General features: G+C 44.9%; 1 protein-coding gene across 1 annotated transcript; it reads right to left on the bottom strand.

The window, feature by feature from the left end:
* Window positions 1-22,203: 22,203 nt before the first annotated feature.
* LOC308511753 (ADP-ribosylation factor-like protein 13A) lies at window positions 22,204-32,726 on the bottom strand (the record flags this gene model as incomplete). The annotated part of the gene is made up of 9 exons (XM_081081658.1): window positions 22,204-22,285; window positions 22,504-22,590; window positions 24,188-24,440; window positions 24,535-24,625; window positions 25,502-25,692; window positions 26,202-26,301; window positions 27,181-27,430; window positions 32,225-32,295; window positions 32,671-32,726. 9 exons carry the CDS (start codon window positions 32,724-32,726, stop codon window positions 22,278-22,280), a joined length of 1,107 nt encoding a protein of 368 aa, XP_080937784.1. The 3' UTR covers window positions 22,204-22,277.
* Window positions 32,727-72,089: the final 39,363 nt, after the last annotated feature.

Here is a 72,089-nt window from a genome sequence, read left to right as displayed (position 1 = left end):
TGCCCATCCCCTCCGCGTGATGGGAGAAGCGGGGGCCATGGCCTGGCCCCCCAGCCAGTGATCTGAGAAGCGGGGGCCTTTGCCCGGCCCCCCATCCAGTGAAAGAAGAAGCGGGGGGCCTTTTCCCGGCCCCGCATCCAGTGATCTGAGAAACGGGGGCCGTTGCTCGGCCTCTCAGACATGATCAGAGAACCAGGGACTTTGCCTTGGCCCCCAGCCAGTGATAAGAGAAGCGGAGGCCTTTGCCCGGACCTCAGGCGTGACCCTTGAAGCGGTTCCTTCCCCGGCCCCACAGCCAGTGATCAGAGAAGCGGGGGCCTTTGACAGGACCCGCAGGCATAATCAGAGAACCAGGGCCCTTGCCTTGGCCCCCAGCCAGTGATCTGAGAAACGGGGTCCTTTGTCAGGGCGCCCAGGCATGATCAGAGAAGCTGGGGCCATTTCTCAGCCCCCCAGGTGTGATCAAAGAAGAAGGGGCCTTTGCCCCGCCACTCAGCGATGATTGGAGAAGCGGGGGCCTTTGCCCGGATCCCCAGGCATGATCGGAGAAGCTGGGGCCTTTGCTCAGCCCCCCAGGCATGATCAGAGAACTGGGGACTTTGCCTGCCCCTCAGGGATGATAGAGAAGCAGAGGCCGTTGCCTGGCCGCCCCGCCAGTGATCTGAGAAGCAGGGGCATTTACCCGTCCCCCCAGGCGTGATAGAAGAAGCGGGGGCCTTGGCCTGGCCACCCAGCCAATGATCAGGGAACCGCGGGGCCTTTTCCCGCCCCGCATCCAGTGATCAGAGAAATGGGGGCCTTTGTCTGGCCCCCCAGGCGTGATGGGAGAAGCAGGGCCTTGGCCCCACCCATCCAGTGATCGGAGAACCGGGGCTTTTACCTGGGCCCCCATCCAGTGATCAGAGAAATGGGGGCCTTTATCTGGCCCCCCAGGTGTGATCAAGGAAGCGAGGGCCTTTGCCCGGCCGCCCAGGCATGACCCGAGAAGTTGAGGACTTTTCTCGGCACCCCAGGTGTGATCAAAGAAGTGGGGGCCTTTGCCTCGCCACTCAGCAATGATCGGAGAGGCGGGGGCCTTTTCCCGGGCCCCAGCCAGTGAACAGAGAAACAGGGCCGTTTGTCTGGCACCCCAGGTGTGATCAAAGAAGCGGGGCCTTTGCCCGGTCCCCCAGGGCTGATGGGAGAAGCGGGGGCCTTGGCCTGGACTGCCAGGCATGATCTGAGAAGCTGGGGCCTTTGCTCGGCCCCCCAGGTGTGATCAAAGAAGCTGGGGCCATTGCCCCACCACTCAACAATGATCGGAGAAGCGCGGGCCTTTGCCCGGCCACCCAGCTAGTGATCGGGGAAGCGGGGGCATTTGCCCGGCCCCCCATCCAGTGATCAGAGAAACGGGGACCTTTTTCTGGCCCCCCAGGTATGATCAAAGAAGCAGGGCCTTTAACCGGCCCCCCAGGTGTGTTGGGAGAAGCGGGGACCTTGGCCCACCCCATCCAGTGATCAAAGAACTGGGGGCCTTTCCACGGCCCCCCAGGCATGATGGGAGAAGCGGGGACCTTGGCCCGGCCACCCAGCCAGTGATCAGAGGAGCGGGGACATTTGCCCCTCCCCTCATGCGTGATGGGAGAAGCGGGGGCCTTGGCCTGGCCTCCTAGGCAGTGATCAGAAAAGAGGGGGCATTTTCTTGTCACCCGAGGCATGATCGGAAAAGCAGGGACTTTGCCCCACCCCCCAGGTATGATCGGAGAAGCGGGGGCCTTTGCCCGGACCCGCAGGCATGATCCGAGAAACTGGGACATTTGCCCGGCCACCCATCCAGTGATAGGAGAAGCGGGGGGCCTTTGCCCGGGCCACTAGCCAGTGATCAGAGAAACGGGGGCCTTTGTCTGGCCCCCCAGGTGTGATCAAAGAAGCTGGGGCCTTTGCCTGGCCCCCTTGCCTGTGATCAGAGATGCCGGGGTCTTTGGCCAGCCCCCCAGGCGTGATCGGAGAAGTGGAGGCATTTGCACGACCCCCAAGGCATGATCGGAGAAGCCGGGGACTTTGGCCAGCCCACCAGGCATGGTCAGAGAACTGGGTACTTTGCCCGCCCCTCAGGAATGGTGGAGAATATGAGGCCATTGCCTGACCGCCAGCCAGTGATAAGAGAAGTGGGGGCCTTTACCTGGCCCCACAGCTGGATCGGAGAAGCGGGGACTTTGCCCTGCCCCCCAGTTATTATTGGAGAAGCGGGTGCATTTGCCCAGCCCCCCATCCAGTGATCAGAGAAACGGGGGCTATGCCCGGCCCCCCTGGGATATTAGGAGAAGCAGGGCCTTTGCCCCACCCCTCAGGCATGATTGTAAAAGAGGGGGCCGTCCCCGACCCCCAGCCAGTGATCAGAGAAGCAGGGGCATGGCCGGGTGCCCAGTCGTGGTCAGAGAAGTGGGGGCCTTTGCCCGGACCCGCAGGCATGATCCTAGAAACTAGGGCTTTTGCTCGGTCCCCCAGGCATATTCAGAGAACTGGGGCCTTTGCCCGCCCCTCAGGGAAGATGGAGAAGCTTGGGCCATGGCCCGTCCCCCAGGCAGTGATCAGAGATACGGGGGCTTTTGCCAGGACACCAAGCCAGTGAGCGGAGAAGCTGGGGCCTTAGCCCAGACCCGCAGGCTTGATCCGAGTAACTGGGGCCTTTGTTCGGCTCCCCAGGCATGATTGGAGAACTGGGGGCCTTTGCCACGCCCCTCGGCGTGATGGGAGATGGGGGGCCCTGGCCCGTCCCCCAAGCCAGTTAGCAGAAAAGCAGAGGCCTTTGCTCGGCCCCCCAGGTGTGATCAAAGAAGCTGGGGCCTTTTCCCCGCCTCTAAGGCATAATCAGAGAAACCAGGGCCTTTGCCCGGCCCCCCATCCAGTAATCAGAGAAACGGGGGCTTTTCCTGGCCCCCAGGCATATTAGGAGAAGCAGGGCTTTTACCCCACCCCTCAGGTGTGATGGGAGTAGCGGGGGCTGTAGCATGGCCCCCCAGCCCATTATCGGAGAAGCGGGGGCCTTTGCCCGGCCCCCCAGCCAGTGATCAGGGAAACGGGGGCCTTTGTCTGGCCCCCCAGGTGTGATCAAAGAAACTGGGGCCTTTGCCCGTCCCCCAGGCATGATCTGTGAAGATGGGGCCTTTGCCCGGCCCCCCAGGCATGATCGGAGAAGCGGGGGCCTTTTCCAGCCTCTAAGGCATGATCAGAGAAGTGGGGGCCTTTGCCCGGACCCGCAGGCATGGTCCAAGAAGCTGGGGCTTTTTCTTTACCCCACAGGTGTGATTGGAGAAGTGGGGGCCTTTGCCTGGATCCCCAGGCATGACCGGAGAAGCTGGGGCCTTTCCTGAGCCCCCCAGGCATGATCAGAGAACTGGGGACTTTGCCCGCCCCACAGGGATGATGGAGAAGCCGAGGCCATTGCCAACACCTCTGCCAGTGATAAGAAAAGGGGGGCCTTTGCCTGGCCCCACAGCCGGATCTGAGAAGCGGGAACTTTGCCCTGCCTCCCAGGTACGATCAGAGAAGGGAGAAGGCGGAGCCTTTGCCCGGCCTCCCATCCAGTGATCAGAGAAGCGGGGGCATTTACCCGTCCCCCCAGGCGTGATAGGAGAAGCTGGGGCCTTGGCCCGGCCGCCCAGCCAGTGGTCAGGGAAGTGGGGTCCTTTGCCGGGCGCCCCAGTCAAGATCGGAGAAGCGGGGGCCTTTGCCCGGCCCCGCAGCCAGTTAGCAGAGAAGCGGGGTCTTTGGCCGTCCCCCCAGTAAAGATCAGAGAAGCGTGGGCTTTTGCCCGGACCCTTAGAGAGTGAGCGCAGCAGCGGGGGCCTTTGCCTGCACTCACAGGCATGATCCAACAAACTGGGGCCTTTGTTCGGCCCCCCAGGCATGATTGGAGAACCAGGGGCCTTTGCCACGCCACTCGGCGTGATGGGAGATTCGGGGGGCTTGGCCCATCCCCCAAGCCAGTGATCAGAAAAGCGGAGGCCTTTGTCTGGACCCCCAGGTGTGATCAAAGAAACTGGGGCCCTTGCCCGGCCCCCCAGGCATGATCTGAGAAGATGGGGCCTTTGCCTGGCCCCCCAGGCATGATCGGAGAAGCGGGGGCCTTTTCCAGGCTCTAAGGCATGATCAGAGAAGCGGGGGCCTTTGCCAGGACCCACAGGCATGGTCCAAGAAGCTGGGGCTCTTTCTTTACCCCACAGGTGTGATCAAAGAAGTGGGGACTTTACCCGGCACCCCAGGCGTGATCAGAGAAGTGGGGGCCTTTGCCCGGCCCCCAGGTGTGATCGGAGAAGCAGGGGCCATGGCCTGACCACCCAGCCAGTGATCAGGGAGCAGGGTCCTTTGCCCGGCCCCCCAGTCAAGATAGGAGAACCGGGGGCATTTGCCCAGACCCCCAGCCAGTGAGCTGAGAAGTGGGGGACTTTGCCAGGATCCCCAGGCATGATCCGAGAAGCTGGGGCCTTTGCTGGGCCCCCAGGCATGATCAGAAAACTGGGGACTTTGCCCCGCCCCCCAGGTATGACCATAGAAGAATGGGCTTTAGTCCGGCCCCCCAGGCATGATCGGAGAAGCAGGGGCCTTTGCCTGGCTCCCAGCCAGTGATCAGAGAAGCGGGGTCCTTTGGCCGTCCCCCCAGTCAAGATCTGAGAAGCCAGGGCTTTCCCCGGACCCCCAGCCAGTGAGCAGAGAAGCGAGGGCCTTTGCCCAGCCCCCCAGGCATCATCGGACCAGCGGGGGCCTTGCCCGGCACCCAGGTGTGATCGCAGAAGCAAGGCCCTTGGCCCGGCTCTCCAGACAGTGATCAAGGAAGCGGGGTCCTTTGCCAGGCCGCCCAGTCAAGATCGGAGAACCGGGGGCATTTGCCCGGACCTTCAGCCAGTGAGCGCAGAAGCGGGGGCCTTTGCCGGGATCCCCAGGCATGATCCGAGAAGCTGGGGCCTTTGCTGGGCCCCCCAGGCATGATCAGAAAACTGGGGACTTTGTCCCGCCCCCCAGGTATGACCATAGAAGAATGGGCCTTTGTCCGGCCCCCCAGGCGTGATGGGAGAAACGGGGCCTTGGCCCCGCCACTAAACGATGATTGGAGAAGCGGGGGCATTTTCCCGGCCCCCAGGCGTGATCAGAGAATCGGGGGCCTTGGCCTGGCCCCCCAGGTGTGATCGGAGAAGCGGGGGCCTTGGCCCGGCCGCCCAGCCAGTGGTCAGGGAAGTGGGGTCCTTTGCCGGGCGCCCCAGTCAAGATCGGAGAAGCGGGGGCCTTTGCCTGTGCCCCCATCCAGTGAACAGAGAAGCGGGGGCCATTGCCTGGCCCCCCAGCCTGTCCTAAGAGAAGGGGGGCCATTTGCCCGACCCTCCTTCCAGTGATCAGAGAATCAGGGGAATTTTCGCGACCCTCCAGGCATGATAGGAGAAGCAAGGGCCTTGGCTTGGCACCCTAGCCAGTGATCCGAAAAGCGGGGGCCTTTGCCCAGCCCCTAAGCTAGTGATCCAGAAGCGTGGTCCTTTGCCTGGGCCCCTAACCAGTGATCAGAGATGGAGGGGTCTTTGGCCAGCCGCCCAGGCGTAATTGGACAAGTGGGGGCCTTGGCCCGGCCCCCAGCCAGTGATCAGAGAAATGGGGGCCTTTGTCTGTCCCCCCAGGTGTGAGCAAAGAACCTGGGGCCTTTGCCAGGGACCCCAGGCATGATCAGAGGAGCAGGAGCCTTTTCCCTGCCTCTAAGGCATGATCAGAGAAGCGGGGGCCTTTGCCCGGCCCCCCATCCAGTGATCAGAGAAACGGGGGCTTTTCCCGGCCCTCCAAGCATATTAGGAGAAGCGGGGCTTTTGCCCCACCCCTCAGGCGTGATGGGAGAAGCAGGGGCTGTGGCACGGCCCCCCAGCCCATTATCGGAGAAGCGGGGGCCTTTGTCTAGGCCCCCAGCCAGTGAACAGAGAAGCGGGGGGCCTTTGCCCTGCCCCGCAGCCAGTTATCAGAGACACAGGGGCCTTTGCCAGCCCCCCAGGTATGATCAAAGAAGTGGGGTCTTTTCCCATCCCCCCATGCATGATCGGAGAAGCGGGGGCCTTTGCCCGGCCCCCCTAGGCGTGCTCAGGGAAACGGGGACCTTGGACTGTTCCCCCAGGTGTGATCGGAGAAGCAGGGGCCTTGGCCCGGCCCCCAGCCAGTGATCAGAGAAGCGGGGTCCTTTGGCTGTCCCCCCAGTCAAGATCGGAGAAGCGTGGGCTTTTGCCCGGACCCCCAGAGAGTGAGCGCAGAAGCGGGGGCCTTTGCCTGCACTCGCAGGCATGATCCGACAAATTGGGGCCTTTGTTCGGCCCCCCAGGCTTGATTGGAGAACCAGGGGCCTTTGCCATGCCCCTCGGCATGATGGGAGATGCCGGGGGCCTTGGCCCGTCCCCCAAGCCAGTGATCAGAAAAGCGGAGGCCTTTGTCCGGACCCCCAGGTGTGATCAAAGAAACTGGGGCCCTTGCCCGGCCCCCCAGGCATGATCTGAGAAGATGGGGCCTTTGCTTGGCCCCCCAGGCATGATCGGAGAAGCGGGAGCCTTTTCCAGGCTCTAAGGCATGATCAGAGAAGCGGGGGCCTTTGCCAGGACCCACAGGCATTGTCCAAGAAGCTGGGGCTCTTTCTTTACCCCACAGGTGTGATCAAAGAAGTGGGGCCTTTACCTGGCCTCCCAGGTGTGATCAGAGAAGTGGGGGCCTTTGCCCGGCCCCCAGGTGTGATCGGAGAAGCAGGGGCCATGGCCTGACCACCCAGCCAGTGATCAGGGAGCAGGGTCCTTTGCCCGGCCCCCCAGTCAAGATAGGAGAACCGAGGTCATTTGCCACGACCCCCAGCCAGTGAGCTGAGAAGCAGGGACCTTTGCCCGGATCCCCAGGCATGATCAGAGAACTGGGGACTTTTCCGGCCCCTCAGGGATGATGGAGAAGCAGAGGCTGTTGCCTGGCCCCCCAGTCATTGATAAGAGAAGGGGGGCGCCATTGCCTGGCCCCACAGCAGCATCTGAGAAGCCGGGACTTTGCCCCGCCCCCCTGGTTTGATCATAGAAAAATCGGCCTTTGTCTGGCCCCCCAGGCGTGATCCCCAATGGTTCATTGTTCAGCAAGACATATGCTAACTCTGATCCTTCCTATGAATGAGTCTTCCTAGCACTGTGGAACACCGTTATCCATCCAAAGTGTTTGTCACCAGTGCATCCTTTGGATTCATTTATGACTAAAAGGGGGATGTGTGGACCAGACACTTCAGGGCACAGCCAATGCACCACAATAGAGACTACAAATCCTCTCATTGTTATTTTTATTGTGTTATTTTGTTGACTATTAACTATCCTGTACCCACCTATGTAAAAGATGTATCCCTTTTTTATCCAATCCCAGAAGTTTCATTGCTTTCCTTTTTCTCATGTAACCCATTTAAGCCTTCTCTTTTTTAAAAAATATATTTTTATTGATTTCAGAGAGAAAGGGAGAGGGTCAGAGAGATAGAAGCATCAATGATGAGAGAGACTCATTGATTATCTGCTTCCTACATGCCCCCGACTGGGGATGAGCCTGCAACTTGGGCATGTGCCTTTGACAGGAACCAAACTCAGGACCTTTCAGTCCACAGGCCAATGCTTTATCCACTGAGTCAAACTGGCTAAGGCAAGCCTTCTCTTTTGATTGTAATGTATAAAATAAGGAGCAAAGCGGCCATTCTCTGGAGCATTATGTCAATGCATTGAGATTTTGCTTCCCAGCAATTGTCCACAGTTTGGCTCAAATAAACTCACAAAAATTCTTTACAGGTTTGAATGTTTCTTACATTGACAGATTCCATCATTATATGGACTTGCACATCATATTTCTCATCACTTTTCCTCAAAGGAGAGTAAATGTGATGGCAATGCCAGTATCTAGCCAGAGCCAAACAATGGAGGAACATATCAATACCCTTAAGTCCATTCTAAAGTGCTAAGGGTCTTCAGGGTACATAGAAGGGAGAGGTCTTTGCTGTGAGGACCTGAAAAGGAATTTAAGTATTTGAAGGTGTTGGACATTCAGTGCTTTCATTTACTGATCACCTTTGCTTGTAACCAATTCAAGGAATGCTTGAGAAGAGAGGGTTGTATAGTACTTACCGGTTCATTAGTCTCTCTCCTCCAGTTAGAGCAGGGCTGGGCAAACTTTTTGACTCGAGGGCCACAATGGGTTCTTAAACTGGACCAGAGGGCCAGAACAAAAGCATGGATGGAGTGTTTGTGTGAACTCATATAAATTCAAAGTAAACATCATTACATAAAAGGGTACGGTCTTTTTTTTTTTAGTTTTATTCATTTCAAACGGGCCGGATCCGGCCCGCGGGCCGTAGTTTGCCCACGCCTGAGTTAGAGTATAAGGTTTGAGGGGATAAGGGCTGTATCCTGTTCACCCAGTCCTGTACCTAAAAAGTAGCAGGTACTCAGAGTGGCAATTTCGCATACTGGCCAAGAAGACCAGGTTTGGAATCAGGCTGACCTGGCCTTGAATCTTGGCTCCTTCACTTACATGCTGTGTGACCTTGGGCAAGTTACTTAACCTCTACAACCTTCTGTTTCCTGCCACTCTCCCTATGAAAGAAGGGTAATAATAGTGCTTACCTCATGGGATTGTTGTGACACATTCAGGGAAACAATATATGTAAAGCACTTTGCAAATTTCCTGGTACTTAGTTGGCATACATTAAGCGAGAGTTATTTTTTTAATATATTTTTATTGATTTCAGAGATGAAGGGAGAGAGAGAGAGAGAGAGAGAGAGAGAGAGAGAGAGAGAGAGAGAGAGAGAAACATCAGTGATGAGAGAGAATCATTGATTGGCTGCCTCCTGCACGCCCCCCACTAGGGATCAAGCCTGCAACCTGGGAAGGTTCCCTGACCTGGAATCGAACCATGACCTCCTGGTTCACAGATTATTCTTAATAATCTGATTATTTTTTTAAGGAATAAATGGATGCCATAGTCTGCTTTTCCTTCCCTCTCTTGAGATTATCAAGCAAAAAGAACCTAATCAAGTCAGTTTCTGTATGATTTCAATACTTAATTTCAGGCAAACAAAACCAAACACACATTGGAAAGAGTCCCTTCCCTGTTGGTGTGGGTGTTTCTCAGCATTTATGTTATAGCCAAATATTACAGCTTCTAGTAAAAAGATTAAATACAGTTTGAAGAAACAATGAAGCGTAGAAAACAGATAAGGCCATCCCTCTCATTTTATCACCCTCATAATATTGGCTGCTAAAATAGCTCACTTGTCAAATCCAATCCCTTTGTACTACTGTGAGAAGTGCTAATATAAGACATGTTTCCTTAAAATAACTGTGATGAGGTATCATGAATTAAGGGCTTTGGTATAGAAGTGATGGAGATCACTTCTCAGTAGCATAGCTCAGGATAATAAACTGACCAGAACATCTATTTCTTTACCCTTTCCATCTCCTAAAACGAAACTTGTTTCTAGGGATGGGTTTTTATGAAACTAAATATATTATAAATGCTGCATGGGATCTTGGATGAGGTCCTGGTCAGAAAAGGGACACTAATGGGAAAAACTAGTAAAACCTGAATAAAGTCTGTAATTTAGTAAATAGTATTGTATTAATATAATTAATATTAATTGATCAACATATCAAAGTTGTGTGTGTTAGGGAAAGCTGGGTGACGGATATATGGGGACTCTGTGCTATATTTACAACTCTGCTGTAAATCTAAAGTTAAAAAAAAAACCCTAAACATATTGATTGAAAGCTAATTCTAGAGAAACCAGGTAGATGTCGAGACCAGAACTCTAGGGAGAGAATAGTGCTCACCCACATACCCAGGTGTAAGCACTATCCTGACAAGGTGACAAGGGGGAGGGAGTAGCATGTGGCAATTTTTTAACAAGAAGGAATTTTTGGCAGACTATAAAATAATTCCCTTTTCTTTGTGTAAGCTAGCCTGCTTGAAAACACAGCAGCCTGACTTAAGAGGTCCAAATAGATGTGTTTTTAGCTGCAATCTTAGAGTTTGGTCAGCTAGGTGTTTGGAAGGAATTTCTCATAGTACTGCTAAATCTGAAATGGTAACTGTGCCCTGAATGTGAGAAGGCGTGAGAAGAGGAAGGCCATTTTAAAGTGCCAGCCCCCTTAGCATTCAGCTCTTCTCTATTCTCTGAATCAAATGATCTGCAGAGGTAACTCGTGTCATTTAAATGGCAGATGTCTCAGTTACTTAGTGTGATCAGCATGACAATTTAAAAAAATGTGTGATTATAAAAGGTGTTGGCGGAGTGATGGAATGTAAATAAGGACTCTGGTGCTCTTCATTCTCTTAAGTTCTTTAGGGAAGAACTCTTCTATGTATGTTCTTTGTAGCTGTGCTCAGCATGAGTACCTATTTCCTATTTTTGTTTTCACTTCACATTATTTCACATTCTGTTTCCCACCCGCACAGTGCACATACTAGTAATTGTCATGTTTAAGGGTGGTGGGTGTGACATTCCTTTGTATGGCATAGCATGGTAGTTCTTAGGACTGGGCTTATTTTTTTCTGAGCAGATATAAAAGGCCTGCTGTCTCTTAGCACCAGAGATCTATTTTGGTTTCTGGAAGTGGCAACTAGCAAGAGTGTGGGATTGTGTGGGATTCCTTGAGTCATCATCGCACAGCACAGTTTGAGTGCTTTGTTAACATGGTTCTGCCCAACACCCGATAGCAGAACCACCTGGGCTCCCTGGACCTGAACCAGGCACTTCATGTGCACGGGCATGGAAATACTACAAGCCCCCTGACTTTTGTGACTCCCCGCTGATACTATCTCTGGGCCAACGGCGGGAATTTCCCACTGCTTTCTTTCAAACAACTTCACCTGTCTTGCCCACAGAGATTGATGTGAAAGAAAGGGCTAAGGGAATGGGACATTGTGATTATAACTAAAGGAATAAGGCACAGGTCTTCCAGATCTGCCGTCTTCTTGAAGATAGTCTGCACTGGGTGGTTCAGATCAGAGGTCACCTTCCACTCTAGATGCTGATTGTCCAGCTGTTGGTCTGCTTTTACCGGGAGTGGTGCATCCAGGTGTTCAGTCCTGAAACTTTGAGAGCTTCCTCCATCCTTTTACCCCCTTCTCGTTGGGCCCATTCTTCTTCTTGAGGGGTGTATTTTGGAGGGCAGGTAATTCAGGAACCAGCATGATCCGCGATGGTGCCGCATGATTCTTAGCACCTAGCCTTGTCACTGCCTCTGCACAGTGGTTCCCTTCTGATACCAAGTTTTTTCCTTTTTGGTGTCCTCTACAATGGATGACTGCTATTTCCTTGGGCTCCCAGACTGATTCTAGTAACTTCAAGATCTCATTCTGATTTTTGATTCCTTTGCCTCTGGCCGTCAGGAGCCCCCTTTCCTTGTATATGGCCCCATATGCAGGGTAGCAAAGGCATAGTGCGAGTCAGTGTACATGTTGGTGCGCTTATCCTTACTGAGTTTTCAGGCTCTGACTAGGGCCCAAAGTTCTGCCCTCTGCACTGACCATCCTTCCAGTAGGGCCTGTGCCTCTATTGTCTCAAAGTTTGATACTATTGCATGTCCTGCTAATCTTTTTCCTTCATCTAGGAAGCCACTGCTGTCCATGAACAATACTAAGCCGATTCCAGAGAGGCCTATCTGTTAGATATGGCTGGCTGGAGTAAACCTCCTCTAGGACTTCTAGACAATCATGCTCAGGGGTTCCCTCTGCAATGGGTAGGAAAGTGGCAGGATTAGTAGTTCGTACTGCCTCTAATCTTATTTGTGGATTTTCACATAGGAGCCCTTGGTATGGAGTCATCTGAGCATGAGTCAGCCAATGTTGCCCCTTAGCTTCCATTAGGGTGACAACAGTATGAGGCACTTTAACATTTAAATTCTGTCCCAGAGTGAGCTTGTCTGCCTCTTTGACTAATAAGGCCATGGCTGAAAGGGCTCTGAGGCATGGGGCCACCCGGAGGCGACTGGGTCAATCTGTTTGGAGAGGCAGGCTACTGGCCTTGCCAGGGTCCCAACTCCTGAGTCAGAACTCCGAGGGCTACCCCATTGTTCTCGTGAATGAAAAGGTTAAAGTCCCGTGTCACATCTGGGAGCCCTAGAGCCGGCGCCTCGGTGAGCTTTGTCTTTATGATCCCAGAGTCTCTCATAAAAGGCTGCTGGACTTTCATCAGGCCTCTGGAAAACCTCAGAAGTCTTGGCCGTATTAGTGGCCTCTTGACCCCAGCCTGGAGACCCTGAAGGAAGGCCAGCTGATAGCTCTCTAATCTGGCCTTCCCATCCTCCGAGTTTGGGTCCCATCTGGGTTCCACATCTAGGAGAGCCTCCCTGGCCCATCTGTCTGTCTGATATCCCTGGCAGGGCTTGGGTGTGGAACCATTTCCGAGCTTCTGTTATTATTCTCATGTGCTCATCAGTGTTAAAAAGCGTGAGAAGGAGTTGCTTGTAGTCGACTCAGGTGGACTTATGGGTCTGAAAAATTGACTCTAGAAGGTCAACTATGGTGTGAGGTTTTTTGGAATAAGCAGGAGTGTGATGCTTCCAATTTAACAGATCAGTCATAGTGAAAGGCTGGTAGTAAAAAACCAATCCCCCCTCTTGTGGGGTCCCATTTTCTCCAATTATATGAGGACCCTGCATTTCTCGGAGAGGCATCTGTGGTTTGGGTCCCCAGTCAGCTGAATGCAAACGTCATCCAACTGGCTCTGAAGGAGGTGGTGTATCTAAGCTTCCCTGGCTAGGCAAAGGGGCACTGGGCACAGCTTAAGGCACATATGGAGGTGGTAGAACTGGCAGGGCTTCCTCAGGGGGTTCCTGCAGAATAGGAGGCTTATTCTCCTTCTGAGGGGCCTGCCCTTTTTTCTTATATACACAGAACTGGATCCAAAGTGGCTTAAGCTCTGCTATTTCTAGCCACTGGTCAATATAAGGGAACTGGTGTGCCCTCTGGTGGCCATCCTATTCCAAAAGATGGCCAATCTATTTCACACATCCTTTTTAACTCCCAGGGGACTAGTTTTACCCTGTAGTCTCCAATAAACCCCCTTTTAAAAGTCCTTAACATACATTCTAAGAGAGTAGAGTTTGAGGAGGAACTATTACCCATATTGCAGGGAGGGACCGGGGTGCCTTCTCTTAAAAAAAAAAAATACCTGAGTAAAAGAACTAATCAAAATAAGGCTTATTTTCTAACTTCATTTGTCCTTATGTGTGGAGAGCAAATGACAGTAAACAGATTTGTGATATCAGTCTCCCTGAGTACATTGACATAAGCTATTTAACCTCTGTTTAGGGAGGCAAAATGCAAATCATTTACTCCCAAGTGTCCTTGGTTTAGAGAAGAGAGGATTTACAAGATGGCTCCAATGTACAAGATGGCTCCAATGACATTGATTTAGGGAAGAAAGGATTTCTGTTCAGTTTCTGGCTTACTGGCCTGTCATCCACTCAACTATCTTTCAACATTTCTCTTTACCTTCCTCCACTACACCAAAGCCATACTTTCTTTCCAGATAGTTAGAACTCTTAGCCTTAATTTTTAGGTGACATGTAAATAATTATCATTCCTCAGATTAGCAATACATTCATATTTTTAAGAGACACAAACAGAAATTTCACTAGCTAATCAATTTAAACAACAAAGAGACATATTTAAACAATAAAGACAGATAACATTCCGCACTAAAAACTTTTAATCACCACGGTTTAGAAGGGTTAAAAACAAAACAAAACAGAAATAAACATCAGTAAATAAACACTTTTATACCAGTGTGCACCACATTTACACCACAGAATACCCAGCATTCACAAAATCACTTTCAATTGTGCAGAGATACAGAACAAGTCCCTGAACAGAGGCAGTAGAAAACTGCCTAGGAATGCTTCTCTTCTACCTTTTTCAAAGGCAGGTCAGACTCGGACCCTTATCCAGTCCGAGTTTTGACTTACCTCCCGGGAAGTTCCAGAGATGGTGAATACCATCTAGAGAAGCTGTTCCTCCAGATGATCCGAGCTATCCTGAGGTAAATAATTACCTAGGTAGGGGCCAGCTACCTCTTCTGTCCCATAGGACAGGCCAGAATTCGGACCCATTTCCCCGGGGAAAAACTTAGTTTCAGACATCTGATTTTGACTTCCCTCCCAGGAAGTCCCAGTAAGGTGTTTCCTGCCTCTTTTGGGTCCACTGAAGCATGGAGTCACCGCAGTCCCTCTGGGCCCCGTGAGTTCCGGAACCAGTGAATGTGCCGGTGGCATGCTTTCCTTGGGTCCCAGAACCTGAAGTGAGTGCCCCAAAGTCTGCTCTCGCCAGCAGTGGCCTAAGAACCAGCTCAACTGACGTTTCTCAGCCAATCACCAAATGTTGTGGTAGAATGCACAGGAGAAGGATCAGCCAGCACTCTGAGGGAGGAAAGTTTAACCTTTATTTTGCAGATCTGCTAATCCAGAGGAATTTCGTATCCAAAGCCTGAACTGAACTCATGGAGAGACTCTGACCTTTGTATCTCTTCCTGTGGCAGCCCCTGAGGGTCCCTGCAGCTCAGCTCAAGTCAGCTGTGGCGGGACCCTAGGGTTAGGCTCTGCGCCTCTGCCCAAGTCAGAGTGGGGAAGTAAGACTACAATTTTAAGCAGATACTGAACTAGGTTGCAAGCCCCCTGTATTTTCCTTTTCACCACAGTCACTGTTCTTTGTGCTCTTGGCTTCTGTGCTGGGACAGAGTGGGATGCCAGTAAGAGGAGAGCGTGTGCAGTTTGAGGCCACCACCCTCCTGACTATCTAGAGAAAGGAAAGGCCCCTTAAAGCTGTCCAGTCAGGGGCCCACATCCTGATGGGCTCCCTTCTTTGCCCTCTCTCAGGAATGAAGGCCTGAGCATGGGGATAGATTTTGGAGTGTAGAGGTGACTGTGGGAACAAAGTTCATGAATAGCTTAGGTCAGTGATTGGAGCAGCATTAGGGCTGTGGGTGGGTGGCTTTGACCTGGATTACTTCTGCCCCTCCCCCAGAGGGTATGGGGTGGGGATCTCAGCTCTGCTGTCCCCCACTCCAGCATTAGCTTAGCTTCCCAAGCTGTCCTCCGAGGAGAGCACACTTCCTTCCTCCTAGACACCAAGTCTAGGAGGTCACCCCCATTCCCTGTCCCTAGCAGACTGAGACTAAAGCATCACTTAATAAAGATCCCTGAAGCCTACCACCAAAAATGTTTATAGAGGTGAGTGATGACAAAGCAGTGATTCCAGGCTTGACATCTACCCCACCCATGGTCAATAGCATTTTATAGTTAAGAATGCTAGTTCGGCCCAGCCTGCATGGCTCAATGGTTGAGGGTTGACCTGTGAGCCAAGAGGTCATGGTTCAATTCCCAGTCAGGACACATGCTGGGGTTTCAGGTTTGATCCCAGTGGGGCAGTGGGGGCCATGTAGGAGGCAGCCAATCAATGATTCCCTCTCATTACTGATGTTTCTATCTCTCTCTCCCGCTCCTTTTGTCTCTGAAATCAATAAAAAAATATTTTTTAAAACAATACTAGTTGCCGAAACCGGTTTGGCTCAGTGGATGGAGCGTCGGCCTGCGGACTGAAGGGTCCCAGGTTCGATTCCGGTCAGGGGCATGTACCTGGGTTGCGGGCATATCCCCGGTAGGAGATGTGCAGGAGGCGGCTGATTGATGTTTCTCTCCCACCGATGTTTCTAACTCTCTATCTCTCTCTCCCTTCCTCTCTGTAAAAAATCAATAAAATATATTTAAAAAAAAAAAAAAAAAAAAAAAAAAATAAAACAATACTAGTTGTGCAGCTGCTTCCACGTAGCTGCTGCGCTCAAAAAGGAGACCAGGGTGACAGTTTTCCTTGACGGACGTTGTTCTGTTTGCTGTAACCAATCTGCAACATTTCAGGAAAAGACAATTAAAAAAAAAAAGAATACTAGTTGGTACAATTCTCTTGAGCAGAGTGGTGTTGTGTTTGTTGCATTTGCTTAAGTCTTGCCAGTAGCAACTGCCTTGAAAACAAGTGGTTATGATAGGCTTCTAGGAGGGAAGAGTGATATTCAAAACACAGATGGTAGGCCCTAGCACGAAATAGTCATATCTACAGGGGATTTATACTAGGTTAGCTACTACTGCTTTGCATGCTCCAACCCTAAATTATCACAATTCTTCCTTACCCCTTACTGTGTACTAACTATATGACCCATGTCCTGAAGATCATAGTGGATACCAAGCCTGGTAATAGAGTACCACAGGATTGGTAGAAACAACATGTGAATGTAGAGTGGTGACCACAGTTGAAGAGTTGAAAACCATTCAGAGCAGAGAGACCCATCTACCTATGTGTGCAGGCAGTCCTTGGGTTACATTGGACTCATCGTATATCGTTTTGGGGTTAGGTCGCCATCTCCCATTAATTTATTTTAAAAAAAAAAGTTCTTTCACTTTGACGCATGTACATATTTGCTTTGTTTTCTATTATTTATTTATCACAAGTAAAGGTCAGGAATTGCTATCTTTCTTTTAAATTTTTTTTATTGTTTCACTTTATTACTGCTGTGTATGTGCTCCACGTGAGTGATGTAGGTGCTTATGTAGGTGGGTTCCAACTTATGGCAAAAATCGCATTACATCGCGCCATAGGAACGGATCTCCGAAGTAACCTGAAGACCTACTGTATTGACTTCTCTAGTCTGAAAGTCCAGGCCTGTCTTGTAAAACAAAATGGACAGGTACCCAAAGCCGCGTGTGGGTTGTTGAATGATGGGCCAGGTTCATATGTTTGAAGTGACTCTGACAGGGCTAGTCCCTAAAAGTCCTGAGGAAGGAGGCCAAGACCTTGACAATGAAAGGAGAGAAACTCCAAGGCAACCACTTACCTGAAAGAAAATATGCTCTCTGGGCTCAATAAACTATTGATAATCTTGGTCTCTCAGCCCCATGCTGAAACAGATTTGTAAGAGCTCTTTGGCACATTTCGGATTCTCAAGGACAAGGATGAGAGGCAGCGGTTGGCAGTGATTATAGGTACCCTAGATTCTCTGTGCTCTTTGTATCTTAGAAACTAAGATAGCGGTTCTCAACCTGTGGGTCGCGAGCCCTTTGGGGGTTGAATTACCCTTTCACAGGGGTCGCCTAAGACCTTCGGAAAACACATATATAATTACATATTGTTTTTGTGATTAATCACTATGCTTTAATTATGTTCAATTTGTAACAATGAAATTGGGGGTCACCACAACATGAGGAACTGTATTAAAGGGTCGCGGCATTGGGAAGGTTGAGAACCACTGATCTAAGACACATCTCTTTGTGTTGTTCTTTGCAAAAAAGAGGATCCTTCTCCCAGAAAAGAGGTGTAGCTATCTAATCTCCTCCTCCTAATCAAAATAATAGTAACTAATATGTAATGAGGTCCTCATTATGTGCCAAGCTCTATGCTAAGCATTTTGATATGTATTGTCCCCTTTGATCCTCACAACAAGCCTATGAGGTAGGTAAGGTACTCTTATCCCTGTCTTCACTTGGAGAAATTCCCAGATCAGCTAGCTTGATAAGGGGTTCTACAATACAGTAACAGCCTGCAGTAACAAAATTAAGATTCATTCAAAAATAAATAAGAGCATGTTGGCTGTATTTGGGGAATAGTCTTTAAGTAACTTCTTGTGATTAATGGATTCCATGTAGAATAATTTGGTTGACACATACATTGTACAAAGGGAAGTGTCTTAATATACTGAAATTCAGTTTGGTCAGAGGTTGTTTCACACTAGATTCATCCTGCACACATTCACAGATCGCACTCCTATCCCCCTTTGAGTTACACTTCCCCTTCCCTCTGGGTCTAAAAAGTATGCCTGCTTCATAAACACACATGCCATAAAGAAATGTGGATGGTCCAATCTTCTTGAAAACCTTAGTTTGTTGAATTACAGTCTCTTGTCTCATAAAATTCTTCTTTAGTAGATATTTGTTGTATCGCTGGGTGAGAATGATTGTCAGCATGGTCAGTGATACTATTGGGGAAATTGCAGGGATGTAGATAGGTAAAGAGTGGCCAGAGAAGACACAGGGAAGATGTAGATCATGTACTACATAATGATGTTTGGGTCAAGAATAGATTGAATATATGACAGCAGATTATATGGAGTGTAAGAAAAAAGTTTGTTTGCAATGTTGAAAGGAAAGGCTGAACCCTACTAAGATGTTGGATTCACTGGTACTTCTGGGTGGTTTAAATAGATGAGAAGACTCAGCATGTTTTCTAACCACCATGTTCCTGCCCCAGGCTTAGGCCTGGAGTGGGCCAGGGGAGGAAGGGAGCCTGGGAGATCACCACCCGCCACCCGCCAACCCTCTGTTTCCCTCGTTCCCTCTCTCTCTTTCACCTCTTCCTTTTATTATTTCTCCTCTCAAGCTTTATTTCTCTGCATCTCTTTTGATCTATGCTCTTCCTTTCTCTCCCCTTCTCTATTTTCCCTTTCTCCATTCCTTACTCGCTCCTCCCAATGCCTTTTCTCTCGCAGACAGTGCTGTCCTCCATAGCCTTCCCCTGGCCCCCACAATGTGTGTGTGCATGCATGTACACACACACACTTTATCTTTTATAAAGTATTTTTGCCGTACCTTTTCTATGTTTAGCTATGGTTAGATACACAAATAGTTACCACTGTGTTACAATTGCTTAAAATATTCAGTACAGTAACATGATATACAGGTTTTTAACCTAGAAGCAATAGGCTACATCATAATTATTGGTGGGTTATACCACCTAGGTTTGTGTAAGTACACCCGATGATGTTTGTACAATGACAAAATTGCCTAGCCATGTATTTCTCAAAATGTATCCCCCTCATTGATTCATGACTATAATTGGATAGGGAGGATAGACCTGAATTTTAGGAGCAGCTGTCAGTGATCAGCTGTAATGTCTTGGGCAAGTCAACCTCTCTGTACCCCAAGTTTCTCATCGGGTTAACAACTGGGTTGGACGAGAGCAGTGGTCCTCAACCTGTGGGTCATGACCCCTCTGGGGTCGAATGACTCTTTCACAGGGGTTGCCTAAGACCATCAGAAAACACATATATAATTACATATTGTTTACAGTAGCAAAATTATAGTTATGAAGTAGCAACGAAAATAATTTTATGGTTGGGGGTCACCACAACATGAGGAACTGTATTAAAGGGTCGCGGCATTAGGAAGGTTGAGAACCACTGGACTAGAGGGGTTATAACATTCCTTCCAGCTCTATGACTAATAGGCTGAGTCCTGGTCAATGTTATGCCCAGATTTCAAGATTCCCAAGAGCCCACCAGGGAGCCAGCGAGTCTGATGCAAAAGCAAAGAGTCCTTCATTTCGAACTAGTTCGGCTCCCTGACCACACTCACCGATGCAACGGTAAGCCCAGTGGCAGAGAGAGTGAAGCCTTATGGGACTGTGGGTTTTATAGGGGGGGTGGAGTGAGGGCAGGAAAGGGGACTGTGGGCCCCGCCGATTGGCCAGGCGCAAGTCCGTGTCTCATTACACAGGATGTGGTCATAGTGATGGTGTGCACTTCCCTTGATTATCATTGGTTAGTCCAGAGAAATCCTGGGTGTGGCTAGCAGAGGCTTCTTCCGGGAAGAAGCCCCACCGAGCACATGGCTCTGCCCCAAAATGGAGAACCCAGGGCAAGATGGAGGGCGTAGTCCTCGCCCTTTCAGTCAGAATCTGGTCAGATCCACAAGGTTCCTGGGGTGGTTCCCTTGGAGATGAGGCCATATTGCAATGCATAATAGGAAATGACACAGACTTAGTGTCAGACTCTGCAGGTTTTTTGCCGGAGACCAATTCCAGCATGTTCAAGCAGGGCTGCATCTGGGAATGGCTTTAAGGCATTTCCCCAAACCTGAATAGGATACATTAAATTGATTGTGTCTGCCAGACAGCTAAAAGGCATCTTAATCTACATGTTATTGCCTCCTACTGGCTAAAACACCTGAACAGCCTAGGCTAATTCCCCCATTCTGACAATGGACTCTGTACCAAACCCTGACCCTTTGAAGTGTATATATCTGCCTCGCCTCAGGACAAGTTGTGTTAATAAAAAGCATGGGGTCCTGGGGACGAGGAGAGAACCTAAGACCTTAGACTTAAGACCTTAACTTCTTAGCTCCTTTAGCTAAGCTCCTCTGACCCCCAATGCCTTTCAAAATTATATCTTGTCTCCGGACTCTTTATTAGTCCCTGGACTCTATTTACTCTATGCACAGCCTTCTCCAGATTCCTGAACCCTTCTTGATGCTGGGACAAGAACCCCGGCACTTTTTATCTCTCAGAAACAATTATGGGCTAGATGGTTTATACTGCCTGGTGAGACTGTATCAAGTAGGAGTTAAGACAACGAATTATGGAGTTGGACCTTAGTTTGAAAACCAGTCCTGCTGCTTCCTAGTGGGTGCCTTGGGACAAATGATTTGACCTCTCTGAACATCAGTTTCTGCATGTCTAAGATGATGAGAATAGAACTACCTCATAGGCTTGTGAAGATGAAAGGCATTAATGTAGTATGTAAAGTACTTAGCTCATCACCAGGCAAAATGGAAGTGCCCAGTCAGCCGTGTCTATGACTACTACTCATTGCTATCAACGTAATTCTTCTGACACGGGCATGGCTAAGTTTAAGCATTTTCCATGAATACAGTTTTATCTTTCCGGATGGAGTTTGAGAAATGTATAAACAGATCTTTCTGGCCAAAGCATCTCTAGAGTCAGATCTGGGTTTAGTTCTTTGCTCTGCTTCTTACAGGCTCTGGGACCTTGGGCAATTATTTCACATCTCTGTCCTTATCTGTAAAATGCAGGCAGGTATAATGCCTACCCCCAAGGGTTGTGATGAATATGTTAATGAATGTGGAGAACTTAGTGCTGTGCCTGACATTTATAAGCCACTCAATAAGTGGTGGTGTGGACGAAAAGGGGCCACATGCTGACCTGACAAGCTCAGGAGAGGCCTGCATGGCAGTTTTGCAGACTCGGAGACCTAAAGTAACCACAAAGGATGGCCTGAAACTAAACCTTAACTGAAAGCAGTTATGGTGGGCAGTTCTGTCCTAAGCTGATCCCTTCACTGATAAGGTCAACCTTTACGGTAACTGAGCCTATCTGTCTTTTTGCATCTATGATAACATGTCCTTGGGATGTCTGGGTAACTTGTGACTTCCCTTTTTATGGAGCCCCTGGGGCACAGCCAGGTGTGCTGGGCCCAGGACAGATACCACAGATTTCTTCTTAATTGTTCCTGCACCCACCTAAGTATGTGTCCATCATTTTACTTTTTATCCTATCACAGAGGTTTCCCCGCTTCGCTTAATCCCACCTCCTTAAATCTGTCACCAATGAATTTCATGTATAAATACGGATGTAACCCTGCCATTCTCCGGAGCATCATCTCAATTCGTTGAGGTTCTGCTTCCCGGCATATGTTGACAGTTTGGCTCAAATAAACTCACAGTTTTGCAGACTTGGAGACCTAATGTAACCACAAAGGATGGTCTGAAATTAAACCTTAACTAAAAGCAGTTATGGTGGGCAGTTACGTCCTAAGCTGATATCTTCACTGATTACCTCCACTACCACTACTCTTGTTGGCATAGAGGGTTGAGTGTGTTCAAGTTTGTACAGTTTTGGCATACCTAACCAAAATGTTAGGAGAGGCAGCTGTCGCTGTTCCTGAAGGGACAGCAAAAGAGTTATTGCCAGACCTCACTGACAGTGGCTGGGAATTTAAAACTGAGTTGTTTTTGGAGGCATGATGAAAAATGATTCAGCAGACTATATTCTCAGCAGAAAAATTCTATTTCTACCAGTCCCATTATAAACTAAAACTGTAGGAGGAAAATGTAATTCTAAACTGGCCCTGTACCTCTAAGACTCAATTTCAGTCGGTCAGCCAGGACACGTTGTTCATAGACTTCCTCGGCAGCATCTGGGTGCAAAGATGTAAGGTCTCTATTCTTTGTCAAGGTTGTTGTCATTCTCAAACGGATGCTGTTCTTGAGCCTCTCTATGGGTGTAAGATTCATTTGATGGATAGATGTACTGGAAGGATGGGATTTCTCAGGAATTCGATGTTAGAGTAGGTGGAGTTATATGGGACTGTAGAGGTATTAGTTAAATAGAAATAAAAAAAACTGAAGTCGTCCTAATGGTTCTGGAGATGAGTGTATTTATTGAGGGTGGGATATTGGCTTTTTCTTTTTGTGTCCCTCGGTTTTCCTCTTTAGTACTCTGTTAAAAGTCAAAGAGACAGAAAACAGCCAGTCACTGCAAGCAAAGCTAAGCTCCAGGTTTCCTGCCTTCCCAGACCACTCCAGGCTAGGATGGTATTGGCCACTTTCTAAGGGAGTGTAGACTCCACCTCACCAGGCACCCACCCTCTGGCCTGGACTCAGACTTTCTCTCACTCTAGCTTTCTCCCTTATCCCCTTCCTTTAAGGAATACTAACCACAGGTTTCAAAGATGTCTTCATAAGCATCTTCCAGCATCATCTCCTCTACATACCAGGTAGGCATTCTCTTTTTTGGTCTGGGTTCTGAGGTTATAGAAAAGAAAAATGGATTTCAATTTTGTACAGAGATTTAGGGGTAATTTCAGATATCTAGAAAAACACTTCCTCTATTCTACCACCAGATTCCTTCTACTCAGCTCTCATCTTCACCCCTCATCTCAGATCAGTGCCTCTCTCCTCTTCAGTGTCCCTGGCCAAGTTCAGGCCCCTCCGTATAGATATAACAATCCAAGACTCTGGGGTAGCCTGAGGGCCAGATCCCTTGGAGAGCAGAGATGAGATTATAATATTGATACTTGACCATCACGGTGACTGAGGTCCCAGCAAACACTGAGAATGAGGGGCAATTAAGAACAATAGGCCTTGGATGTGAGGGCGATCTGGCTGCGACATCTGTCACCCCATTGATCGCCAGGGTTGATTCGGCTGATCTGGCTGGCTAGGCGGGTGTCCCCCTCCTCCCTCACCGATCCATGTGCATCCCTCCCGAAGCTGCGCGCTCGGTCGAAGAGGACGACCTTCCCCCCCGAGGAGAGGACCGGTCTTCGGTCAAGGGTATACGAGTAGCTGCGCTCCCCTGCTAGAACCTCCAAACAAGCTCTCAAGAACAATAGGCCTTCAAGTCCTCACAGCTATTTTTCTTTAATACCTTTATTATATTGGGAAAAATCATATAGCTTGTTATAAAAAGAAAATTTCCAATAAAACAAAAAAAAACAAAGAAAGGCGCCTAGGCCTTTTACTTCTCTCCTAGTATATCACACCTAGAGAAAACCACTGCTATTGTTTCAGTGATTTTTTCTCCAGATAGTCTATGCATGTGTAAACATCATGCTTCACATGCTATCCTCTGACTCGCCTTTTTCTCTAACAAAACATCAGGTTGTGGAAAACTTTCCATGGCAGTAAATATGTCAACAATAGCCCTTTTAATGTCTGTACAGTATTCCATTGTGTAGATGTACCCTACTTTATTTAGTTGTTTTGCATTGTTAGACATTTAGCCTGTTTATAACGTTTAGCTATTGTACCTAATACTGTAATTGGACAATCTCAAGCATCCTTTGTTGGGGTACTTGTGTAATTATCTTTGGATATAGATCAATAAATGAGATGATTGGTTCACAGTGTTTCCACATTTTTAAAGTTATCAATATATATATTGAAAGAGTGAGAACAAAAGGGAGAAGACAACCAAAGTACTCTCCATAAAGATTGTGCCAATTTGTACCTCCGCCACTGGAAATTGTAACTTTTAAGATAACCTATACCCATTCAGACAAAGATCTTGTGTTAGCCAGTGCTGAGCCATCATATTGGAGTACTAAGTGGTGGTACCCAAGGACTCTCCCTGTCCTTCATCCACTTCTCCTGACCACCAACCATAGTATGAGAAAAGAGTTTCAGACTCAAAATAGGAATGTTTTATAAATTGTGAGAAGAAGGTCTCTATATAGAGTGTCCCCCCACAATGTATACACACTTAACAGCTGATAGCTCAATTGATGTTTCTTTCTTTTCAGATTTAACCCATTGGAATTAATCATTATTCAAAGTGAATATACGTTTTTTGGGACACCTGTATCTTTTCTTCTCTGACTAACCACTGATCTAGCATTACCTTCAAAAACATCGTCGTCGTCATCATCACAGTCGTCGTCATCATCACAGTCGTCGTCATCATCGCAATCATCGTAATCATCTTCATCATTGGTGTAAGTTTCTGGGAAGTGAAAGTCAGCTCTATAGTTGTAGTGAAGCTCGGTAGTGTTTTGAGCTCCAGTTACCTTAGAACATTCACCTTCCTCCATGGGTTCATCTAAGGCAAATGTCACTGATACGTTCTTTTTAGGTGTTAATCTTAAGCCTTCTTTCTGTACAGCAAGAAGATGAAGGGGGAAAAGTCAGTTGGTGCCCAACAGTTTAGAGATTGGTCCCTGTGGCAATAACATTTAAAGAGTCATTTACCTTTAGGATTGGCTTTAGAGGCCTAGTTTCCACTGAATGTTTTCCTAGGAGCTCTTCTTTTTCTTCCGTCATTTCTACATTGGTAGGAAACCTGGGGAACATAGAAAGGACAAAGCAATAGTGAAAATAGACACACTTCAAGCTCCTTAATTAAATGCACCTGTTACCCCATTCCTGCATATGTATTTGAACAATGAAGCGGACAATAGAGCAAGACATTTTAGCCTTTTATTCCTCAAAACCTTGATCACCTCCTGTTTTCTTATTTTTCTTTTCCATATTCCTCTTCTCCCCACATTTCCTTATTATTGGGTCAGAGAACTGCAAGTAGAGAATGCGGGGTGGCTCCAGGACATTCATATAGAAAATATTGCCTAGAAGTTCCTTAAGGGGCTTGTGTTCCTTTTCTTCTCCACATGGCAAATTGGGGAATAAAAATCATGTTTTGGAGAAGCTCTAATGTTGATAGTTTGGCTTTACCTTTCTGCAACTCATCCTACTAATGTGATCACTCAAGTTGTGCCGGGGGCGGGTATATACCTAACAATGCTGGAAAGTGTATGGTCACTGACCTAGCCCCATTTGAGCCAACTGATCTTGAAAGACTTGCTCAGAACCGTACAGAATCCAAGCACCTCCCAGAACTCCCTGCTTATGTTGAATATTGATTCCTGCATCTGTTCTTTTTAAAAATTGTATTTTATTATTGATTTTAGAGAGGAAGGGAGAGAGAGAGAGAGAGAGAGAGAGAGAGAGAGAGAGAGAGAGAGAGAGAGAGAAACATCAAAGATAAGAGAAAATCATGGATTGGCTGCCTTCTGCATGCCCCACACTGGAGATCGAGCCCTCAACCCGGGCACGTGCCCTGACCGGGAATCGAACTGTGACCTCCCCGTTCATGAGTAGACTCTCAACCACTGAGCCATGCCAGCTGGGCCTTATCAACCTAATAGAGGCAGCTCAGTACCTGGATGATGCACACTCATCCTTGTTGCCTGTGGTGTCCTCCTTGGAGTTGGCGATACTTGAAGTGAGTGATTGTTGGTGAGAACACAGCTCTTCCTGTTTATTCTGAATGGCAGTTACCAGCCAGCGCAGCCCTTCAAGTAGGGGCTCATGATTACTTCTTTGGAGGTTTTGGATAGCTGAACAGGGTTCCTGTGACCAAAAGAGAAGACTCCAGCTCAGGAACCTGAGACCACTAGGGATCACAGTCCCTCCCACTCTCAGCTAAGGAGCAGAGGTACACATAAGCTCTGCAGTGCCTAGAGAGGCTTTAAGACTTCCTAGGAGACCTCAGTATCCACAGCTGAGAATGTAAATAAAAGCTACAAAAGCTAAGGTCATTCAATAAAGTGGTTGTGCTGTAATGTCTTAGATATGTGACTTTGGGCAAGGAACTCAGAGTTTTTGAGCCTCATCCATAAAATGAGGATATTGAAGCTTCCAGCTTTACAGAGCAATTTTGAAGTCGAATAAGAAAACATAGGTGAGAGTAGTTAAGAGTGGGATATTGTCATCATCGAGTCAGAAATCACCACTATAGGCATCACCTGGCAGGAAGAGGCTTTGCCTGAGGTCTAGCATATGGGGCTGATTATGGAGTGGTGCAAGGTATGCATCAGCTGGGCTTGAGAGGGCAAAAGAGGGGAGGGGTTGACACTTACCAGAAGGCAAACGAACTTGTTGTCATTCATTATCCTTTCCAGATATTTAATAATATCACAAGGTAAGAGGGCATTCTTTTTGTCTTGCTTGTTGGCCAATCTAGAGCAGAGCACAGGAGAGAGGGTAGGAAGAAGAGAGGAAGAGTAAAACATAAATAGAGGCAAAGGGCAAGAAAGAAGGGAAATAGGGGGAGAACCTGTTATGGTACAGTTGCTACATATTCAAGAACTAGCTTTAAAGACATGCACAATGAGATGAACCAGACATTTTCCTAGCCAATTCTCAATGACGGAAAGAATCACACATATAACTTGAATCCAAGATCATCCCCAGATCGAATTTCTCACTTCATCTCTACACTATGCCATAAAACTTTAATTAGAATTGCTAACTGGGATATGAACAGATTTGGAGTTTTTAAACAGCCTCTGCCAAACTCTGTTCATACTTGAGTTGGGGGTGCTAATGAGGAACAAAAAATGCAAAAAGGGAGTGGGGGTGATGATTGATTGGGCCGTCCGAAGTATCACCCTGGAATCAGTGCTAGTTACATGACTCTTGGGCAGTCTGTGAAGGGAGCAGGACATTGGCATCAATTATACAAAATAGGGGTGGTTTCAGGGGTAGAGACTGAAGCAGAAAAAGAGAAAGAAATTCAGGAAGACAATCTTCAGGAAGAGTCAAGGGATGGAGGTAGGAAATCCAGATATTACTCTCCATTTCCCTTTGATGCTTGCTTTCAAAATTACATTTGCACAATTAGGTAACATTTTCACCCATGGCAGCGTGTGGTAGAAAGTAGCTCTTCAAAACAGACCCCAGAGGACTGGGTTACCCCCTCCACACACACACTGAGCTGAAGGGAAGAGGAGATCTAGCTGGATGTGACAAAGGGACCACCCAGCTCTTCCTTTGTCTACTTGTCATCTGAAGGCACAAAATGGGAAGGGAAAATTGAGCACAAAGGCAGAGGCTTACAGTAGGATGGGTTTTCCTGCCACTCTTGCATCAGACAGAAGATTTGATAAAGTGGTCTTCACTTCTTGCATGCGTCCTAAGTCGCTGGAATCCAGGACAAAAACAATCCCGTGTGCTTGTGCATAGTAGTTGGGCCAGACTTCTCGCCCCTTCATATCTCCATTCAGGTCATAGATAGCAATTTCATATTCATCTAGCAGAACTGTAGTCAGTTTCGAGTTCATACAACGGTCTATCTTGGTAGGAAGTACTGTGCATAAGGGAAGAGAGGAGAAGCAACCACAAAGCAGAGGGATATAGTTAGATGAAAGAATTTGTTAAACAAATGTTGACTAGAGCCATAGCTGGTTTGGCTCAGTGGCTAGAGCGTCGACCTGCGGACTGAAGGGTCCCAGGTTCGATTCCGGTCAAGGGCATGCGCCTTGGTTGCCAGCACGTCCCCAGTGGGGGGTGTGCAGGAGGCAGCTGATCGATGTTTCTAACTCTCTATCCCTCTCCCTTCCTCTCTGTAAAAAATCAATAAAATATATGTTAAAAAATATGTTGACTAGAGCCTGCCCTGAGGAACGCTACTGAGGCATCTTGCCATCCTGTTCACTCATGGATTCATTTTCCTAAACCAGCACTTTGCCCAGGCAACCCTCTCCTGGCTCAGCAATCTTCAGTGAGTGGCCACTGCTCCCAGGAGAGAATACAGACTCCTCTGCCTCCTAACCTGCCAGCGCTATCTCTACCCTGTCTTGTGTCCACAGTGTCCCTGGCACACACCCAGTCTTTTCTTCCCTCTGCTCCTTGGCTCACTCTCCCCCCACTACACAGGAATGTCATGCTCTTTTGTGCCCTGGGCCTTCACAAGATGCTATTTTCGCAGCTTAGAACATTTCTTACATTGCTCTTTCCTTGGTTAATACCTATTTTTAAACATCTATTTGGATCTTGTTTCCTCTAGAAATTTTTTCCTAACTCACACCCCCACCCCCAAATCTGGGTAAGGTGCCTTTCTTCGGGGCTTATCACTATAATAGTACATATGACAGTGTTATAAATTCAACGGTTTGCTAATCTGGATTATACACTGCAATAGGACAGGGACCCTTTCAATTTTATTCACTGCTACATTCACAATGCCAAGGGCAGAGGTGCTCAATAAATATTTGTTGAATGAATGTGATGAATGAATGAATAAATGAATGAGCAGGAGGCTCTTCCCTCCTACCCTTTTTTCAAGGCTCAGGAAGGCTTCTTTAGGGAAGCTTATCTGACCACCCCAACTCCACTTTCTCTCCCTCATTGAGCACATGGTCTGTTAAGCTGGTCATTCACCTCCCTCTGTGCATGCCATGGCTTCCCAACTAAAATAATGAGGGAGGGGCTTTGCATTAGTTTACACTCAGTAGGTGTTCAATACATGTTTATGGTGCCTGTTATTGTGGGTAAGTATGAAGTACTTTTCATATGTCTTCTAAGAAACCATGCCAAATTTAGATACATTTGCCCTGTCAAGGCCATGGCCAGATCATACAGTCCCATAGGGCAGTGGTCGGCAAACTGCGGCTCACGAGCCACATGTGGCTCTTTGGCCCCTTGAGTGTGGCTCTCCCACAAAATACCACGTGTGGGCGCGCACGTACAGTGCAATTGAAACTTGGTGGCCCATGAGCAGAGGTCGGTTTCCGGCCTGGGAGAGTCTATTTTGAAGGCGTGGCGTTAGAAGAAGTGGGGGGGTGTTGGTCGGGCGATGGGAGACATGGCGCAGGCGTGCCGAGGGATAGGCAGCGCAAGGGAGGCGCGCGATTCATGCAGGAGTTGAGTGAGCCAGTCAGTCAGCAGTCTCATTGTGCAGTGGTTAGTGCTAGTCGCGTCCGCAGATCCCGCGCGGGTGACAAAAGTACCTACTCGAAGCATAAAGTTACCTGTATTTGTCCAACCAGCTGCAAATCCTGCAGGTATTTTTGTCATCCATTTAAGAATTGTAATTATTTTGTGTTGGTGGCTTTATTATTATTTTAGCAAAGGCCAGCTTAGGAGTACCCTAATTAAGTTAATAACAATGTACCTACCTATATAGTTTAGGTTTAAAAAATTTGGCTCTCAAAAGAAATTTCAACCGTTGTACTGTTGATATTTGGCTCTGTTGACTAATGAGTTTGCCGACCACTGCCATAGGGCATTCCATACCTATTCTGCCCCCATAGAAGTGCAGTTCAAAAGGACAATCTTTCTACAAATTCCAGTCTGTTGAACTGAAAGTTCTGACCTAGATTTCTGCCCACATAAGCAGCAAAATGATTTTATAGATTCTCTATACTCAGACTCGGGAGTTCTAAGACCAGAATCAGCAGCTTTCTATTTCTAATCTCAGATCTACTTGTGACATTTTCATTAGGATTGCCAGAATGAATCATTTAGCTGAGAAGTTAGTAAGATGCTTTCAGATCGTTGGTAATGTATGATTATATAGACATTTACATATATATATATATATGCATATATTATCATTATTAGATTTTAATGTGATCTTATAACTTCTGTTTTCATGTTAGTCAATGCTCTTTTTAATTATAGCTTTCAGATAACATAAAATTTTCAGTCACAACTTTGATGTGATATTTGCTATGTCTCGCATTACACTACTTAAAATAATAAGCGAATAAAGATAGTTTTGTTTCCAGCATGAAGGCAAGCTTTAAGTTATTTTTCCCTGTCTAATCAAAACATTTTCCTTAGTTATTTTTTCTTTTTACTTGAAACCTTACCAATTCCTTCAATAATGCAATCTATTGTTGGCAACCCTAGAAGCTGTGAGAAGTTGTTGTTCCCTGACACTTTACATTTCTCTTATCTCCTCTGTTAATTCATAAACTCCCTGAGGACAGGTAATGAGTCTAATTCATTCCTATATCCCATAAAACACAACAGTCCGGGTACTGTTGGCTTCTGAGTTACTTGGCGATGATAAAGGCCTACCCTACACCAATTGAAGCAGAATCTCTATGCTGGGACCCAAGTATTTGCATGTTTAACAAACTGCTATATTTAACAAAATCTGTAGGTGATACTTCCGCACTTTAAAGTTTGAGACCCACTACCCTAAAGAGCAAAGACATCCATGCCTGTTGTGTCTCAGCATCATCTGGTGCTCCTTGTTAGATTTTGATTCCATGCCCCGCCCCCTAGTCCAAAGTGTCTGAGCCTACAGGTCCCACTAAGTAAGTGTAAAAGCATCCCACATTATTCTCATTTTTGGCTTTTAGTGCTCACTATGCTAAGGATCACCTATGGAGCTTTTAAAAAACTATGACACTAGGTCTCCTCCTCTGAAGGTTTGATGCCATAGATCTGGGGTGGGGCTCAAGCATCATGTTCATTTTTAAAAGCTTCCCAGGTTATTGAAATGTATAGCCAGATCTGAGAGGCACTGCCCTAAATTCCCTCATTTAGGGCACCTACTTATGCTCATCCTTGGGTTTTTCACCCCATGTGACCTTTCCAGACAAAACAGTTATAGTATATGCTGTCATTGAGAATAATGGCTTCAGATCACAGATAGTTTATAGCTTCAAAGTTACTACTTATAGTAACACAAGTTACTACTTATAGATTGGTATTTCCTTCCTAGGCTGTTATCTGCAATCATAAACATTTGCAGGAACAGGAGAGGTGAGCTGTTGCATATTGTGTACAGAGCAGCCTAATAGATTGACTGTAGTAGTCCTGTATGGACTGAGACATTCCTTAGAATGTGACAGCAGTGGAGCTTTGCTTCTTGGCCATTAGAAACTTCCCTGTGAATGAATTCACAACTCCAGGCTCTATCCTCTAGAAGTCAGAATGGAAAGCAGATACTATTCTCAAAGACAAAATAGCATATGGCTAATTATGGAAGAGTGCTTCCCAAAGCTGGCTGCCCATCAAAAACACCTGGAGAGTTCTTAAAATAGAGATTCCAGGGCTCCTCTCAGGTAGATAATGGAGAGGATGAAATGCTAGGTAGTAGGACAGCATTATAGAAGGCATAGGTATGTGAAATAGATCAGTATGATGGCAGAGGAATGGCAAGTCATTTGTTTTGGCTCTATCAGGTCACATGCAGAGAGCATGAGAAATGAAGCTGGGAGAGAAGTCAGAAAGCAAATCATAGAGGATCCTGTGTGCCTCTAGGAACTTAAATTTTATTTTGAATACAGTGGGGAGGTATTAAATGCTTTTGAACCGAAGAAAGTGCCATGATCAGATTTTTGTATTCAGTCCTTCAGGCAACTGTGTTGACTGAATGCTGGGGAGACAGCTAGAGATGGAAAGATCAGCCAGCAGCCTGTTGCTGTAGTTCAAGAAAATTGCTGCAGGATTCCAGTACACCAATGGCAGAGGAGTCAGGTTAGCCCTTTCCTGTACTTTGCTGAAGGCTTCTAAATGATATAAAATTCAGCCACATCATCATACCCCTACTTTTATTTAATAAACATCAATAGAGAGAATCTTATGCCAGCCTGTGTGCTGGGCTCTTTGACTAGCATTTAGCTGTGTCTTCACAACTAGAATAGTAGCTCCCTTCAATTCTGTGTAACTGCTTCTTGAAATGTCAAGGTATTAAACTGGAGGTCTGGTATTAAACTTGCATATCTCTGAATTGACAACATTTCACAAGTTCCAACCCTCTATATTAACTGTCACAAAGTATTTAATGTCATTAAACTTCTTAAGACCAAAATCCACTTTAATTGAGCTCTGAAATGAGACACTTTTTCAAACATGCTATCCTTCATAATTGACTGCAGTGTTTTACATAGTTTGAATCCATTCATACTGACACTATGTGAGGATGTTGAATTAGGATATCTTGTAAAGGGAGACGGTGACAGACATTACATAAACAAGCTGATAATGCCCCAGGAAAGGATTGTGTATGTGTGTTGGAGAGTGCTTATCTTCAAAAGAGGCAACCTGAGGGCTGTGAAGTAAAGCTAGGAAGGAATAATTATTTCATTGGTCACTGGGGCCCTTGAGAGACCTAAACCAATGTCTAATGCTCTTAGTTCCTTACGTCTGCGGAAGGCCTCCGTAAGTAGACTTTTGCCTGCATTCTCCAGACCGATGATGATGATGGTCACATTCCTATTAATGGAAAAGAAAAATGAGCCAAAGCCTTAAAAACAGTTAGTTCTTAAGCTAAACAAAGAAGTCTATTCTTCTTTGGTGTTTGGGGATCTTCCTACAGTAGTCCCAATATATGTATCATAAAAGGCACAGCCAAGGTGGTAGAAGGTTATATAGGAATCCCTTCCCAAGGTCTCCAAGGATGTGTTTCTTCCCGAGTCACCTGCCTTGCAGAATTAGCCATTCTCTTCAAACCTTGTCCTCAATCTTGCATGCAGACAGACTAATCACTTCCCCTAACAATATATATCATGATTTGTCCCATGTGGGACTGTGGGCAGATACATTGGAGGAAATGGTGGAGTAGGTCTGGGGAAATAATTACAATATTACCTTCGTGTTTCATTCCTATCTTCTTGAGGCCCGCAGGATGTCATTATCTTGAACATGATTCAGCTTCGTTCTGTAATATTAAGGGAAACAAGTAAATAAGAAATCAGCCCCGCCATTAACATTGAACTTGTCAGTTTATGATGACATAGGTGCTGATAAACAGAAAGCCTTGTACTGACACAAGTCCATTACTTCATTCTAGCCACCCTTATCTATAAATGTCATAGAGCGAGGGATGGGTAATCCTCAATTCTACTGGCATATTCCTGCAAAATGGGATGGTTTCTTGTTAAAGCAACCTACACAGGCACGATGGCATCAGCTGTGACCTTCCCTTCAGCCGTAGATCATCCCTGTTGGGAATATCTTCATTCAACCTTAGGTGGGGTGAAGTGAAGCTTCGGAGAAGAACCAGCTGAGATTTCAAGGACCTATTTATTGGGAAACCTGTTCTAAGTGACAACTATCTACTATTCTTGGTTCTCTTATTGCCTCTGCTTAAAAAATGTTGGTGAGCCATTGTCATAGATTTCATAAAATTCCTAGAGCTGTAAGGAACCTTAGAGATCATCTAGTCTAATAGATTGCAAACATCAGTCCAGGTGCCCCACTCTCAAAGATTCCCAGGGAGTTACATAATCTCACCAGTAGTTTTCAAAGTGCAACAATATTCGGAAGTGAATACCTAAGTAAAAAGGATAATTTAGACAACCACCTCAAGGTCCATCCATGTTGTAGCATATATTAGTATTTTGTTCCTTTTTATGGCTGAATAATATCCCATTGTATGGATATACCACTTTTTGTTTATTCATTAGTTTATGGTCATTTGGCTCTTGTCAATAATGCTGCTATAGACATTTTTGTACAACTTTGTGGACATATGTTTTCAGTTTTCATGGGTACATATACTTAGAAGTGTCGTCACTGGGTCATATAACTCTACATTTAAACTTTTGAGCAAGTGCCAGACTGTTTTCCCAAGTGGCTGTAACATTTCACATTCCCACTAGCAGAGCAGGGAGGAAGCCAGCTGCCTGAGCATTGGCTCCACCTACTTGTGCATATTCATTTACACAGTGGCATTCTCTACCTGTACATTTAGGTGGCCATATCCACTGGGATTATAGATACCATTTGTCCTTGATACATAGTAGGCCCTGTCCTAGGCACTTTCCACAGTCATATTCTCCACTTGAGAGGCTGATACAGTGCCCCAGTGTGCCTATCTGGTAATGGCAAATTGAGATTAGAACTGTCAACATAAGAAACATGAAAATCTACAGGGAATTTTTGTGAGTTTATTTGAACCAAACCATTGACAATTTTCAGGAAACACAATCTCAAGGGATTGAGAAAATGCTCCAGAGAATGGCAGTTTTGCACCTTATTCACACACACACACACACACACACACACACACACACACACACATCAACAAAACAAAACAAAACACACAAAAAACAAGTTATAGGGATTTAACAGTCGAGTAGAAGATTCCAAGAATCAAACCAACAATTTGTCATATGAGGAAGCAAAAAACACCCAATCAGAAGAGCAAAAAGAATCAAAAAATATGAAGATAGTGTAAGGAGCCTCTGGGACAACTTCAAACATACCATCATTCCAATTATGGGCGTGCCAGAGGGGACAAGAGAAAGCAAGATATTGAAAACCTATTTGAAGAAATAATGATAGAAAACTTCCCCTACCTGGTGAAAGAAATAGACTTACAAGTTCAGGAAGCGCAGAGAGTCCCAAACAAGAAGAACCCAAAGAGGCCCACACCAAGACACATCATAATTAAAACGCCAAGGGTTAAAGACAAAGAAAGAATCTTAAAACAGCAAGAGAAAAGAAGTTAGTTACCTATAAGGGAGCACCCATATGACTGTCAGATTTCTCAACAGAAACTTTGCTGGCCAGAAGAGAGTGGCAAGAAATATTCAAAGTGATTAATAGTAAGGACCTACAACCAAGATTACTGTACCCAGCAAAGCTCTCATTTAGAATTGAGGGTCAGATAAAGAGCTTCACAGATAAGAAAAAGGTCAAGGAGTTCATCACCACCAAACCAGTATTACATGACATGTTGAAGGGTATTATTGAAGAAGAAGGAGGAGGAGGAGGAGGAGGAGGAGGAGAAGGAGGAGGAGGAGGAGGAGGAGGAGAAGAAGAAGAAGAAGAAAGAAGGAGAATGAGGAGGAGGAGAGGAAGAAGAAACAAAAAATATGAATGATAAAATGGCAATAAATACATATCTATCCACAATTGAATCTAAAAAATCAAAATAAATGAACAAGAAATCTAATGAACCAAGTAAACTGGTGAATAAAACAGAATCAGAAGTTTGGAAGCATGGAACAGACTGATGAATCTAAGAGGGAAAGGGGGAGGGAAAATGGGAAGAGATTAACCAAAGATCTTACCTATGGACACAGACAGTAGGGTGGTGAAGGCCTGGGATGGGGCAGGAGCAGGGTGGAGGAGGACAATAGGGGGGGAAAACCGGGACATTTGTAATACTCTCAAAGAAAGATTTTAAAAAAACCCTTATCCTAAGGGAGGATTAATGGGATAACCAAGGAAGAAAATGTTTAGACTAGGGATTATTGATCCTTTCATTTCCAGTGTCTCTCCTGGGTACTCTGGGATGAAATCACCTAAATTCAATGTACAGTTTTAGATTTCTTATCTGTAGAATGTAATAATGATAATATTTTGCTTACCTTGAGGTGGTTACTTACTGATCAGATTACTGGTTTTTTATGGATGGAAGACATAAGATGTGTAGAGTAATAGAAGATATGTTGAGATTTCTAGCCTTTGTGCCAGATTAACACAGCTCAGTTGCCCACTTATGAGAATATAGCAGTGACCTAACAATGACTGTCAATGTTCTGACATATCTATGGCAACCACTGCCTGGTTCATAGCAAACAAACTCACATCTCCCTACCTTGTACGATGTACAGATGATTAATAAATGAATTTTTAGTCATCATATATATTTTTTTTTAGTTTACAAAGTATTGACACAGAATTTACAATGTGCCAGCACTCATTTAGGCACTTTATACATATTAACGCATTTAATTTGGTCATTATTACAAAATGACCAAAAAGTGGGGGCTATCATTCCTATTTTTACAAGATGAGGTTCACAGCAAACATTTTTTTTAATGAGTAGAAAGAGTACAAAAGTAACAATTAACAGTATAGTAGAGTAAATTTTAAAAAGAGAGATAGGATGAGGTTCAAGGTTACCTGGCTAGTAAGTGATAAGTCAGAATTGAAACCCAGGTGGTCTGGCTTCAGTGTTCATATATATTAGGTTAAGGGTCTTACAGGCTATGTGAGTGAGAAGACCTCTGGTATCAGAGAAACTGCCCTGCTCTTGGCCTTTCCATCTCTTCTAGCCAAACTATACCGCACTTATTTTTTTCAGTGAACTTTTTAAAAAGTAATTTGACATACAATATTATATTAGTTTCAGGTGTTCAACATTGTGATTTGACATTTATATACTTTATGATGTGATCACCACAATAAGACTAGTAACCACCTATCCCTGTAAAAAGTTATTTAGTGAACTTTTAAAAAATAAACTTTATTTTAGAATGGTTTTAGATATATAGAAAAATTACAAAGACACTACAGAGAGTTCCCATATTCCCTGAACCCAGTTTTCCCTATTATTTTGTTGTTGTTAATCCTTACTCGATAATTTTCCATTAATTTTTAGAAAGAATGGAAGGGAGAGCGGGAGAGAGGGAAGGTGGGAGAGAGGGAGGGAGGAGAGAGAGAGAGAGAGAGAGAGAGAGAGAGAGAGAGAGAGAGAGGTGAGAGAGATTCAGTGATTGGTTGCCTAATGCAGGTGCCCCGCCCAGGCATGATCCGATAAGCTGGGTTCTTTGCCCCGCCCCTAAGGGATGATGGGAGAAGCAAAGGCCTTTGCCTGGCCCCCCATCCAGTGATCAGAGAAGGGGGGCCTTTGCCCGGACCTCAGGCGTGATCGGTGAAGCGGGGGCCTTGGTCTGGCCCCACAGCCGGAATCAGAGAAGCAGGGCCTTTTTCCCCGCACCCCAGGCGTGACCAGTGAAACGGGGGCCTTGGCCCGACCCCAAGCCAGTGATCGGAGAAACGGGGGCCTTTGTCCGGCCGCCCAGGTGTGATCAAAGAAGCGGGGGCCTTTGCCCAGGCCCACAGGCATCATCAGAGAAGCAGGGGCCTTTGCCTGGCCCGACAGCTGGATCTGAGAAGTGGGGGCTTTTGCCCGGCCCACCAGGCATGATCAGAGAAGCAGGGGCCTTTGCCCGGGTCCCCAGCCAGTGATCAGAGTCACGGGGTCCTTTATCTGTCCCCCCAGGTGTGATCAAAGAAGCAGGGGCCTTTCCCGGCTGCCCAGGCATGATCCGAGAAGCTGGGGCCTTTGTTCGCCCCCCCAGGCATGATCGGAGAACCAGGGACTTTGCCTTGGCCCCCAGCCTGTGATAAGAGAAGCAGGGGCCTTTGTCCGGCCCCCCAGATGTGATGGGAGAAGCGGGGGCCTTTGCCCAGACCCCAGGCATGATCCGAGAAACTGGGGCCTTTGCTCGGCCCCCCAGGCATGGTCGGAGAACCTGGGCCTTTGCCTTGGCCCCCAGCCAGTGATCGGAGAAACGGGGACCTTTGTCCGGGAGCGCAGCCATGATCCGAGAAGCTGGGGCTTTTTCTCGGCCCCCCAGGTGTGATCAAGGAGAAGGGGCCTTTGCCCGGCCACTCAGCGATGATCGGAGAAGCTCGGGCCTTCCCCCCCCCCCCCCCTATGGAGTGATCAGAGAAGCGGGGACTTTGCCCGGCCCCCCATCCAGTGATCACACAAATGAGGGCTTTTGCCTGGCCACCCAGGCACGATAGGAGAAGCGGGACTTGGCCCCGCCCCTCAGGCGTGATGGGCGAAGCTGGGGCCTTGGCCTGGTCCCCAAGCCAGTAATCAGAAAACTGGGAACTTTGCCTGCCCCTCAGGGATGATGGAGAAGCAGAGGCCGTTGCCTGGACCCCCAGCCAGTGATAAGAGAAGGGGGGGGGGCCTTTGCCTGGCCCCACAGCCGGATCAGAGAAGCAGGGATTTTGCCCCGCCCCCCAGGTATGATTGGTGAAGCGGGGGCCTTTGCCCGGACCCGCAGGCATGATCCGAGAAACTGGGGCCTTTGCTCAGTCCCCCAGGCATATTCAGAGAACTGGGGCCTTTGCCCACCCCGCAGGGATGATGGAGAAGCAGGGGCCGTTGCCCGGCCCCACACCCAGTGATCAGAGAAGCGGGGGATTTTGCCAGGGCACCAAGCCAGTGAGCGGAAAAGAGGGGGCATTTGCCCAGACCCACAGGCATGATCCGAGAAACTAGGGCCTTTGCTCGGCCCACCAGGCATGATCGGAGAACTGGGGCCTTTACCTGGACCCTCAGCCAGTGAACGGAGAAGCGGGGGTCTTTGGCCGGCCCCCCAGGCGTGAGCGGATAGTGGGGGCCTTTGCCCGGCTCCCCAAGTGTGATGGGAGAAGTGGGGGCCTTTGCCTGGCCCCCTATCCAGTGATCAGAGAAGCAGAGGCCTTTGGCCGGCCCCCCTGGCGTGATCAGAGAAGTGTGGGCCTTTGCCCGGCCCCCCAGGAGTGCTCAGAGAAACGGGGGCCTTGGCCTGTTCCCCCAGGTGTGATCGGAGAAGCGGGGGCCTTTGCCTGGACCCCTATGCAGTGATCAGAGAAGCGGAGGCCTTTGGCCGGCCCCCCAGGTGTGATCAGAGAAGTGGGGGCCTTTGCCCGGCCCCACAGGCATGATCAGAGAAGCAGGGCCTTTGCCTGGTCCACTCTCCAGTGATCAGAGAAACCGGGGCATTTGTCCGGACCCCAGGTGTGATCAGAGAAGCGGGGGCCTTTGCCTGGACCCCTATGCAGTGATCAGAGAAGCGGAGGCCTTTGGCCGGCCCCCCAGGTGTGATCAGAGAAGTGGGGGCCTTTGCCCGCCCCCCCAGGAGTGCTCAGAGAAACGGGGGCCTTGGCCTGTCCCCCCAGGTGTGATCGGAGAAGCAGGGACAATGTCCTGGGTCCCATCCTGTGATCAGAGAAGTGGGGGCCTTTGCCCGCCCCCCCCAGGAGTGCTCAGAGAAACGGGGGCCTTGGCCTGTCCCCCCAGGTGTGATCGGAGAAGCAGGGACAATGTCCTGGGTCCCATCCTGTGATCAGAGAAGCGGGGGGCCTTTGCCCCGCCCCCCAGTCAGGATTGGAGAAGCAGGGTGCGGCAGGGAAGAGGAGGCACTGACCCCTAAGTAGATAGCAAGCACCTTTCAAACTGCGGGGGTAAAACCCCATGATACCAGGTCATGACCGCCCACATAGATCGAACTGAAAACCCCCTGAGACCGGGTCCTGCCTGCCACGGAGATCGCGAGCACCTTGCAAACTGCACAGGTAAAACCCCATGAGAAGGGGTCCTGACCGCCCATGTAGATTGAACTGCAAACCCCCTGAGACCGGGTCCTAGCCACTACGTAGATCGTGAGCACCTTTCAAACTGCAAACCCCATGAGACCAGGTTCTGGCCACCATGTAGATCTCGAACACCTTTCAAACTACGTGGGTAAAACCCATGAGACTGGGTCCTGGCCTCTATGTGTGCTGCCACATAGATCTTGGGGGGCCAGCAGCCGCCTCTTCCCTGCCTCCCCCCTCCTGTCCCCCACCGGTGATCAGAGAAGTACCTGTATTTTTTTTTCAAAGTACCTGTATTTTTAATAATTTCTTGACAATGTAAAAGAATTTTGAATCACAATCCAAGGGTGGTGGGGTGAGGAGAAGGAGCAGCAGAACAATCCAACAAACAAAAAGGGAAACAGAAATGCATGGTGGAAGGGATTTGAAGGGTGGGTAGAGGCATTGCCCAACTAAAATGCAATTGATTTGTTACTGAGTACTATTCATGGGAAGACAGCATCCTGACTCCTTCTCCATACAGCATATTGGGAGTAAATATGATGCATCCAGGTGGAAATATGATTAGGGGTTGGAAGACAGACAGGAAAAGAAGAAGTCAAAAATAGACACTGAGAGAGTTACTGGCTTGCTGGCTGCAAATACTGAGTCTCCAATAGTGATAAAATAAAAAAGTGGGGGATATCTCTGGAAGATTCAAGAGATAGGGGGCAACTCCTCTATGGTTTTGACTTGCCCAGCAGATTTCCACATACACATGTGTACATACCTATGTTTGCATGCACACACATATACACATAACTGACTGCCCTCCCTGGAAGCACAGAAGAAGAAGAAGAAGCCACCAGAAGAAGAAGCCGCCCACCTTTGGTCCAGGTGCCAGCACCTACAGCTGGCTGCAGCCCAGGAGACGGACAAGCCACCCGCCTGAGGTCCCAGGCTGCAGCCATCCGGAGAAGCTGCCAGCCCTGTGGTCCAGAGCGCCAGCGCCTGTGGCCAGGGAAATAGGTTCCCTCTTCTCCTACTGTAGTCATGACTTCAATATTCCCCTTCTGAATTTCTCTCCTGTGCTGCAACCCAACTCCACTTTTCATCGGAAGGATACGGAACAGAGAGCAGTGTTAAAAGCTTACATTTTTAAGCCAGTAAGGTTGGTACTTAAACATATAAATGGAAAACTAGAGTCCTTAAGGTCACAAAGGCTACAAAGGACAGGGACAGTGCATGACCTATTATATCCAGCAATCCATATGGGGACTGAAAACTTTGCAATGATGACAATTAGTGAAGATATGAATCAACTAAAATAGTTGACAGGGACAATTCTTCCATCTTTGAAAATATCTACATCAAATCTGTTTAAATAGATTTTCATCTGCATAATATAACACATTCTGACAAGACCACCACCACCACCAATGTGGTCAGTGTTGTGCCATAAAATGTTTAATAACTGAGGGACAACCCCCCTCCCCGAGTGCACAAATTTTTGTGCACCGGGCTACTAGTATATAAATAATGTGGTAACTCTGGTAATCACCTTCTCCTCATTCCCCTGGGTTTTCTGTTTTTGATTGTTGAGGGTTGTTGTCATTTGTTTATTTAGTGATCTTTCCAAATCATTTTTGCAAAAACTGTATTCCATGTTATGTGTTGTCACTGAAGTCTATATTATAGCTCATTTTCACCTAGTATTTTGAAAAAATTTCTTGGAACACTAGGACCTAAAACAAACAAAAATTTCACTTTTTTCAGTCTTTTCAGTTTGGCTCTGTGTTCAGGGACTCCTTCAGTCCGTATTCAGACTGTTTACACCTTGGACTTAGACTTCACTTCTTGCTTGAACTCAACTTGGAAATTAACCAGAGGTGAAACCTTAAAGTCTTTTCTAAGTATGTATTTTTCCCTAGATATGCCTGTGGCTTTCTAAATTTCCCCAGTATACACACACACTTTTTTTTTATTATTAAATCAATATTGTTCAGATTATTACAGCTGTTCCTCTTTTTTCCCCCATAGCTCCCTTCCACCCGGTTCCCACCCCACCCTCTGCCCTTACCACCCCCCACACCAGCACTGTCCTCATCTATAGGTGTATGATTTTTGTCCAGGCTCTTCCCACACCCTCCACACCCCTTTCCCCCTGAGAATTGTCAGTCCACTCCCTTTCTATGCCCCTGATTCTATTATATTCACCAGTTTATTCTGTTCATCAGATTTTCTATTCACTTGATTTTTAGATTCACTTGTTGATAGATATGTATTATTGTTCATAATTTTTATCTTTACATTTTTCTTCTTCCTCTTCTTAAAGAATACCTTTTAGCATTTCATATAATACTGGTTTCGTGGTGGTGAACTCCTTTAGCTTTTCCTTATCTGTGAAGCTCTTTATCTGACCTTCAATTCTGAATGATAGCTTTGCTGGATAAAATAATCTTGGTTGTAGGTTTTTGCTATTCATCACTTTGAATATTTCTTGCTACTCCCTTCTGGCTTGCATAGTTTCTGTTGATAAATCAGCTGACAATCGTATGGGTACTCCCTTTTAGGTAACAGACTGTTTTTCTCTTGCTGCTTTTAAGATTCTCTGTATTTTGCCCTTGGCATTTTAATTATGATGTGTCTTGGTGTGGTCCTCTTTGGATTCCTTTTGTTTGGGACTCTCTGCACTTCCTGGACTTGTAAGTCCGTTTCTTTCACCAGGTAGGGGAAGTTTTCTGTCATTATTTCTTCAAATAGGTTTTCAATATCTTGCTCTATCTCTTCTTCTGGCACCCCCATAATTCGGATGTTGGTATGCTTGAAGCTGTCCCAGAGGCTCCTTACACTATCTTCATATTTTTGGATTCTTTTTTCTTTTTTATTTTATTAAATCTTTATTGTTCAGATTATTACATTTGTTCCTCTTTTTCCCCCCATTAACTCCCCTCCTTCCAGTTCCCACCCCACCCTCCGCCCTCACTCCCCACCCACTGTCCTCATCCATAGGTGCACGATTTTTGTCCAGTCTCTTCCTGTATCTCCACACCCCTCTCCCCCGCAAGAATAGTCAGTCCATTCCCTTTCTATGTCCCTGATTCTATTATAATCACCAGTTCATTCTGTTCATCAGATTATTTATTCACTTGATTCTTAGATTCACTTGTTGATAGATGCATATTTGTTGTTCATAATTTGTATCTTTACCTTTTTCTTCTTCTTCCTCTTCTTAAAGGATACCTTTCAGCATTTCATATAATACTGGTTTGGTGGTGATGAACTCCTTTAGCTTTTCCTTATCTGTGAAGCTCTTTATCTGACCTTCAATTCTGAATGATAGCTTTGCTGGATAAAGTAATCTTGGTTGTAGGTTCTTGGCATTCATCACTTTGAATATTTCTTGCCACTCCCTTCTGGCCTGCAAAGTTTCTGTTGAGAAATCAGCTGACAGTCGTATGGGTATTCCCTTGTAGGTAACTGAGTTTCTTTCTCTTGCTGCTTTTAAGATTCTCTCTTTGTCTTTTGCTCTTGGCATTTTAATTATGATGTGTCTCGGTATGGTCCTCTTTGGATTCCTTTTGTTTGGGGTTCTCTGTGCTTCCTGGACTTGTAAGTCTCTTTCTTTCACCAGGTAGGGGAAGTTTTCTGTCATTATTTCTTCCAATAGGTTTTCAATATCTTGCTCTCTCTCATCTTCTGGCACCCCTATAATTCGGATGTTGGTACGCTTGAAGCTGTCCCAGAGGCTCCTTACACTATCTTCGTATTTTTGGATTCTTTTTTCATTTTGCTTTTCTGGTTGGGTGTTTTTTGCTTCTTCACATTTCAAATCTTTGACTTGATTCTTGCGCTCCTCTGGTCTGCTGTTGGGAGTCTGTATAGTATTTGTTATTTCAGTCAGTGTATGCTTAATTTCTAGTTGGTTCTTTATCATAACATCGAGGGTCTCATTAGATTTCTTGTAGATCTCATTAAGTTTATCGGCGGCTTCTAGACAGTTCTTGAGAGACCTTAAAAGTGTGGTTCTGAACTCTATATCTTCCATTGACAATTTTGTCCTGTTTCTTTGTCTCCGCATTTTTTGTGCTTTCTTGGTGCACCCCCTAGTGGTCTTTGTGCGCAGTCTTGTTGTAGTTAAGCCTTGATTGTTGTAGTTAATAGTGGGGGGATTTGACCTCCAGGCCAACTGGCTGTGAGAGTCAGCTGTGTCTGCAGTGGGAAAACTTCTGTCCTCTGGGGAGGTGCTAACCTAGCCTTTGCGCCGGGCTTGGGCGGGGCGGGGCGGGTCGCACGGGATCAAACAGGGCGGGCAGAGGGAGCAGTTATGGCTGCTCTCAGTCCCATCCCCAGAGGCTCTGCCTCTCAGAGTCCCAGCAACCGCTGCAAACCTCGGAATGAAAGCTGCCCTTGCATTCCGACCGATGCCAGACAGTCCTGCTTCTCCTGTTTGAGTCTGGGTCCCTAGAGACTCGCCCAGAACTGGAGCTCAGAGCCTGAGACTCCCTCCCGACTGAGAATGACAACCGCACCCTCAGCCACCAGCCCACTCCGCGCGCACCTCTGCACCTTTGTATTTTCCGCACTGCGCCTCCTCTGAGTCTCGGTATGCTGTTCTCTTTCCTTCTAGTTGAAGAATTACCCTCAGCCAGCTTTCCTGTGGTTCTTGGTGATGTCTGTTCCGTCTTTTAGTTGTATTTTTGAAGTGGTTGTGCAAGGCAGCAATCTCCGGTGTTTACCTATGCCGCCATCTTGGTTCTCCCCGGATTCTTTTTTCTTTTTGCTTTTCTGGTTGGGTGTTTTTTGCTTCTTCATATTTCAAATCTTTGACTTGATTCTTGCGATCCTCTCGTCTGCTGTTGGATCTCTGTATATTATTCTTTATTTCAGTCAATGTATGCTTAATTTCTAGTTGGTCCTTTTTCATATCCTTGAGGGTCTCACTAGATTTATCAAGGGTCTCCCTAAATTTATTGACAGTTTCTAGAAAATTCTTGAGAAACCTTATAACTGTAGTTTTGAACTCTATATCCAGAAGTTTGCTTTCCTCCATTTCTGTCATTTGTGACCTGTTTCTTTGTCTCTGCATTTTGGCTGCTTACCTGTGTTGATAGAGTGGCTTTCTGTGCTAGGTGTCCTATAGGCCCCAGTGGCTCAGCCTCCCCAATTACCTGATGTGGACACTCTTGGTACACCCCTTTGTGGGCTGTGTGCACAGTCTTGTTGTAGTTAAGTCTTGATTGTTGTTGGTATCACTGGGAGGAATTGACCTCCAGGCCAATTGGCTGTGAGAAACAGCTGTGTCTACAGTGGGAGAACTTCTGTGCTGGAGACACCCTTCTGGGGCAAGACTTGCTTCAGTGGGGCTTTGGTGGTCACTGAGTCTGACCCCTGAGTGTGTTTCTTATGGATCTGAGGAGTTGTAATCTGGATGGTCCCACTCTGACCACTGGATACACTGGCTCTTGGATCTCTAAGGAGGTGGTAATTTAGCCTCTGCCTGAGTCTACCCAGCAGGAGCTATGTAGAGATCTGCAGATTCCTCTTCTTTGTTTGGAGTTTGGAGGTGCCCAGATGAGGCCCAGCTGTGAAACAATGCAAGCTGCTGTGGGGCCTTGGGCCTTCTTTTGGATGTTCTGGGTCTCTCTGACCCAGCTGCAGTTTCTTAGGTAATTTTATATTGCAAAGGGCCAGGCCATTCATATGTAAAAGCCTCTTCCTGCAGCTGGGTGGGGCAGGGTCTCAGTGAATCAACAGGGCGGAGCAAACAGCTAGGGCTGATCCTCAGCCCTGCCCTAAGAGGCCGTGGGTCTCAGTGTCCCTTGGTAATTGCCGCAAGCACCTCTGTGAGAAAGCCGCCCTCAAGTTCCGCCCAATGCCAGACAGTCCAGTTTCTCCCTGTGTGAGTCTGGGTCCCCAGAGACTTGCCCAGAACTGGAGTTCAGAGCAGTCGGGAGCTTTTGTCTCCCTCCTGATTGAAAAAGACAACCCACCGTGTCCTTAGTTGCCAGCCCTTTCCACGCGCGCCTCCATACCTCTGCACTTTACTTCCACACCTCCTCTGAGTCTCAGTGTGCTTTTCTCTTTCCTTCTGGTTGTAGAATTTCCACTCAGCCAGCCTTCCTGTGGTTCTGGGTGATGTCCGTTTTGTCTTTTAGTTGTAGTTTTGAAGTGGTTGTGTGAGGTAGCAACTTCAGGTGTTTACTTATGCCGCCATCTTGGTTTTCTCTACACACACACTTTTTTTTTTTTTTTTACATTTTATTTTTTTTTATTTTTTTTTTAATTTATTGCTTAAAGTATTACAAAGTCTACACACACACTTTTGAATGTTCAAATTTCTCACAGGAATTTTCTTCCTGTATTTTCCTCCCAGGCTTTGGGTGGTACATTGCATTGCTCAATCATAATCTTTACCTCAGGCAGCTGCAGGGTTTTGTTTTCCTTACAATATTTTCAAGCAATGCTCATCACTTTTCTTCCCTGAATGAGTTCTGAGTTAGACAAAACAGAGACTAGAAGCTCATATCAGTCCTTTAGGTAGCCCCCAGACAGGTTAGAACATACCTATACAATAATTTGTGAATAAGTTCTGCTCTGCCCTCTTTGGAACCAGTGTCCAAGGTTACACACTGCGAATACAGGTTGCTACCTTAAGACCACCACTGGGCTGTGGAAAGTTGTTTGATTAGTGCTGGGTAGAAAGAGCACTTACCAAAAAAGTGACTATGTGAAGTGATAAATATGTTAATTACCTTGATTTTAGGAATCATTTCACTATTTTTATATTAAAACATCACGTTGTACACCTTAAATATATACAATTGCATTTTGTCATTATACTTCAATAAAGCTGGGGAGAAAGAATATTTAACCTTCTGTGCTCTTTAACATTGTCATCATATGGCCTTCTAGCTGGAATCTGCAAATCCACGGCTATCATTTTTGAGACAGGGCCATTAAGAGCCAGTTGGGAACCTAACCTGATGAGAGATGCCAGGAAGCAATTGGAGCTGCTGCTGATGTGGAAAGGAGAGCTTGGACCCAGGTTGCTTCCAGGAGTTTTTTATTGTTGGACTTCAAACATATTTTATGTGCACTTTTACATGCACCTTTACAACACCTGTAGCTGCTGTACTGAAGACACTCCTGAATCTGTGTATACCTAGCTAGTCATCAGAAAAACTGGTCTGCTCAGAAAGTTTGATTTAATGCCCTTAGGCTTTCCTTTCTACAGTGTTTGCTTTCTATCCCAATTTCTTAGGCATGTTAATCTAAAAATAAAAAAGTCACAATGAAAGGCAACAAGCACTTGGGATTAAAAGTAAAAAGCTGAAAAGAGAAAAAGATGGCCGCTGGCAGGATGGAGGTGAGGGATAGGAAGTGAGTGAGTGAGGGGATGAAAGAGAGTGTGTGGGTGAGTGAGTGAGGGACAGTTAAATCTGGCAGGAGCAGCAGGGGCTGGCAGACAGGCTCTCTTGGACAGGGAGAGACTATTACTGTTGCGGGCACTCCCTGGACTGTGGGACTCGAGCACAGAGCCCACGCCATCTTGAAGGGGAGAGTGGCCTCTTCTAGGAACTCATCAGTACCACCACCCAGACAGGCCTTGGACACTGCCCACGACCCAGCAGCCATGCCAGCCAAAATCTTGTTGCCCCACCCACAGACCCGTGGACCCTGGGACCTCCACCTCCAAAGGTGCACTGCTCCCGCAGCAGTAAGTGCAACTTCCCCCCTCCCCAGCGGCAGAACTGTGGACCCACATTCGCGCATTTCCAACATTCACGCGTTTTCAGTGTGCAGATTTCCAGGGCACACCACACCATAGGCAGCTCTTGGATGCTGCTGTGAACCCCTGCTGCATGTGATTTTGAGTAGACAGGGGTGTGCTGCCCCGCAGTAGAAATTATGAATTGCCTCTTCCTGAATAACTGCCCACAGACAACCCAGCTGCGCATCTTTAGCACCAGGGCCCCTCAGAGTGCATCAAAGCTCTGCGCTGGCAAACTAACTGCCACAGTTTCGCATTTCCAACGAGCAGGCACCCAGAGCCCATCTATCCACAGGGCACTCGTGGAAGTTGCTGCGAGCCCCCACTAGGTGCTATCTTTGACAAACAGGGACATACTCCCTCTGACAGTAGAAATTCTGAATTCACTCACCCTGGATACCTTCGGAGTGCTTCAGGACACCACACTGGTAAATGCACCCTGGTGGTCCTGTGAGCTGCCACTGGGAGCACATGCCTATCCACTACAGGTGCAGCAGCAAAAAATGAGTCTGCCCACCACACAGCTGCAGAACTCTGGCCATTACAGTTGTATGCTTTTCTTTTTTTTTTTGTCTTTTTTTTTTATTAATTAAATCTTTATTGTTCAGATTATTACATTTGTTCCTCGTTTTTCCCCCCATAACTCCCCTCCTCCCAGTTCCCGCCCCACCCTCCGCCCTCACTCCCCACCCACTGTCCTCATCCATAGGTGCACGATTTTTGTCCAGTCTCTTCCCGCATCTCCCACACCCCTTTCCCCCCCAAGAATAGTCAGTCCATTCCCTTTCTATGTCCCTGATTCTATTATAATCACCAGTTCATTCTGTTCATCGGATTATTTATTCACTTGATTCTTAGATTCACTTGTTGATAGATGCATGTTTGTTGTTCATAATTTGTATCTTTACCTTTTTCTTCCTCTTCCTCTTCTTAAAGGATACCTTTCAGCATTTCATATAATCCTGATTTGGTGGTGATGAACTCCTTTAGCTTTTCCTTATCTGTGAAGCTCTTTATCTGACCTTCAATTCTGAATGATAGCTTTGCTGGATAAAGTAATCTTGGTTGTAGGTTCTTGGTATTCATCACTTTGAATATTTCTTGCCACTCCCTTCTGGCCTGCAAAGTTTCTGTTGAGAAATCAGCTGACAGTCGTATGGGTATTCCCTTGTAGGTAACTGAGTTTCTTTCTCTTGCTGTTTTTAAGATTCTCTCTTTATCTTTTGCTCTTGGCATTTTAATTATGATGTGTCTTGGTGTGGTCCTCTTTGGATTCCTTTTGTTTGGGGTTCTCCGCGCTTCTTGGACCTGTAAGTCCATTTCTTTCACCAGGTGAGGGAAGTTTTCTGTCATTATTTCTTCAAATAGGTTTTTAATATCTTGCTCTCTCTCATCTTCTGGCACCCCTATAATTCTGATGTTGGTATGCCTGAAGCTGTCCCAGAGGCTCCTTACACTATCCTCGCATTTTTGGATTCTTTTTTCATTTTGCTTTTCCGGTTGGGTGTTTTTTGCTTCCTCGCATTTCAAATCATTGACTTGATTCTTGCGCTCCTCTGTTCTGCTGTCGGGAGTCTGTATCATATTCTTTATTTCAGTCAGTGTATGCTTAATTTCTAGTTGATTCCCCAATATAGCATCGAGGGTCTCATTAGTTTTCTTGTAGATCTCATTAAGTTTATCGGCGGCTTCTAAACAGTTCTTGAGAGACCTTAAAAGTGTGGTTCTGAACTCTAGATCTTCCATTGACAATTTTGTCCTGTTTCTTTGTCTCCGCATTTTGTTATGCTTCCTTGGTGCACCCCCTAGTGGTCTTTGTTCGTGGTTTTATAGTTAAATCTTGATTGTTGTAGCTAATTCCAGGGAGGGTTTGACCTCCAGGCCAAGTGGCTATGAGAATCAGCTGTGTCAGCAGTGAGAGAACTTCTGTCCTCTAGGGAGGTGCTAATCTGGCGTTTGCCTGAGGCTATCTGGCAAATGCCTCTGTGCAGGGCTTGGGCGGGGCACAGTATCAATAGGGTGGGCCAGAGAGAGCAGTGATGGCGGCTCTCAGTCCTGTCCCCAGGGGCTCTGCCTCTCTGAGTCCCAGCACCCGCTGCAAAGCTCCGAGAGAAAGCTGCACTCGCTCTGACCGAAGCCAGGCAGTCCCGCTTCTCCCGTTTGAGTCTGGGTCCCTAAAGACTCGCCTGTATCTGGAGCTCAGAGTCTGCGACTCCCTCCCGATTGAAAACGCCAACCGCGCCCTCCGCTGCCAGCCCGCTCCGCGCACTCCGCACCTCAGAATTTGACTTCAGCACTGCGCCTCCTCTGAGTGTCCGTATGCGTTTCTCTTTCCTCCTAGTTGTAGGACTTCCATTCAGCCAGCGTTCCAGTGGTTTTGGGTGATGTCCGTTCTGTCTTTTAGTTTCACTTTTGAAGTAGTTGTTCAAAGCAGCAAACTCCGGCGTTAACCTATGCCGCCATCTTGGTTCTCCTCCAGTTGTATGCTTTTCCATTGCCACTGAGTCCCCGCTGGGCATGTGCGACTTCAACCAAAGGTGTAAGACAGCAAAAATTGGGACACCACCCTCCATGGCTGCTGCTGACATCTACTGCAGTTGCGCCTTTCCAGCTCACAGGCCTACATCAAGAGAACCCAAATAGCTCAGGTAGGGAGCTATGCTAGATTACCAAGCCCAGGAGACCTGAGAGGTCACATCAGTAGCACCATCCCCAAAAGAACCTTGGTAGCAAAGCAATTGGATCTACAATTAAAACATTACAGCAAATCATGGGAAGAAAAAAAAGCAATCCCCAAAGGAAAGAAAAAGAAGAGTCACCAGAAAGGGAGTTAAATGAAATTGAGGCTACTAACTTATCAGAGAAAGAATTCAGAGTAATGGCTTTAAGGATGCTTAAATGGCTGGATGACAAATACACACAACTCACTGAGAATTATAAGGAACTGAATGAGAATGTCACCAACATGAAAAGGAATCAAGAGGAGATGAAGAATGACATAGTTGCAATAAAGAACACAATGGAACTCTTAAACAGTAGACTATAAGAGGCTGAGGACTGCATCAGTGAATTAGAAGACAAGGTAGGAAAAAACACACAAACACAGCAGCAACTGGAAAGAAGATTTAAAAAACAAGAGGAGAGCCTAAGGGAGCTTTAGGACAACACAAAATGAACAATATTTGCATAATATGGGTACCAGAAGGAGAGGAAGAGAAGCAAGGAATAGAAAACCTGTTTGAAGAAATAATGGCAGAAAACTTCCCTGATATTGGCAAGAAAAAAACTATGCAAATCCAAGAAGCACATAGAGTTCCAAACAAGATGAACCCCAAAAGACTGACACCAAGACACATCATAATTAAATTGGCAAACACCAACGACAAAGTAAGAATCTTAAAGGCTGCCAGAGAGAGACAGGAAGTTACATAAAAGGGAGCTCCTATTAGAATATCAACTGATTTTTCAACAGAAACACACCAGGCCAGAAGGGAATGGAATGAAATATACAAAGTGATGCAAAGCAAGGAACTGAATCCAAGAATACTATACTCAGCAAGGCTATCATTCAAAATTGAAAGTGGAATCAGGAGCTTCACAGACAAAAAAGGGCTAAGAGAGTTTATTACTACCAAGCCAACAATGCAAGAAAAGCTGAAAGGACTGCTGTAAAAATAAGAAACATAAAGTGAAGGAGAAACACAAACATTAAGAATAAAAATGATGACAAACAAGAACTTACCAATAATAAAATTAAATGTAAATGGATTAAATGCACCAATCAAAAGACATAGGGTAGCTGAATGGATAAGAAAACATGACCCATATATTTGCTGACTACAAGAGACCCACCTCAGAACAAAGGATTCACATAGACTGAGAGTGAAGGGATGGAAAAAAAATTTTCAGGCAAATGAAAATGAGAAAAAAGCTGGGGTTGTGATACTTATATCTGACAAAATAGACCTCAAAGTAAAGGCCATAACAAGAGATAAGGAAGGCCACTACATAATACTAAAGGGAGCAATTCAACACAAAGATATAACTCTGGTAAACATATATGCACCCAATACAGGAGCACCCAAATAAATAAAACAACTTCTGGAAGATATCAAGGGAGAGATCAATAGCAATACAGTCATAGTAGAGGACTTTAATACCCCACTGACACCACTGGATAAATCCTCTAAACAAAAAATCAGCAAAGAAACAGCAATCCTAAATGACTCACTAGATCAGATGGACTTAATTGACAACTTCAGAATATTTCACCCCAATGCTACAGAATATACATTCTTCTCCAGTGCACAAGGGACATTTTCAAAGATAGACCACATATTAGGACACAGGCAAAGTCTCTTCAAATTCAAGAGGATAGAAATAATAACAAGCATCTTCTCAGATCACAATGGCATAAAACTAGAAATAACTACAATAAAAACAATGAAAATAAATTAAACACTTGGAGGCTAAATAACATGCTATTAAACAATGATTGGATTACCAACGAGATCAAAGAAGAAATAAAAAGCATCCTGGAAACAAATGACAATGAAAACACAACAATCCAAAATCTATGGGACACAATGAAAGCAGTCCTGAGAGGGAAGTTCATAGCTCTACAGGCCTACCTCAAAAAGCAAGAAAAAATGGTAATAAATTATCTAACCTTGAAACTTAAAAGAATTAGAAAGAGAGCAACAAGAAAAGCTCACAGTATCCAGAAGGAAGGAAATAATAAAGATCAGAGCAGAAATAAATGACATAGAGACAAACAAACAAACAAAACAATACAAAAGATCAATGAAACCAAAAGCTGGTTCTTTGAAAGGATAAACAAGATTGATGAATCTCTAGTCAGGCTCACCAAGAAACAAAGAGAGAGAACCCAAATAAACAAAATCAGAAATGAAAGAGGTGAAGTAACAACTGACCCTACTGATATACAAAGGATTGTAACAAAATACTATGAACAACTCTACTCCAAAAAACTGGACAACCTCGATGAAATAGACACATTCCTAGAAAAATACAAGCTTCCAAAACTCAATCAGGAAGAATCAAAGAATCTGAATAGGCCAATAACTATGGATGAAATTGAAACAGTAATCAAAAACCTTCCAGCAAACAAAAGCCCTGGACCAGATGGCTTCACAAGGGAGTTTTACCGAACATTCAAAGAAGAACTAAAACCAATCCTTCTCAGACTATTCCCAAAAATTCAAGAGGTAGGCACAGTTCCAAGCTCTTTGTATGAAGCCACATTACTCTAATCCCAAAACCAGATAAAAATACCACAAATAAAGAGAATTACAGACTAATACCCCTGATGAACATAGATGCTAAAATCCTCAACAAAATTCTAGCAAACTGGATCCAGCATTACATTATAAAAATTATACGCCATGACCAAGTGGGATTTATTCCAGGGATGCAAGGTTGGTACAATATCCACAACTCAATAAACGTGATACATCACATAAACAAATTGAGAGAAAAAAGTCACATAATCATATCGATTGATGCACAAAGGCACTTGACAAAGTCCAGCACCCTTTTCTGATAAAAACGCTCAGCAAAGTGGGAATAGAAGGATCATACCTTAATGTAATAAAAACCTTATATGACAAACCTACAGCCAACATCATACTCAATGGGCAAAAACTAAAACCATTTCCCTTAAGAACAGGAACAAGACAGGGATGCCCGCTTTCACCACTCCTGTTCAACATAGTACTAGAAGTACTAGCCATAGTGATCAAACAAGAAGAAAAAATAAAAGGAATCCAAATTAGAAAGAAGTAAAATTGTCATTATTCACAGATGATATGATACTGTACATAGAAAACCCTAAAGACTCCATCAGAAAATTATTAGACTTAATAAATGAATTTGGCAATGTAGCAAGATACAAAATTAACACCAAGAAATCTATGGCATTTTTATATACCAATAGTGAATTTACAGAAAGAGAAATTACAAAAACAACCCCATTTACCATTGGCCAAAAAAAATTAAGATACCTAGGAATAAACTTAACTAAGGAGGTAAAAGACCTGTACTCAGAAAACTACAAGATGTTGAAAAAAAGCGATAGAGGAAGTCATAAACAGATGGATAAACATACCATGTTCATGGATTGGTAGAAACAACATCATTAAAATGTCCATACTACCCAAAGCAATCTATAGATTCAATGCACTCCCCATTAAAATACCAAAGGCATATTTCACAGATCTAGAAAGAACGCTCCAAAAATTCATCTGGAATAAAAAAAAAAAAAAAAAAAAAAAAAAAAAAAAAAAAAAAAACCACAAAAAACAAATTGCTGCAGCAATCCTGAGAAAGAAGAACAAAGTAGGAGGGATCTCAATACCAGACATCAAGATGTATTTTCAAAGCCACTGTTCTCAAAACTGCGTGGTACTGGCACAAGAACAGACATTTAGACCAATGGAATAGAATAGATAACCCAGAAATAGACCCAAACCACTATGCTCAATTAATATTTGACAAAGGAGGAAGAACATACAATGGAGTCAAGACAGTCTCTTCAATAAATGGTGCTGGGAAATTTGGTCAGATACATGCAAAAAAAAAATGAAACAACACCACCAACTTACACCATACACAAAAATAAACTCAAAATGGATAAAGGACTTGAACAAGATGGGAAACCATAAGATTATTAGAGGAATCCATAGGCAGCAAGATCTCAGATATACGCTGAAGCAATATCTTCATCGATATAGCTCCTAGGGCAATGGAAACTAAAGGAAAAATAAACAAATGGGACTACATCAAAATAAAAAGCTTCTGCACAGTGAAAGAAACCATCAAGAAAAACAAGAAAACCCACTGCATGGGAGAACATAATTGCCAATGATATCTCTGATAACGGTTTAATCTCCAACATTTACAGGGAACTCATGCAACTTAACAAAAGGAAGACAACAACCAAATCAAAAAATGGGCAACAGATCTAAATATATACTTTTCGAAAGAAAACATAAGGAAGGCCAAGAGACATATGAAAATCACTAATCATCTGAGAGATGCAAATCAAAATGAGGTACCATCTCACACCTGTCAGAATGGCTATCATCAATAAATCAACAAATTACAAATACTGGCGAGGATGCGGAGAAAAAGGAACCCTCATGCACTGCTGGTTGGAATGCAGACTGGTGCAGCCACTGTGGAGAACAGTATGGAGTTTCCTAAAAAAAACTAAAAATGGAACTTCCATTTGACCCAGTGATCCCACTCTTAGGAATATAACCCAGGAAACTAGGAACACCAATCAGAAAAAAATATATGCACCTCTATGTTCATAGCAGCACAATTTACAATAGCTAAGATTTGGAATCAGCCTAAGTGCCCATCAGCAGATGATTGGATTAAAAAACTTTGGTACATCTACACAATGGAATACTATGCCTCAGTAAAAAGGAATGAACTCCTATCATTTGCAACAGCTGGATGGAGCTGGAGAGCATTATGCTAAGTGGAATGAGTCAGTCAGAGAAAGAATAAATATCACATGATATCACTCATTTGTGGATTATAATGAACAACATAAACTGATGAACAAAAACAGATCTATAGACAGAAGCATCGATCAGATGCTCAAACCTCAGAGGGAAGGTAGGGAAGGGTGGGAGTAAGGGGGAGAGATCAATCAAAGGACTTGTATGCATGCATATAAGCATAAGCGATGGACGCAGACAACAGGGGGTGAGGGTGAGGGCAAGACTGGGGGGATGAGGCGACAATGGGGGGATAAAGACCCATTTGTAATACCTTAATAATAAATTTAAATAAATAAATAAATTAATTAATTAATTAAATTAAAAAGCTATTCAGGAAGCACTGATTCAGGCAGAAGCCCAAATGGTCTTTCAATTTGGAGACAAATGCAATTAGTATTTATGAGAAAGGAAAGGGGAACAATTACATCAATAGAAGGAAGGCATTTCAAGTGGTGCAGATAAGCTAACATAGTGACGCTAATTCTAAACAGTGTTTTTTAATTTTCAGTCTAGTAGTCATAATATCTGTTTTCTTGTTATCTTTGCATCAGTTCTTTGGGACATAATGCTGTTTATGCCTATTCCAAGGTTATTTTGCCCTATTTTAACATTCCACAGGTTTGAGGCATAATACATACAAGGCAGTTCCTCTGGGATAGCAGCACCAACTCCATTTTAATGTGGCTTCATTTGTATTAGTTTTTTTACATTCCAACTCCCCCCTATGTACTTCCTCTCACTTATTTCTTGTCCCTGTCAATATCTGCTTTAAGAAAGCATATCAGAAGATTAATCTATGAAATGTGCTTCATCTTACTAGTCATCAGGGAAATTCAAACTAAAAACACAAGATATTACTACATACACATCAGAGTGGCTAAAATGAAAAAAACACCAACAATACCATGCATTGATGAAGACATGGATCAATTCGAACTTTCATCAACTCTCAGTAGTAGTGTAAATTTGTACAACTACTTTGGAAAACTATTTCACAATATCTACTGAAGCTGAACTTATATACACCCTATGACCAAGTAATTCCACTCATGGATTTTTAATCAACAGAAACTCTCGCATGTGTATACAAGGATACACATGCATGTACAAATGTCCATGGAAGAATTTTCTTTGTGATAGTAAAAACTGGAAAACAAATGACAATTAACAGAGTCAATATATAAATTATGGTGTATTCATTTGATGGAATTCCATAAAGCACTTAAAATGAATTATAATTACATGTAGCAACACAGAACTAGAGTAAAATGTATCAAAACATTGCATAAAATTCTGTATAATTACACGTATGTAAGATATAAGAACACAAAACAATATCCTATAATGTTTATGGTAAAGGCATCTATACTAATAAAAGGGTAATATGCTAATTATACTGGATATCTTCCAGACATCTTCTGAACATCCTTCTGGACAAAGCCGCGGTAGCAGAGGAGGTTAGGGGCGATCAGGTTGTCAGGGGGGAACAGTCAGGGGGCAATCCTGTCATCAGTGGGGAGCAACTGGGGGGCAATCAGTCTGGCAGGGGAGGGCAGTTAGAGGCAATCAGGCCACAGGGATTGGGCCTAAACCAGCAGTTGGACATCCCCCAAGGGGTCCTGGATTGGAGGGGGCTCAGGTCGGGCTGAGGGACACCCCCCCGTGCACAAATTTTGTGCACTGGGCCTCTAGCAGATAATAAAAGAAAAAAAGTTCTTACTAAATATTTATACAAACAAACACACACAAATCCAGTTAGTTGCAGAGCTAGGACGAAAAGCCAATATTCCTATTTCTCCTCCTCCTCCTCCTCCACCTGATTTTATCTTGTAGAGCAGTTTAAAGTTCACAGCAAAACTGAGGGGACAGAGATTTACCATATTCCATATTCTTCTTTAACCTAAGTAACAGAGGCTTCAAATTCCAAAGGGTCTGTACAATCAGTAACTTTTCTCCCTGTTTCCAGTAGCTAGGCTTTGTGTAGCTCAGAACATATTTTGGGAGCCTGGTAAGTTTGGGGGATCAATAGGGTTAACTAACTCTTGTACACAAAGGTAAGGGGCAAGGTTGCTGTAAGCTTTTTTTCCTACATCCTCACCCTCTGCCTACTGGCAAGGACTGCTGAGTTTGACCTGCTTAAGAGTATCAGTAAACAGGGTAATGTGAAACACTAGTAAGCAGGTTACTGTTCCAACCTAAAGCCGAACTCCTCCAGCACTTCTCTGTCATGTTTGACTAGCTCTGGCTGCAGTTTCTGGTCACAGAATATAAAAGCTATAAATGGTCTTCAGTGTAATTAAATGAACTATTGGCAGAGTGCTTGAATCAAAATTCTAAGTTCTGAGCTGTGTTTTAATGTTAAGGCCCTACAAGGTATTTAGGAGAAAACAGAATTCTTGAAAATGAAAGGCAGTACATGGTCTCTGTTCTCCCTGACCTACTGTGGTTACCTTTTCTCAATTATTAATTGGCTTTAAATTCCCCAGGCTATTAAGGCCTTGAAAATCTATCAGAGGGGTATGTAAGATAGGGAGAATAAGGTAAAGTTTTAGAAGGGCAGGGAAAAAAGAAAGAAAAGAGGAGACTGTCTTGAATGATTTTTGTTGTTGTTGTTCTTTGATGTTGAAATTGATGGTCTATTTTGGACATCTGACCTAGTAGTGACTCAATAAGAGCCTTGAAAGAGGTTTATATACTCAACACCACCACTTACCAGCTCTGTGACCTTAAACAAATCAATTAACCTCTTTGAACTTTAGATACTTCATGTATAAAATAGTGATAATAATGGTATTTACCTAATATGGTTGTTGAGGTATGTAAAGCACTTAGCACAGTGTCTATCATGTGATAAGAGCTCAATAAGTTAGTGATGCTCATTCCTTTTGTTACAGTATCTTGGAAGCAAAGGAGGACAGCATTTTGAGTAGGAGAGGGAAATCTACTCTATATAATGCCAAATGTAGCAGGAAGGATGACAGTTGAGAAAAGGCACGGGTTTTGAGGCTTAATTAGAAATTATGAGTGTTATTTATATCTGAGATTTATCTTCTGAGCTACTTATTATTACTAGAAATGGGAATCAGAGTTCAAAGTGGGATAAATGGTGATAGAAAGAGATATGACTTGGGGTGGTGAACACACAATACAATATACAGATGATGTAGTACAGAATTGTTTACCTTAAACCTATATAATTTTATTAACCAATGTAACCCCAATAAATTCAATTTAAAAACTTGAAAAAATAATCACTACAAATAATTTTCTCTAAAATGAACTCAATTATATGTTGTCTACAAAGCACCCAGATAAAAATAAAAAGATATTATAGGACACTCAGAGGAGGCGCAGTGCTGAAGTCAAATTCTGAGGTGCGGAGTGCGCGGAGTGGGCTGGCAGAGGAGGGCGCGGTTGGCGTTTTCAATCGGGAGGGAGTCGCAGACTCTGAGCTCCAGATACAGGCGAGTCTTTAGGGACCCAGACTCAAACGGGAGAAGCGGGACTGCCTGGCTTCGGTCAGAGCGAGTGCAGCTTTCTCTCCGAGGTTTGCAGTGGGTGCTGGGACTCAGAGAGGCAGAGCCCCTGGGGACAGGACTGAGAGCCGCCATCACTGCTCTCTCCAGCCCACCCTGTTGATCCTGTGCGACCCGCCCTGCCCAAGCCCTGCACAGAGGCATTTGCCAGATAGCCTCAGGCAAACGCCAGATTAGCACCTCCCTAGAGGACAGAAGTTCTCTCACTGCTGACACAGCTGATTCTCATAGCCACTTGGCCTGGAGGTCAAACCCTCCCTGGAATTAGCTACAACAATCAAGATTTAACTATAAAACCACGAACAAAGACCACTAGGGGGTGCACCAAGGAAGCATAACAAAATGCGGAGACAAAGAAACAGGGCAAAATTGTCAATGGAAGATCTAGAGTTCAGAACCACACTTTTAAGGTCTCTCAAGAACTGTTTAGAAGCTGCTGATAAACTTAATGAGATCTACAAGAAAACTAATGAGACCCTCAATGTTATATTGGGGAACCAACTAGAAATTAAGCATACACGGACTGAAATAACGAATATTATACAGACTCCCGACAGCAGACCAGAGGAGCGCAAGAATCAAGGCAAAGATTTGAAATGCGAGAAAGCAAAAAACACCCAACCGGAAAAGCAAAATGAAAAAAGAATCCAAAAATGCGAGGATAGTGTAAGGAGCCTCTGGGACAGCTTCAAGCGTACCAATATCAGAATTATAGGGGTGCCAGAAGATGAGAGAGAGCAAGATATTGAAAACCTATTGGAAGAAATAATGACAGAAAACTTCCCCCACCTGGTGAAAGAAATGGACTTACAGGTCCAAGAAGCGCAGAGAACCCCAAACAAAAGGAATCCAAAGAGGACCACACCAAGACACATCATAATTAAAATGCCAAGAGCAAAAGATAAAGAGAGAATCTTAAAAACAGCAAGAGAAAGAAACTCAGTTACCTACAAGGGAATACCCATACGACTGTCAGCTGATTTCTCAACAGAAACTTTGCAGGCCAGAAGGGAGTGGCAAGAAATATTCAAAGTGATGAATACCAAGAACCTACAACCAAGATTACTTTATCCAGCAAAGCTATCATTCAGAATTGAAGGTCAGATAAAGAGCTTCACAGATAAGAAAAAGCTAAAGGAGTTCATCACTACCAAACCAGGATTATATGAAATGCTGAAAGGTATCCTTTAAGAAGAGGAAGAGGAAGAAAAAGGTAAAGATACAAATTATGAACAACAAACATGCATCTATCAACAAGTGAATCTAAGAATCAAGTGAATAAATAATCTGATGAACAGAATGAACTGGTGATTATAATAGAACCAGGGACATAGGAAGGGAATGGACTGACTATTCTTGGGGGGGAAAGGGGTGTGGGAGATGCGGGAAGAGACTGGACAAAAATCGTGCACCTATGGATGAGGACAGTGGGTGGGGAGTGAGGGCGGAAGGTGGGGAGGGAACTGGGAGGAGGGGAGTTATGGGGGGGGAAAAAAGAGGAACAAATGTAATAATCTGAACAATAAAGATTTAATTAAAAAATAAATAAATAAAAAGATATTATAAATAAAAAAAGAGGAAATCTCTCATTTTTTGTGTTCAGGATACATATTTTAACTTTGAAGCAAGCTATGGTTATAGGGAGAGTGTGTAAGAAGGTCGCTAGAGCTGTGACAGCATAGCAGACTCTTGACAAGCTGTCCATTAGAACTTTCCATAATGTGAAAATTTTCTCTATCTGCACTGGCCAATACACATGTGGCTAGTGAGCACTTAAAATGTGGCTACTGTGAAAAAGGAACTGAAATTTTAATTATATTTAATTATAATTAGTTTAAATTTAAAGAGCCATGTGTGGGTAGTGGCAACCATCAGTCTAATTGAGGAAGCAAGGCATATCCTCTTGAATCCAGTTAAATACAAAATGGATTGGGGTAAGACAGTAGAGACTTTGTTCAGAAAAAGAGACTATCCTTCTGGGCTGTAGAACTTAAGAAGAATAGATGAAACTTGGGTGTGACCTTGAAGGATGTGCAGTGTCTGAATAGGAGAGAAAGCAGGAAGGTCATTCCAAATGGGTTGGAGGGGGTAAGAAAAGATTTAGAGTTATAAATACATCCTGTATGAGAATTTTGAAGAAAATGTCAACTCTAGAATAGAACATTCATATTAGGAATTAGGAGGATTTCAGCCAGGTCATGGACAGCCTTGAATACTAGAACAAAGTATTTGTCTCTGCCCTACTAAATTCAGTGCAAAAATTCGGGACAGACTGAGTTGTGTGACTTGGGTGGGGAACCACATCCACTACCTTCCCTGAAGCCTGAAAGGCATCTCATGGGAGATCCACTATCCTCATCATCCTGATTCCATCTGAGGATCTTTCAGTGACTAAGCCTAACAGGCAGCCAGCAGACAGAGGCAGGTGGAGGCGGATCATGGGGTGCCTTGGGACTTTTGATGACCTGCCCCCTGGCCTGGTGTTAGTAAAAACCAGCCTTGTTGTACAGCTTGGTCCTCCCCATGCATACCCAAGCCCAGTGGAGGCAGCCATAAACTGGATCTTTTGTAGCTCCAAACAGGTCATGCACAGACAGTGTCTGACAGTGGCCTGCACTAGAATCTCTCCCAAGAGGCCCAGAACCAACATACACAGTGACCAGCTTCAGACAACATCAGAACAGGATCCAATAAGCTTCACAAACAGCATATCCAAAGGGAGATCTCAGCAGGCACTAAACCTTGCTGAGGCGATTCTGCTTCATGTGGTCGACACCTGCACAGCAGCTCTCATGCTATGGTCAGGGTTGAGCCTCACAGTCATCCAGTCTGAGGGTCCATCCCATGCACAGATGGGCCAACAGCAATCAAGACTCAATTATAATATGAAGGCCTAGATAATGCACACAAGGAACATTGCTGGAGCACCCAGCTCAGATATCAAAGAGACTGTGCCACTGAGCCCCACAGGACACCTATTACATAAGGCCATCCCATGAAGACTGGAAGTCACAGCAAATTTATCTAATACATAGAAACAAACACAAAGGGGCAACCAAAGTGGGGAGACAAAGAAATAGGCCCCAAACGAAATAAGAAAACTCTACAGAAAAATATCTAAATTAAATGGAGGCAAACACAGCTGGTATGGCTCAGCGGATTGAGCATCATCCCATGCACCAAGAGGTAACTGGCTCAATTCCCAGTCAGGGCACATGCCTGGTTTGCAGGCTCAATCCCTGGTAGGTGATGTGCAAGAGGCAGCCAATTGATGTTTCTCTTTCATCAATGTTTCTATCTCTCTCTTTTGTTCTCCCTTCATCTCTATCTAAAAAGCAATAAAAACATATTTCAAAAAAGTGACTGCTACTAATAATAACAATTACTTTAAAATAAATTAATTAAACAGAGGCAAACAATTTATCAGATACAGAATTCAAAGTAATGGTTACAAGGATGCTCAACAACATGAAAGAGGACATAGAGACCATAAAAAAGACTAGTCATAAGTGAAGAATACAATATCTGAAATAAAGAATACACTGGAAAGAATAAAAAGTAGGTTGGATGAAGCATAGGATTAAATTAGCAACTTGGAAGAAAAGGTAGAAAAAAAACACCCAATCAGAGCAGCTAAAAGAAAAATGAATGGAAAAGAATGAGGTTTAAGGGACCTTTGAGACAACATGAAGCATAACAACATCCAAATCATAGGGGTACCAGAAGGAGAAGAGTGAGCAAGCGAGGGATTGAGAATCTATTTGAAGAAACAATGACTGAAAACTTCCTTAACCTGGTGAAGGAAAAAGACACACAAGTCCAGGAAGCACAGAGAGTCCCAAACAAGATGAGCCCAAAGAGGTCTACTAATACACAAAGACCCATCATAATTTAAATGGCAAAGATAAAAGACAAAAGGGAATCTTAAAAGCAGCAAGAGAAAAACAAATGATACTTACAAAGTAGTTCACGACATACAAGGGAGCTCCAATAAGACTATCAGCTGATTACTCAATAGAAACATTTCAGGCCAGAAGGGATTGGCATCAAGTATTTAAAGTAATTAGAAGAAAGGATTTGAAACCAAGAACTCTATCCAGCAAGGCTGTAATTTAAATTTGAAAGTGAAATAAAGAGCTTCCAAGACTGAAAAGGCTAAAGAAGTGTATTATTATCAAACCAGCATTGCAAAAAATGTTAAAAGGACTGCTGGAAGAAGAAGAAGAAGAAGAAGAAGAAGAAGAAGAAGAAGAAGAAGAAGAAGAAGAAGAAGAAGGAGGAGGAGGAGGAGGAGGAGGAGGAGGAGGAGGAGGAGGAGAAGAAATAGAGAATGAGGGAGGAACGTAGGCATAACAAATAAAAATGGCAATAAATAAGTGCCTATCAATAATCACTATAAATGTGAATGGCTTAAATGCTCCAGTCAAAAGACATAGGGTAGCTCAATAGATAAGAAAGACGCATATATATGCTGACTATAACAGACCCACTTCAGAACAAAAGATACATGCAGACTAAAAGTAAAGGTTTTGAAAAAGATATTTCATGCAAATGGAAATGAAAAAAAGCTGGTATAGCAACACTTATATATGAAAATATAGACTTTAAAACAAAGGCTAGAGTAAGAGACAAAGAAGGACACTACATAATGATACAGGGAGCAATCCAACAGAAGAACATAACCCTTGTAAACATTTATGAACCCAACTTGAGAGGGCCTAAATATGTAAAGCAAATGTTGATGGACATAAAGCGAGAGATCGAAAGTAATACAGTCATGGTAGGGGATTTTAACATCTCATTGACATCAATGGATAGATTTTTCAGACAGAAAATCAACAAGGAAATGGTGACCGCTAATGACATGCTAGATCAGATGGACTTAATAGATACCTTCATAGCATTTAACCACAAAGCAGCCGAATATACATTGTTTTCAGGTGCACATGGAACATTTTTTATGGTAGACCACATGTTAGGGGACACAAAACAAATCTCAATAAATTTAAGAGGATTGAAATCATATCAAGCATCTTCTCTGACTATAATGGTATAAAACTAGAAATCAATTACAAGACAAAAACTGAAAAACACACAAAGACATGGAGGCTAAATAACATTTTCTTAAACAATGGATGGTTTACAATGAGATCAAGAAAGAAATCAAAAGATATCTTGAAACAAATGAAAATGAGAACACAACAACCCAAAATCTGTGGGTCACAGGGAAAGCAGTACCAAGAGGGAAGTTCATTGTATTACAGGCCCACCTCAAGAAGCAAGAAAAATCTTAATAATCTAACTTTACATTTAAAGGAACTGTAAAAAGAACAACAAACAAAGCCCAAAGTGAGAACAAGGAAGAAAATGTAAAAATCAGAGCAGAAATAAATGACATAGAGTCTAAAAAAATGCAAAAGGTCAATGAAATCAAGAGTTAGTTCTTTGAAAAGATAAACAAGAGTGACAAAACTTTAACTTTTACATATTTAAGTCTTCTTATGTTGGGTGCATAAATGTTTACAAGGTTATGTTCTCTTGTTGGATTGTTCCCTATATCAGTATGTAGTGACCTTCTTTGTCTCTTACTTTAGCCTTTGGTTTTTTTTTCTCCAGAAAAAAAAAGAGAGGACTCCTCACAAAAATAAAATCAGAAACGAAAGATGAGAAGTAACAACTGACATCACAGAAATACAAAGGATTGTCAGAAAATATTACGAACAAATATATGCCAACAAATTGGACAAGCTGGAAGAAATTAATAATATCCTAGAAACATACACTCTTCCAAAACTGATTCAAGAAGAATCAGAATCTGAATAGATAGATTACAACTAGTGAAATTGAAGAAGTAATAAAAAAAAAAACCTCTCAACAAACAAAAGTCCTGGACCCAATAGCTTCATAGGCAAATTTTATCAAACTATCAAAGAACTAACACCTATCTTTCTCAAACTATTCCAAAAATTTCAAGAGGAGGAAAGACTCCCATGCTCGTTTTATGAATCCAGCATTATCCTAATTCCAAAACCAGATAAAGGCACTACAAAACAGAAAATTATGGGCCAATATCCCTGATTAACATAGAAGCTAAACAAAATATTAGCAAACCAGATCCATCAATACATTAAAAAAGTCATACACCATGATTAAGTGGGATTTATTATAGGGATGTAAGGTTAGTATAATATCTGCAAATTAATAAATGTGAAACATCACATAAACAAAATGAAGGATGAAATCCACATGATCATATCAATAGATACAGAAAAAGCATTTGATAAAATCCAGCACCCATCTTACCTAATAAAAGAGAAACATGCAGACTGATCATACCTCTGCTACACTCACAAGCCACGCCCACAAGCCAATCAGGAGCAAGTATGCAAATAAACCCAACCAAGATGGTGGCGGCCATGGAGCTGGAACGAACAGGAGGCTTGGGTTGCCCCTGCCAATGGAGGAAGCCAAGCTTCCCGCCTGCCCTAGCTGGCTGTGGGTTCTGCTCAAGGCTACAAATTTTCAATTATAGAAGACAAATAAATCCCAGATACCTCCTTCCAGCAGCTGTGGCCTCTGCTCAAGGAGGGTCTGGGAGCCTGGCTTGCCTGGGGCCATGGCCAGCCTGCAAACTGCCATCAGCCCCTCACCCAGGCTGGCCAGGCACCACAGTGGGAACCCCCACCCTGAAGGGGGTGTGCCCTGCAAGAAAACAGCCATCAGCCCCTCACCCAGACTGGCCACACCCTCATGGGGTGAGGGTCACCACTGGGGGGCTTGGCCAGCCTGAAAACAGCCCTCAGCCCCTCACCCAAGCTGGCCAGGCACCCCAGTGGGGACCCCTACCCTGAAGAGGATGTTGCCAGCCTGAAAACAGCCCTCAGCCCCTCACCCAGGCTGGCCACACACCCCCAGTGGGGACCCTCACCCCATGGGGGTGTGGCTGGCCTGCAAACCACCACAGGCCCCTCGCCCAGGCTGCCCCATGCCCCAAGGGAACCCCCACCCTGATCCGGGACACCCTTCAGGGCAAACCAGCCGGCCCCCACCCATGCACCAGGTCTCTATCTATACTAATGAAAGGGTAATATGCTAATTAGACTGGGAGACCTTCCAGGAGACCTTCTGGACGTTCTTCTGGACAAAGCCATGGTGGCGGGGCTGAGGTAGAGGTGGTTAGAGGCCAAGAGGGGAGGGCAGTTGTGGGTGATCAGGCTGGTGGGGGGTGGGGCCGTTGGGGGTAAGCAGACCAGAAAGGGGGCCAGCTGGTGGCAAGCAGGCCATCAGTGGGGGTCAGTTGGAGGTGATCAGGACAGCAGGGGGGGCAGTTTGGAGTGAGCAGGCCAGCAGCAGGGGGCAGTTGGGGGTGAGCAGGTCGGCAGGCAGAGTGGTTAGGAGCAATCAGGCAGGCAGGCAGACAGGTGAGCGGTTAGGAGCCAGCAGTCCCAGATTGTGAGAGAGATGTCTGACTGCTGTTTTAGGCCTGATACCTGTAAACCGGCAGTAGGACATCCTTTGAGGGATCCCAGATTGGAGAGGGTGCAGGCTGGGCTGAGGAACACCCCTCCCCTGTACATGAATTTCGTGCACCGGGCCACTAGTCCTATCTAATAAAAGAGAAACATGGTAATTAGCGCAAATCTGCCACCCTTCCCATTGGCTAATCAGCGAGATATGCAAATTAACTGCCAGCCAAGATAGCAGCTGGAAGCCAGGCAGCTTGAAGCTAACATGAGGCTTGCTTGCTTCAGTGAAGGAGGAAACCAACGTTCCCCGCCCGCCTTGCCGGCCTCTGAGCTTGCAGTTTGAAACATTGTTACAAATATAGAAGCTAAACAAACTCCAGAAACCTGCTTTCAGCCAGCCGGGATCTCAGAGTTGGAGTTGATACAGTGTTTCGATTATAGAACCCAAACAAACCAGATACCTGCTTTCAGCAGCAGAGGACTCAGAGCTGGAGCCAGAGCTAAAGCTGGCCCAGAATAAAAAAAAAAGAAAAAAGGAGCAGTTGGGAGCTTCAGTCACCCGACAGCCTGAAAACAGCCCTCAGCCCCAACCCCAGACTCTCCAGGCACCCCAGTGGGGACCCCCACCGCAATCCAGGACACCCTTTAGGGCAAACCAGCCGGCCCCCACCCGTACACCAGGCCTCTATCCTATATAGTAAAAGGGTAATATTCCTCCCAGCACCGGGATCAGCAGAGCTGAGAGGCCTCCCAACACCGGGATCAGTGTGACAGGGGGCAGCGCCCAAACCCCCTGATCGCCCTGCGGCTCTGTGTGTGACAGGGTGTGGCGCCCCAACCCCCTGATCTGCCCTGCTCTGTGTGTGACAGGGTGTGGTGCCCCAACACCCCCCCCCCCACGGGCCCTGCTCTGTGTGTGACGTGGTAGAGCCATAACCTCCCCATCGGCCCTGCCCTGAGTGTGACAGTGGCAGCGACCCAACACCCTGATCGGCCCTGCTCTGTGGGTGATAGAGGGCAGTGCACCAACCCCCTGATCTGCCCTGCTCTGTGTGTGACAGGGGGGAGCTCCCCAACCCCCCTGATTGACCGTGCTCTGTGCGTGACAGGGGGTGGCACTGCAACCTCCCCATCGACCCTGCCTTCAGTGTGACAGGGGGTGGTGCCCCAACCCCCCAATCAGCCCTACCCTGAGTGTGACTGAGGGTGGCATCACAACCTCCCAATCCGCCCTGCTCTGTGCATGACAGGGGGCAGCGCCCCAACTCCCCAATCGGCCCTGCTCTGAGCCTGACCAGGGGCTGCACCTAGGGATTGGGCCTGCTGTCTGCCACCAGGGAGCAGGCCCAAGCCAGCAGGTCGTTATCTCCCAAGGGGTCCCAGACTGCAAGAGGGCACAGGCCGGGCTGAGGGACCCCCCCACCCCCCCCTAGAGTGCACAAATTTTTGTGCACCGGGCCTCTAGTCTATATATAAAAGGCTAATATGCTGAGTGTCTGACTATCCAACTGGTTGCTATGATGCACACTGACCACCAGGGGGCAGATGCTCACCCAGGAGCTGCCATGATGGCTACCAGCCATTTACAGAGAAATGGCACTGTGGACCTGGTGCCCACAAAGCAATACTCAGCTTCCCCCAAGTGGGACACAGGCCCTGCTACCACCCCACAGTGACACCACACCAAATCACAACTGACACTGAAGAGACCCCATGGCACAAAATGTGGCCCACAACCCAGTTCAGGAACATGACTTGCTTTATAGCCAGGTGGAAACATTCCACACTTTAACCCAATGTCTGTGAAGCATTTTCCCATGCCTCATTTCATTTGATCCTCACAGAAGTCCTGGAGTATGTGGATAGGAAACGCAGTGGAATCCTGTTTTCTTTTCATTAGTCGGAAAACAGATTTAGAAGCTTAGAAACTTGACCCGACTGAAAAGAAGAAATGGTGGACCTTGAAAATGACTTCAGGTTTTCTCACTGCGTAGAATATAGTCAAACACTGCTGCAGGTAAATACTTTACCCTTTGTTCTCCCTGCATGATCTATAATAACAATCTGCTTCGTGTTGATATTTACTGCTGTGTTGCTGACAATTACCTGAAAGAGAAGTTGGGGTGCTTCACTGGGCTGAAAAATGTTTAGTTAAATCAGAAAACAGGATTAATTAAGCAAGTTTATCTATATATATAAAGTTCTCACTGGTGTCAATCGTACATGTGTATTTCCATCTGTCATTGTTGATCGTGAATTTGGTTGACACTTCTATTATAGAGACAGGGTGAATAGCGATATTAAAATATTTCTTCTAATTAATTTCCTTTCAATGTTCATGAAGCCATGCACCAGGCCACTAGTTTATGATAAACACTCTGAGCAAAGTGGGAATAGAGGAAACATACCTCAATGTAATAAAGGCCATATATGACAAACCCAAAGCCAACATCATACTCAATGGGCAAAAACTACAAGCGTTTCCCTTAAGATCAGGAACAAGACAGGGATGTCTGCTTTCTTTTATTATTATTATTATCATTATTGTTATATCATTTATTTATTTTTTATTGCTAAAAGTATTACAAAGGGTATTACATATGTGTCCTTTTTTTCCCCCGCCCTTGACAATCCCCAGGCCTCCCCTACCCCCCAGTGTCTTATGTCCATTAGTTATGCTTATATGCATGCATACAAGTCCTTCGGTTGATCTCTTACCCCCCTCCCTCCTGCCCCCCAACCCTCCCCAGCCTTCCCGCTGCAGTTTGACAATCTGTTTGAGGCAGCTCTGCCTCTGTATCTATTATTGTTCAAAAGTTTATAATGGTCTCTATTATCCATGAATGAGTGAGATCATCTGGTATTTTTCCTTCACTGACTGGCTTATTTCACTTAGCATAATGCTCTCCAGCTCCATCCATGCCGTTGCAAATAGTAAGAGTTCCTTCCTTTTTAGAGCAGCATAGTATTCCATCGTGTAGATGTACCACCGTTTTCTAATCCATTCATCTACTGATGGGCACTTAGGCTGTTTCCAGATCTTAGCTATGGTGAATTGTGCTGCTATGAACATAGGGGTGCATATATCCTTTCTGATTGGTATTTCTGGTTTCTTGGGATATATTCCTAGAAGTGGGATCACAGGGTCAAATGGGAGTCCCATTTTTACTTTTTGAGGAAATTCCATACTGTCTTCCATAATGGCTGCACCAGTCTGTATTCCCAACAGCAGTGCACAAGTGTTCCTTTTTTTCCACATCCTCTCCAGCACTTGTCATTTGTTGATTTCTTGATGATAGCCAGTCTGACAGGTGTGAGATGATACTTCATTGTTGTTTTGATTTGCATCTCTCCGATGATTGGTGACTTTGAGCATGTTTTTATATGTCTCTTGGCTTTCTGAATGTCCTCTTTTGAAAGGTGTCTATTTAGGTCCTTTGCCCATTTTTTGATTGGATTGTTTATCTTCCTTTTGTTAAGTTGTATGAGTTCCCTATAAATTTTGGAGATTAGGCCCTTATCAGATATGACATTGGCAAATATGTTTTCCCACACAGTGGGTTTTCTCCTTGTTTTGTTGATGGTTTCTTTTGCTGTGCAGAAGCTTTTTTATTTTGATGTAGTCCCATTTGTTCATTTGTCTTTAGTTTCAAGTGCCCTAGGAGCTGTATCAGTGAAGAAATTGCTTCGGCATATGTCTGAGATTTTGTTGCCTTTGGATTCTTCTAGAATTTTTATGGTTTCCTGTCGTACATTTAAGTCCTTTATCCATTTTGAGTTAATTTTTTGTATGGTGTAAGTTGGTGATCTAGTTTCATTTTCTTGCATATATCTGTCCAATTTTCCCAACACCATTTATTGAAGAGACTATCTTGGCTCCATTGTATGTTCTTGCCTCATTTATCAAATATTAATTGAGCATATTGGTTCGGGCCGACTTCTGGGCTCCCTATTCTATTCCATTGATCTATATGCCTATTCTTGTGCCAGTACCAGGCAGTTTTGAGAACAGTGGCTTTGTAATACAACTTGATATCTGGTATTGAGATCCCACCTACTTTGATTGCTGCAGCTATTCGGGGTCTTTTTTTATTTCAGATGAATTTTTGGAGAGTTCGTTCTAGATCTGTGAAATATGCTGTTGGTATTTTAATGGGAAGTGCATTGAATTTATAGATTGCTTTGGGTAGTATGGACATTTTAATGATGTTGATTCTACCAATCCATGAACACGGTATGTTCTTCCATCTGTTTATGTCTTCCTCTATATCTTTTTTCAACGTCCTGTAGTTTTCTGAGTAGAGGTCTTTTACCTCTTTAGTTAAGTTTATTCCTAGGTAGCTTAATTTTTTTGGTGCTATGGTAAATGGGATTGTTTTTATAATCTCTCTTTCTGAAAGTTCACTATTGGTGTATAGAAATGCCTCAGATTTCTTGGGGTTAATTTTGTATCCTGCTACATTGCCAAATTCATGTATTAAGTCTAGTAGCTTTTTGATGGAGTCTCTAGGGTTCTGTATGTATAATATCATGTCGTCTGCAAATAAGGACAGTTTTACTTCCTCTTTTCCAATTTGGATGCCTTTTATTTCTTCTTCTTGCCGAATTGCAATGGCTAACACTTCCAGTACTATGTTGAACAGGAGTGGTGAGAGGGGGCATCCCTGTCTTGTTCCTGTTCTTAGGGGAAATGGTGTTAGTTTTCGTCCATTGAGTATGATGTTGGCTGTGGGCCTGTCATATATGGCTTTTATTATGTTGAGGTATGATCCTTCTATTCCCACCTTGCTGAGAGTTTTTATCAAAAATGGGTGTTGAATTTTGTCAAATGCTTTTTCTGCATCAATTGATATGACTATGTGGTTTTTTTCATTCAATTTGTTTATGTGATGTATTACGTTTATTGATTTGCGGATATTGTACCATCCTTGCATCCCTGGGATAAATCCTACTTGGTCATGGTGTATGATCTTTCTGATGTACTGCTGGATCCGATTTGCTAAGATTTTGTTGAGGATTTTGGCATCTATGTTCATGAGGGATATTGGCCTGTAATTCTCTTTCATTGTGTTGTCTTTACCTGGTTTTGGTATTAGGGTGATGCTGGCTCATAGAATGAGCTTGGAAGTGTTCCTTCCTCTTGAGTTTTTTGTAGTAGTCTGAGGAGGATAGGTTTTAGATCTTCCTTGAATGTTTGGTAAAACTCCCCTGTGAAGCCGTCTGGTCCTGGGCTTTTGTTTGACAGAAGCTTTTTGTTGACTGCTTCAATTTCTTCCATAGTTATTGGCCTGTTGAGATTTTTAGATTGTTCCTGATTGAGTTTTGGAGTGTTGTATTTTTCTAGGAATTTGTCCATTTCCTCCAGGTTGTCTAGTTTGTTGGAGTAGAGCTGTCCATAGTATTTTTTAACAATCATTTGTATTTCTGTGGGGTCTGTTGTTATTTCACCTCTATAGTTTCTGATTTTGTTTATTTGGGTCCTCTCTCTTTGCTTCTTGGTGAGTCTGGCTAGAGGTTTGTCAATCTTGTTTATCCTTTCGAAGAACCAGCTCTTGGTTTCATTGATTTTCTGTTTTATTTTTTTGGTCTCTGTTATTTATTTCTGCTCTAATCTTTATTATCTCTTTCCTTCTGCTCACTCTGGGGTTTTCTTGTTGCTCTCTTTCTAATTCTTTGAGTTGCAGAGTTAGATGATTTACTACCATTTTTTCTTGTTTTTTGAGATAGGCCTGTAGAGCTATAAACTTCCCTCTCAGGACTGCTTTCATTGTGTCCCATAGGTTTTGGATTGTTGTGTTTTCATTGTCATTAGTTTCCAGGATGTTTTTAATTTCTTCTTTGATCTCATTGGTAACCCATTCAATATTTAATAACATGCTATTTAGCTTCCAAGTATTTGAGTTTTTTGGATTGTTTTTATTGTAGTTTAATTCTAATATTATACTCTTGTGGTCTGAGAAGATGCTTGGTATGATTTTAATCTTCTTGAATTTGGAGAGACTTTGTTTGTGACCCAATATGTGGTCTATTTTTGAATCTGTCCCATGAGCCTTTGAGTAGAATGTATATTCCGTGGCACTGGGGTGAAGTGTTCTGAAGATGTCAATTAAGTCAGTCTGATCTAGTGAGTCATTTAGGATTGCTGTTTCTTTGCTGATTGTTTGTCTAGAGGATTTATCCAGTGACGTCAGTGGTGTATTAAAGTCCCCTACTATGATTGTATTGTTGTCGATCTCTCCTTTGATATCTTCCAGGAGTTTTTTTATAAATTTGGATGCTCCTGCATTGGGTGCATATATGTTTACCAGGGTTATATCTTCTTGTTGTATTGATCCCTTTAGTATTATGAAGTGGCCTTCCTTATCTCTTGTTATGGCCTTCACTTTGAGGTCTATTTTGTCTGATATAAGTATTGCTACCCCAGCTTTCTTTTCCTTTCCATTTGCCTGAAAGATATTTTTACATCCCTTCACTTTAAGTATGTGTGAGTCCCTTCTAAATGAGGTGGGTCTCTTGTAGACAGCAGATGTATGGGTCATGTTTTTTTATCCATTCAGCCACCCGATGTCTTTTGTTTGGAACATTTAGTCCGTTTACGCTTAAAGTTATTATTGAAAGGTACTTGCTTGTAGCCATTTCTTTTTGTGTGTGGCTGTTTTCTTTCTGA

This window comes from Myotis nattereri (assembly GCF_964212035.1).
Source record: "Myotis nattereri genome assembly, chromosome: X".
NCBI classification, from domain to species: Eukaryota; Metazoa; Chordata; class Mammalia; order Chiroptera; family Vespertilionidae; genus Myotis; species Myotis nattereri.
The sequence above is the reverse complement of the archived record's forward strand: the minus strand, read 5'-3'. Positions and strand labels throughout refer to the sequence as shown.